This window comes from Apodemus sylvaticus, chromosome 21, assembly GCF_947179515.1.
Source record: "Apodemus sylvaticus chromosome 21, mApoSyl1.1, whole genome shotgun sequence".
Lineage (NCBI taxonomy): Eukaryota > Metazoa > Chordata > Mammalia > Rodentia > Muridae > Apodemus > Apodemus sylvaticus.
The window spans coordinates 25,268,487-25,338,689 of NC_067492.1; the positions used below are offsets into that span (position 1 = coordinate 25,268,487).

General features: G+C 48.2%; 2 protein-coding genes across 3 annotated transcripts; one reads left to right on the forward strand and one right to left on the reverse strand.

Annotated features, from left to right (window-relative positions):
• The first annotated feature begins 10,597 nt into the window (after positions 1 to 10,597).
• Cmtm4 (CKLF like MARVEL transmembrane domain containing 4) lies at positions 10,598 to 59,132 on the forward strand. The gene is made up of 4 exons (XM_052166217.1): positions 10,598 to 10,983; positions 49,726 to 49,902; positions 51,500 to 51,598; positions 53,755 to 59,132. Exons 1-4 carry the CDS (start codon positions 10,798 to 10,800, stop codon positions 53,917 to 53,919), a joined length of 627 nt encoding a protein of 208 aa, XP_052022177.1. The 5' UTR covers positions 10,598 to 10,797; the 3' UTR covers positions 53,920 to 59,132.
• Positions 59,133 to 61,618: 2,486 nt separating this feature from the next.
• Positions 61,619 to 68,033, reverse strand: Cmtm3 (CKLF like MARVEL transmembrane domain containing 3). Of its 2 annotated transcripts, none has more exons than XM_052166218.1 (6): positions 67,978 to 68,033; positions 67,483 to 67,698; positions 64,820 to 64,975; positions 63,849 to 63,944; positions 63,321 to 63,441; positions 61,619 to 62,083 (listed from the first exon to the last, which is right to left on the reverse strand). In XM_052166218.1, exons 2-6 carry the CDS (start codon positions 67,627 to 67,629, stop codon positions 62,049 to 62,051), a joined length of 555 nt encoding a protein of 184 aa, XP_052022178.1. In that variant the 5' UTR covers positions 67,630 to 67,698; positions 67,978 to 68,033; the 3' UTR covers positions 61,619 to 62,048. The 2 variants fall into 2 exon arrangements, with proteins under 2 accessions (XP_052022178.1, XP_052022179.1); XM_052166219.1 differs by lacking the exon at positions 67,978 to 68,033 and adding an exon at positions 67,869 to 67,942.
• Positions 68,034 to 70,203: the final 2,170 nt, after the last annotated feature.

Consider the following 70,203-nt stretch of genomic DNA (forward strand, 5'->3'; position numbering starts at 1 on the left):
GTCGGGCTCTCACTGCCTGGACAGAGAAGGCTTGGTCCCCGCTCCTTGTGAGGCCCGAGCATGTCTGTAGGTGTGACCTCTTTCTCTCTGGGTGTTCCATCTTGGCTATTCTGAGCAGCTCATCCCGGACCCACTGAGAATAAGGTGGGAGCCTGCTTTCTGGCCGGATCTCCCCTCCCTCTGGGAGAAAGGAAGAAAGTTGCACCTGGCTTCTTCATCAGCCTTGTCCGAATCTGCTTACAGTGAGTCAGGCCTGGACTTGTGGACCCGTCCCTGCAACAGGGACCTCTCCAAGTGCTTCCTGCTTCCCCATCTGTTCCTAACTTCCTCTTGCCTCTAGCACTAGGTGACACACACACAGAGGCACAGCTACTGCTAGGGACTCCTGATGTATTACAATCCACCACTGAAGACAGGATCATAATACCAGGTTTTGTCTACTATTTAAGGATCCATGTGGGATTCCCAACAACACCCCTCGGAAGTCTATGAACTTCTGTTAAAAATCAGAAGAGAAAAATTTGAGTCTGTCTCTGGGACTAAAAATAAACGTAGGCAAGCGTCCAGGAACAGAGACCAGCTAATAAGTCCAGGAGAGGAGCCTCCTCTGCTCCATCCATCTCATGCATGGAAGCCAGAGACAGTCCCAAGAGACAGGCCACTGGGCTGCTCTAGTTCCAAACACTCTTCCGCGTGGAACCCACCCTCTGAAATGCCTCACGAGGTCCATGCCGACGCTCAGCTTCTGCCCTCATCTGTCTGTCTTCCCCTTCAGTTCTGCACTCGCTCCCCACCACATTCCATCTCTCTAGAATTACACTTATTTTTATTGATTTTATTTAAGAAACATTTCTCCTGTTTCCAACATCACAAGGATGCGGCAGGACATGGCCTAGATAGGGAATGAAGTGGGAGCCTCTTACATCACCGTGGTTAGGCGATTCCCCAAGGACAGGATACATGGGGCTCTGAATCTGGGCAAGTAGTTTGTTTTGCGGAATTTGTTTTATATGTATGAGTGTTTTGCCTGCATGTGGGCATGGGTACCGTGTGCATGCCTGGTGCCGTGTGCACGCCTGGTGCCATGTGCATGCCTGGTGCCGTGTGCATGCCTGGTGCCGTGTGCACGCCTGGTGCCGTGTGCATGCCTGGTGCCGTGTGCACGCCAGGTGTATGTGTATCACATGTGTGTCTGGTGCTTGTGGAAGCCAGAAGATGCCATTGGATGCCTTGGGACTTGAGTTACGGATGACTGTGAGCCATCATGTGGATTCTGGGAATCAAATCTGGGTTTCTCTGCACGAGCAGACGGTGCTCTCTTCACTGTTGCATTGTCTCTCCAGCTCTTGTCTGTCTGTCTGTCTGTCTATCAAGGACACCTTGCAGGAGTAGGCCCTCCTTTCCCCGTTTGAGTCCTGGGTCATCGGGTTTGTGGGTAAGCACCTCACTTGCCAAGCCATCTTGCCAGCCTTCTCTGCTTTTGTTTGCTTGTGTTTTAGACAGGATCAGAACTTGCTTTGTAGACCATTCTGGTCCCAAATCCACAGACCTCTGACTTTGCTCTCCCAAGTGCACGGATTGAAGGTGTGCATCACCATGCTCACTCTTCTGGGTTTGTTTTTTTGTTTTGTTTTGTTTTTCCCAGACAGGGTCTTGAACTGGTTCTGCTTCTCGAGAGTTGGAATTACAGGTGTGCTCCGCCACACCCAGCCACGCTCCAGCGGGTCTTCAAAGCACTTTATTCTTAATCACCTCTGGGCCTTTGCATATATTGTTCTCTTTGTCTAAAGGTCTTTCCATCTCACCATTCTGGTCTCATATTTCAGATCTCTACCGAACATGGGACCAGAACCTGAAATCCTTTTGGTGGTGATGCATATAGCACCTTGAGCATCCCCCTCTACCGGCCAGCTTTCGACCACACCCTCCTATGCTTGCTAGCCACCATGCCTGCCATCCTTGTCCCTGCTGGCAAAGACTGCTTTGTTTACCGCCAAGCCGCAAGATTTTACTTGTAGTGCTGAAAATTGAGCCTGGTGCCCTGAGCATGCTCAGTGGACTCTCCACTACCGAACTGCATTCCAACCCCTGAGGTCCTTTTAAACAATTTAAACAACTGCTGCTTTTTTTTAAAAAGCAGTTATTTATTGTTATATGTGAGTACACTGTAGCTGTCTTCAGACACACCAGAAGAGTGTGTCAGATCTCATTACAGATGGTTTTGAGCCACCATGTGGTTGCTGGGATTTGAATTCAGGACCTTTGGAAGAACAGTCAGTGCTCTTAACCGCTGAGCCATCTCTCCAGCCCCAATAATTGCTTTTACTTCCAAGTTATATGTGCACATGGTTGAGAGTATGAAATAGCTCTATTAATACAAGGTGTGTCGTCTAGTGACATTTCCTGTTCCCAGGGGGCACCACTCTTTAAATGAGAACTGATTTATCTTTATTTCTTCATCCAAAGGGCTGGAAGTGGTTCATCCACTGTTCTGGGCATTGGGGGAAGTAGAGTCCTTCAAATAAAGCACGCATGCCTTCCAGTTCTTGGAAATGTAATGGAATGACCATTGTAGGAATGCTTGTATGTTTGTTTGTTTGTGTGTGTGTGTGTTTTTTGGTCTCCATTTCCTCTGTTCTAACTTCATGGAAGTTTTTCTCTTGGACTATGTCTCTATGTCATATTATTACTATTCAACAGTATGTATATATTGATACATGTAAAACATGTATATATATATACATATATATCATATATGATATACACACACACAGTTTATCTTCTTACACCTTTGAAGTGTGTCATTCAATGGCATTAAGTACATCAACAATGTACATGACCACCTGACCATTATGTAGTTCTAGAACTCATCACTCAACTAGAAACTCCATACTTCTTTTTTTTTTTTTTTTTTTTATTTTATTTTATTTTTGGTTTTTCGAGACAGGGTTTCTCTGTATAGCCCTGGCTGTCCTAGAACTCACTGTAGACCAGGCTGGCCTCAAACTCAGAAATCTGCCTGCCTCTGCCTCCCAAGTGCTGGGATTACAGGCGTGCGCCACCACCGCCCGGCTAACTCCATACTTAATAAATAATTATTCCCTGTTGTCCATCACTTAGTCCCTTGCAAGTATTGATCTGTTTTTTCTTCCTATGGATTTAGCTGTTCTGAATGTTTCATACAAATAAGATGATGCAGTCTCTGGTCTTTTCGGTCTGGCTGCTTTCACTTAGCATGTGCCGGGAGTCCTCCAAGTGTTAGCATGTGCCCCTGAGCCAGGCCCTTCTCATTCTTTCTCGCTTTGTATTATTTGGAAACAGTCTTCCCATATGGTCCTAGATGTCTTGGCACTCACTATGTAAACCAGGCTGGCCTCGAACTCACTGATCTTCCTTCCTCTCCCCCGCCCCCAAGTGCTAGGATTAAAGCCACCATGTCTGGCTTTTTTTTTTTTTTTAAAGATTTATTTATTTATTTATTTATTTATTTATTTATTTATTTAATATGAGTACACTGTCCCTGTACAGATGGTTGTGAGCCATCATGTGGTTGCGGGGAAGTGAACTCAGGACCTCTACTTGCTCCGGCCCCGCTCACTCCGGCCCAAAGACTTATTTATTATTATATGTAAGTACACTGTAGCTGTCCTCAGACACACCAGAAGAGGGCATCAGATCTCATTATGGGTGGTTGTGAGTCACCACGTGGTTGCTAGGATTTGAACTCAGGACCTTCGGGAGAACAGTCAGTGCTCTTACCAGCTGAGCCATCCACCAGCCCCATGTCCAGCTTTTTTTATGTCCAGTTCTTCATCATGGAGCTACGCCACACTATGTTCATCAGCTGGTCTGCTAATGGGCTTTTGGGTTGTGCCCACCTTCTTGCTCCTACAGTCGGTACTGCCACGGACACTGTAAGTTTTGCTTCATGAAGTACCTGCTGTTGATTGTTTCAAGTATATACCCGAGAGTGGAATTGCTACAACGTGTGTGTGTGTGTGTGTGAGTGTGTGTTATTGTTGTTATTGCTGCTGATGGTGGTGCTATGTGTGTATGTATGCACATGCCAGGGCACATGCACAGAGGTCAGTGGACAATCTTCAGGAGTTAGTTCTTTCCTTTTACCACGCGGGACTCTGAGATCGAACTCAGACTCAGTTTATCAGGCGTGGTGGCAGGTGCTTGTACGGGAGGAACACTCCTCCTCCATTTTCATTTTGGGGAGGGTTATTTCCTTATCTGTTTATTGTTATTGTTTTTGCTTTTTAAAGACAGTGTCTCTCTGCATAGCCCTGGCTCTTCTGTGTGTTTTTTTGTTTTTTGTTTTTGTTTTGTTTTTGTTTTTTTGTATTTCTGAGACAGGGTTTCTCTGTGTAGCCATGGCTGTCCTGGAACTCACTCTGTAGACCAGGCTGGCCTCGAACTCAGAAATCCACCTGCCTCTGCCTCCCAAGTGCTGGGATTAAAGGTGTACACCACCACCGCCTGGCTCACCCAGGCTGTTCTGGAACTGACTACATAGACCAGATTAGCCTCGAGCTCAAAGACCCACATGCCTCTGTTTCCTAAGTGCTGGGATTTTTTAATGTGTCACCACACTAGGGTTTCTTTAGTTTTTAGATTTATTTATTTGAACTGTTTATTGTATGAGTGTTTGCCCACATGTATGTGTGTACACCGTGTGCATCTATCTCCTAATGACTGCAGAGAGCAGAGAGGGCGGCAGATTCTCTGGAACTAGAGTCACAGATGTTTGGGAGCCACCCCATGGGTACTTAGGTGCTCTGGAAGAACAATATGTGTTCTTAACTGCAGAGCCATCTTTCCAGCGCCTTCTTTATGGGGTGGGGGGAAATTGGCAAGGCTGGGTTATGAATATATGTGGATTTGTGCATGTGAGTGTAGTGTCCAATGGAGTCCAGAAGAGGGCAGCAGATCTCCCGGAACCTTCTCGGCTGCTGAGATGTCTCTTCTGCCCTTTCTGTTCATTTTTGAGTAAAAAGGGTCTCACTATTTCCCAAGGTTTGTCTTGAATTCATGGTCTCAAGAGATCCTTATGTCTCAGCTTCCCAAATAGCTGGGCCTTTCAGCAACTCCCTGGCTCCCCTATGGAAATTCTATGTAAATGTTTGAAGAATTGTTAATCTGTTCACTACAGTGGTTGCACCATTTTATACTCCTGCCAGCAGTATGTGGGGTCCCCAGTTTTTCATAACCTCACCAACACTGGTAGTTTTCCTCTCTATCTCTGTTTCTGTCTCTGCCTCTGTCTCTGTCTCTGTTTCTGTCTCTCTCTCTGGACAGGGTCGTATTCTGTAGAACTCACTATGTAGCTGAGGGTAGCCTCGGACCTCGTGGCCATACTGCAGTCTCAACCTCTGAGTGTTTGGATCACACAGAGGTATGAGGTTTGCCCAGCTCTGCTTCTCTCAGGTTTCCTGGCCTCGCAAGTGTGAAATGGGTTCCATTTGCACTTTCTTCATAAGTAATGGCATTGAACATTTTTCCATGAGTTTGTCCAAAAGGGATTTTTTTATTCGTTTTTTTGTTTGTTTGTTTGTTTGTTTGTTTGTTTTTGTTTCTTCGAGACAGGGTTTCTCTGTGTAGCCCTGACTGTCCTGGAACTCACTCTGTAGACCAGGCTGGCCTCGAACTCAGAAATCCGCCTGCCTCTGCCTCCCAGCCCTTCTTTCCTTTCTTCCTTTCACCTGGAGACTCTCCTGCCTCAACCTCCTTATGCTATGGACTATAAACATTTATCCCCTCCTTATGCTATGGACTATAAACATTTATTATATGCTCTCCTTCCTTTCCTCCCTCCCTCCCTCCCTTTTTCCCTCCCCCTCTTCCTTTCTTCCTTCCTTCTTTCCTTGCTTTTTGAGATGAGGTCTCATGCTGTAGCTCTGGCTGCCCCAGAGCTTTCTACGTATCCTAGATTGGCTGCAAAGCAGTGGGCTCCTGAGTACTTGGATAACAGGCAGAAGCCACTACCACACTCCAGTTCTCTTTTTTTGTGTTTGTGGTAAACCTTAGTCAGTAGACCCTGAGGGCTCTAGAACTAAGTAGAAGACCAAACGGACCTGGCAGCAGTGGTTCTCAACCTGTGGGTCGCGACCCCTGATGGGAGCTCACATATCAGGTATTTGCATTATAATTTATAACAGTAGCAAAATCGCAGCTATAAAGTAGCAACAATATATCTTTATGGCTGGGGGGTCACCACAGCATGAGGAACCATCTTAAAGGTTCACAGCGTTGGAAGGTTGAAAACCACTGATTTAAGGCTTAAGTCAAGGCAATCCCTCTGCAGCCTGACTGAGAAATGATAAACATGCAGCACCACACCCACACCTAAATCTTTTCTGCTTACAAATTTCCTGTGCAACTATTTATGATACATATATACTTCATATACACAAATGCAACATACTTATAAAATGGCACATGCACATTTTAATAACTTTTTTACAGACATCAATCAGTTTATTGCTTAGTCCAAACGCACACGTACTCCTGTCATGACATACTTCACATGTCTTCTTGCTTATTTCTTCCCAGGTGATTTTCCTGGTTTCCACTTCTACTTCATGATCTGTGTTCCTTAAATGTTCAATGGCCTTTAGCCATCATGTTCCAAGGCTGATGGCTCTCTCGATCTTATTTGAAGGTCTGTAGCTTAGGTACTATTTCTCAGCTGTTGACTCAGTGCTAGGGAGAAGTGTCCAGCTGCCCCCGGAGGAACCTTTCTTTCATGGTTTGCTGATGTGAACATCAGCCTGGCTCCATGGCTTCTATCAAGTCTCCTGTCTGTACCTCACGTTTCCAGTAGAAGGCATTAGGGGCATACTAGGATCACAGTAGATTACATGCTACTGCCATGTCTGGCTTTTATGTGGATTCTGAGGATCTGAACTCAAGCTCAGGTCTTCAGACCAGCATGGCAAGCTATGAACTGTCTCTGGCATTAGGGGAGGCATCTCTCTCTCTCTCTCTCTCTCTCTCTCTCTCTCTCTCTCTCTCTCTCTCTCTCTCTCTTTCTCTCTAAGATTTTTTTTATTTTGTGTGTTCACCGTAGCTCCCTTCGGACACACCAGAAGAGGGTATCAGACGCCTTTTTCTTTCTTTCTTTCTTTCTTTCTTTCTTTCTTTCTTTCTTTCTTTCTTTCTTTCTTTCTTTCTTTCTTTTTTCTTTCTGTCTTTCTTTCTTTCTTTTTTTCTTTCTTTCTTTCTTTTTTTTCTTTCTTTCTTTCTTTCTTTCTTTCTTTCTCTTTCCTTTCTTTTCTTTTCTTTCTTTCTTTCTTTCTTTCTTTCTCTTTCCTTTCTTTTCTTTTCTTTCTTTCTTTCTTTCTTTCTTCTTTCTTTCTTTCTTTCTTTCTTTTATTTTTTTTTTTGAGACATGGTTTCTCTGTATAGCTTTGTAGAGAGATGCCTGCTTCTGCCTCCCAAGTGCTGGGATTAAAGGTATGTGCCTCCGCCTGCTGCTCAGTTGTGCTGTAATATTTTCAATAAATCTGGGGATAATATACATGTGTGTGTAAACACACCAAAGCATAAACTTCTGGTTCTTTGGAAAGTCAGTTATGTCAAATGATGCTTTGCTGGGGCATAGGGGAATGCATGCTTTGCAGACACATGAACGGAACTACTTAGAAAGAATATAAATATGACTCCACAGTCAGTGGGAGCTAGCACATTGGTTCACTTAGGTCTGTTTCCACTAATCTTCGCTGACAACACACCACGTGTTGGTTTGCCTTATGTTGTTGAGATTCACTTGTGGTGATGTCACAGGAAGAAACTCACCAGAGAACCTGTGAGGCTCCTGCGACTTCTTCATGCTTCTGTGGAGTGGGTCTGGTTGGCGAGCCTCTGGATTTCTTCTGGATTGAATTGCCCTTGCTGAATTGTGTGTGGTGTCTGCTGAGTGGATTGGATTGAAGCTGCTGATTTGTGTTTAGTGTTTGCTAGTGGACTGGTCTGAGAAAAATGAAGATTGGAATCACCCCAAAGAACTATTTCTAAACAGGTCTACTTCCCTCATATCCTAGTAACCTTTTTTTCCTACTACAACTGGTGGGTGGTGGGCTAGAGGGAAGGTTGAACCCTTATTAATTTAGGTTGAGAAAATTATATGCCTACATACATACAGACTGCAACTTGTTTTGAGGTCTGGGGTATGGGAGGGGATCCAGGGGTGCTTTTGTACTTCTTCAAACCTTTTTTTTTTTCTTAAAGATTCATTTATTGTTATATGGAAGTACACTGTAGCTGCCTTCAGACACTCCAGAAGCGGAAGTCAGATCTCCTTATGGATGGTGGTGAGCCATCATGTGGTTGCTGGGATTTGAACTCAGGACCTTCAGAAGAACAGTCAGTGCCGTCAGTGTTCTTAACCACTGAGCCATCTCTCCAGCCCTCTTCAAAACTTTTAATGGCTCATCTTGTATTTTTCCTGCCTGCTGTCACCCCATCACTACTACCACCACCACACACACACACACACACACACACACACACACACTTCTAGCGCCCCTGAGCCTTTTGTTCTGGGTTGTAATCTGGGTTGAGTTCAGCCTGTCCCGTAGCAAGCTTGGATGTCCATTCGATGAGCTGGATCGGTTGCTGTGTGCACGTTTCTTTCCGGTCCCTCATCCAGTGTCCTGTTGTCTGTTTCCTGTCCTGCTCCTTGTCGCTGTGGGATCAATAGACCTCTTCACTGCCATTTCAGAGGAGAGTTTGTCTTCATGTTTTGTTTTTTTTTAAAGCTATTAACATGTATCCTTGTGGTGGCAGGACTCTGGTGTGTGCTTTTGGAGGTCAGAGGACAGCTTGTAAGAATTGGCTCTCTCCTTTCACCCGTGGGTCACAGGAACTAAATAGAGGTGATCAGATTTGGTGGCAAGCACCATTATCCACTGAGACTTCTCAACATCCCGGTCCTCGATTCTTAGCATATTGCTTAGCTTACAGTAAATGCCCCCCCCCCCCCCCGCCCCCAAATATTTAGTAAGTCAAATAATGTAAGGGTTGAAGCTGTTATCCTTTCAGCATTGGACACATACCCTGTGTTCTTTTTTTTTTTTTTAAGATTTATTTATTTATTATATGTAAGTACACTGTAGCTGTCTTCGGACACCCCAGAAAAGGGCATCAGATCTCATTACAGATGATTGTGAGCCATCATGTGGTTGCTGGGATTTGAACTCAGGACTTTCGGAAGAGCAGTCAGTGCTCTTAACCACTGAGCCGCCTCTCCAGCCCCAGACCCTGTGTTCTACTCACTGAATATTTGGTGCCCTTGAATAAGCCATTTCCATTCTGGAACCTTGGACTCTACTCGTGTAAAACACTAATGATTACAACGCCTCATCCTATGCCTTCCCCAAGGCCTGGAGCAGAGAAAGCTCTGTGTTCAGGGTGCTGAAAGGTTCAGTGTCAAAGTGACAATTCTTAGAAAGTCAGTGTTTTACTTAAGCTTAAAATTAGTCTTCACACTTGAATGACAAATTGGTCTATAATTAGTGCCTCCAGGGCAACATTTGTGTGTCCCCTATCCTGATGCTTAGAGGTAGCAAAACTTTTCTCAGTCAGGGTAGGGAACTGATATTAGTTGCCAAGGACCTACTGTGTGCTCGGATGCCTCCTATGCCAGGATGCTGGATCTCAAATTGACACTGGCGTTATGTGGATTCTGCAGTTAGCCCCAATTTCCCCCCCAAGTCCCCCTGTCCCCCCCAGGCTGTTACCTCTGGCACAGAATAGGCTTGTTTCAGGTGCCTAGTGTGGGAACACACACACACACACACACACACACACTTAAACCCTGCTGTGTCACACAGCTGCAGTCATGTCCAGCTTGGAACAGACACTGTGCCTGGTTCTGGGCAGAGACTCAGCTGATTATATTTACATTTAATTACATATTGGGGGACTGACTAGGTTCCTTTTCTGCACCATGTGGGTACCTGAGATCAAACTTAGGTCATTAAGTTTGGTGACATGTGCTTTCACACGTTGCACCATTTTATCATCCAGCATAGCCTGTCTCTCTTTTTAAGATGTGTGTGTGTGTGTGTGTGTGTGTGTGAGAGAGAGAGAGAGAGAGAGAGAGAGAGAATGTGCATGTGAATGCAGGTGCCTGCCAAGTTCACAAGAAGGTGTCAGTCTGTGAGCTACAGGAACGCTCTTAACTCTTAACCTCCTAACCACCCCTCTAGCCCCAAGCTTAGTTTTCATCGGGAAGTCCCCAAGAATACCTGTAGATGATCTCACTTTCTCTAAAGCAGGCATTGAGGCTGCGGGCAGAGAAAGCAGCTGTGTGACTCTTTGGTCAATCTCCATCCTCTCTGCCCTTTTTCCCTCTTTTGGCCCAGGCCTTTTCTTGCTAGGGCAGCCAGGCGACCACTGGAGTCTAGGCCTGATGCCCAGCAGGTGAGGGCGTGGTGGGGGCGTGACTAAGGCTCTTCGCTGACCCCGCCCCAATCTGCAACGCCCCTCCTCTCCCCCACGACCCCCGCCCCCAGCCCTCAGCGCCCCGCCTCTCCCCGCGCCGGCCGCAGTCTCCGCCCCCTCCGGGCCGGCGCGCGGCTCCCGCCTCCTTCCCTCGGCGCCCGCTCCCGCCTCCCTCCCTTTCCGCTGCCGAGGCGGCGGGAGCCGAGCCCCAGCGGACCGAGCCGCGGCCGCAGCGGGCGGCGGGCGCAGAGGCGGCGGCGGGGTGGTCTGGCGACGGTGATGCGGCGGCCGCTCTGAGCTTGCCCGCTCCAGGCGCCGGGGGAACCGGCCGCGCGGGGCGGCAGCATGCGGGGCGGCGAGGAGCTGGACGGCTTCGAGGGCGAGGCCTCGAGCACCTCCATGATCTCGGGCGCCAGCAGCCCGTACCAACCCACCACCGAGCCGGTGAGCCAGCGCCGCGGGCTGGCCGGCCTGCGCTGCGACCCCGACTACCTGCGCAGCGCGCTCGGCCGCCTCAAGGTCGCCCAAGTGGTAGGTGCCGGGCGGGGCTCCAGGTACGAGCGGGCGGGTCGGCGGCCTAGCCCGCGCCTTCTTTACCCGCACCCGGCCGCGGGGGAAGGCCCGGCGGACCAGAGTTGGGTCCGGGCTGCGCGGTCCCTGCTCCGCGCACCCCTTTCTCCGAGGTCCCTGGGCTGCTGTCCCTGCTCCTCTGGGGACCGCGCCCTCGGCCGGAGTCTGCCCTCTGCAGCTCCGAAGCCTCAGGGGTGCCTGGTCCCTGCACACCTGCTCCGGGGCCTACCTGTGCCCTCCCTGCTTCCTCGATGAGGTTGGTGCGCAGAGTCGGTTGCGAGGGCCGTGCCATCCCCTGGCTACTACTATGCTTAGCAACTTGTAGCAGGTTTTCCGGTTCGCGTAACCCCCAGACGGTTTTCTGCTAACAGAGGCCGGTGGGCTGTGGCATGGTTTTCTCCTCCCTGGCGCCTAGCAGGGTGCCCAGCAGATGGTGGACGCTCAATAAATATTTGTTGAATGGAGGCGTGTAGCCCAGATGCAGTGGGGGAGTCCAGATCTGCCCACAAAGCCTCCAGTCTTTACTGCGGGCGTTAGCTTCCTTCTTAGCATCCTGTAGTCCTCGACTCAGCACTGGTGGCTTCTAGGGACTGCCCAAATTGGTACCCAGAGTTAAGTCACTCTGGGAGGGCGGCCAGTTTGGGAGGTGACAGATACGGGGAACTTTCTGTTGGACTTGGGCATTCTAGAGCACATTTCATTTTTCTTTTCTTTCTTTTTTCTTTTTTCTTTTTTTTTGCCTACAGAGTGTTTGGTTCAGGGACTTGTGGGTTCTTGTTTTGGTTTTGTGGTTTTGTAGCAGGTCCGTTTGGGCAGTAGTTTACCTTTGTGGTGGAAATGGTCCAGTTTTGAAAAACCTTTGTATTTCCCCTTACTCTCTGTCACAGGTAGCCTTTCACTGAGGCCTCAAAACTTTATAGACTTCTCAACCCAAAGAGAAGCCATTTGCACAGAACTGCAATATACTTGCATTTTCTTTCAGGGGAGCATTGGGCCTGTTCTGCTTATTAACTGAGTGCATGCATTAACTGTTCTTGGGAGAAATACCATGTGTGGACACCCTTTAAATGTTTGTAGGTTGCAGAATCATGGAGAATTTTCTCTCTTCTGTGCGGAAGGCTTGGTCTTCTGAGGCATAGTTTTGAAGGGCTTTAGTGAGAAAGAAGTGGAGCAAGGTATCTTATCTTTAAAGCTCAAAACACCCTTAACCCAGTTATCTGGAATGTTCTCAAGGATGTGATGCTTCTGTTAGGCAAGAGAATGCAGGTGTGGGAGAGATATGTAATCCTTCTTTTAAAAGAGGCAGCTAGCTAGCTAATGTTTGAGTGCAGTGTAGATAATCAGAAGTAAGAAAAGGGCAGGGTTGAACCTGGAGCCAGGTGGACTACAAGGCCTTGTCAGGGACCTTCTTAGTTTACCTAGCAGGCCTTTGAAAGTAAATAGAACTCTAGACTTGCCCCTCAGAATAGAGGTGGAGTGCTTTGTACAGAACTTTATCAGCTCACTGCTGGGACTTTGCTGTCTGCAGGAGCAGGAGCAGGAGCAGGAGCCGGCCATGCTTCCTCCTCTGGAAAGGTGTGGTTGTGTGGAAGCCCTTACTTTCTGTGTGGAAGGACTTTGGAGGCCAGCCTTTAAAAGCGCTCCTAATTGCCGACGTGTCTGCTGCGGATTGTATACTGGCACGTGAAGGGATGGTCACTTGAGCGACGTGGTCTCGGGCCCTCTGGGTTCTCAGCTTTGCTAAGTGTTAGGGTCATTAGGGCGATCCACTTTCCCTCAAGAAAACAAACAAGGTCCTTCTGAGATGCCACACAGTGCAGACTCCACCCAGAGAAAAGGGAAAGTACTAATTCTTTCTCTTCTGCAAAATCTGGCTTTTAAAAGGCTTAGTATACGTGCTGGGCGGTGGTGGAGGCAGGTGGATTTCTGAGTTCGAGGCCTGCCTGGTCTACAGAGTGAGTTCCAGGACAGCCGGAGCTACACAGAGAAACCCTGTCTCGAAAAACCAAAAAAAAAAAAAAAAAAAAAAAAAAAAAAAAAAAAAAAGGCTTAGTATAGGTAGATATTGTCACGTGAGGCCTAAGGAAACTGCAGATCCTTGCTTTTCCCACACTCGGTTCAGTGTCGCCACCGCCCTAGGCCTCTGTAGACTCAGCCGATTCAGACCCTCTGAAACCTAGTTAGGTTTTTTGGTTTTTTTTAAACATCAGATACGATGTCATGAAAGACATGATTGATCAGCCTGTTTAAGTTTTAACAGGAGTTCCTAGGTGATCCTCGTGTACACAGGAGGCTGGAGAGAGGGCTTGTTAGTTAAGATTCATTGTCATTCTTTCAGAGGACCTGGGTTTAGTTCCTAGCACCTAGGTCTGGCAGCTCACAGCCACTTATAACTCCAGCTCTATAGGGGATCTGATACTATCCCGTCTTCCGTGACACATAGGTATCATGTACTCAACAGACCATATATTTATAAATAAACACAAATTTTAAAAATTTCTTTTTCTTTTCTTTTCTTTTCTTTTCTTTTCTTCTTTTCTTTTCTTTCCTTTCCTTTCCTTTCCTTTCCTTTCCTTTTTCCTTTCCTTTTTCCTTTCCTTTTTCCTTTCCTTTCCTTGTTGGGATTTGAACTCAGAACCTCTGGAAGAGCAATCAGGGCTCTTAACTACTGAGCCATGTCTCCAGACCCAAATTCTTTAAAAAAAAAAAAAAATCCAGAAAACCATAGATGGGTGCTAGCACTTATCTCTGTCCCACCGAGCCAGAGGTGTTTGCCCCTTAAAAGAGTGAGGTGAGGGAGTAAACTTTATCCCAGATCTCTGATCTTTAAATCTCTAAAAGCGAGTGTTGTAGCAATTGTAAGACTTGAGGAGTTAAGGTGCTCTCTTCGGTGACTCAGAGGCAAATCGGAGCCTTTGCATCTCAGGGTTGGGTGGTGGAACATCCTTGGCTTGGTGGGCAGCCTTGTCAGTGTGTGACCTGGAGCCAGTCAACACAGTTGGAGATTGTTTTATTGTACTCTTGAGATGTGTGGGATGTGATGGTAAAACAGACAAACCTGCATTTCCCCTAAAGCCCACTGGGAGTATAAAGAAACCACGCCTAGCGTAAAACAGCCACGCTTCCGACTCTGGTAAACACTGCCTGCCGCCACTGTGCAGAGCCGATCGGTCCCAGATCCCACAGTTACTCTAGAAGGTCTGGGCCAGTTGGTTTAGTTGTGACAGACTTTGGTGTCCTCTCTTTTGGAGAGCTGGTCTAAAGATCAGGCACGAGGGCCCGGGAGATAACTGTCAGTGAATGATTGCCTCAAAAGCCTGAGGAGCTGTGCTTGTAAACCCAGCCCTGGGGAGGCAGAGACAGGTAAGTCCCTGAAGCCTGCTGGAACGCCTTGATAGGCAAGTTCCAGCCCCCAGTGACCATTCGTGTGGCCGTCGTAGGATGACTCTGTGAGCTGGTTCTCTCCTCTACCTTTATGTGGTCTACAGGGATGTAATGATGATCATCAGGCTCATATCCTCAAGTGGCAAGTAACTTTACTCACTGATCCCTTCTCACCAGCCCCCAGGTCCACCCTCTAATAACTGCTGTCAGCAAATGTGGAAGGAAAGGGAACTTGGTTCTGGAAAAGGCTGACTGAAAGTTCTGTAGCTAACTTCCTACCTATGGAAACAAACAAATGCTTTGCCTTCAGATGGGGGCCGGGCAGAGATGCTCTTCATAGTCAACAACTTACTGAAAGCTCAATCTGGTGCAAACATGGATGAGTGGATCGGTGGGTGGGTGGGTGGGTGGCTGGATGTGTGAGTGAGTGAGTAAGTGGATAGATGGATGGATGGATGAGTGGGTGGGGAGGTGGGTGGGTGAGTGGATGGATGGGTGGGTGAGTGAGTGAGTGGATGGATGGATGGATGATGGATGGATGAGTGGGTGGGGAGGTGGGTGGGTGGATGGATGATGGATGGATGAGTGGGTGGGGAGGTGGGTGGATGGGTGGATGAATGAGTAGATGGATGGATGGATGATGGATGGATGAGTGGGTGGGGAGTGAGTGGGTAGATGGATGATGAGTGGGTGGGTGGGTGGGTGGGTGGATAGATGGATGGGTGGGTGAGTGAGTGAGTGGATGGATGGATGGATGATGGATGGATGAGTGGGTGGGGAGGTGGGTGGATGGATGAGTGGGTGGGGAGGTGGGTGGGTGGGTGGATGGATGGGTGGATGAATGAGTAGATGGATGGATGGATGATGGATGGATGAGTGGGTGGGGAGGTGAGTGGGTAGATGGATGATGAGTGGGTGGGTGGATGGGTGGGTGGGTGGATGGATGGGTAGGTGGGTGGGGAGGTAAGTGGGTGGGGAGTGGGTGGGTGGGGATTGATGGGTAAGAGTGAATGGATATAGAATGGAACTAATGTGCAGGTGGCATGAACAACTCTGTAGAAGTTTATCTGGCAATATGCTAGAATTAATAAGTGAATTAGCAGGGTTATCATATGTAAGATCAACATGTAAAAATCAATTATATTTCTGTATCCTAGCAACAAATTATTAGAAATGCAAATTTAAAAAAGCCTGCTTTCGGGGCTCATACTGTATGTAATCCCAGGACTGGGGGCTGTGCTGGGAAGGCTACTCTGGGTTTGATGCTAGCTAGCCTGTGCTGAAGAGAAAACCTATCTTACCAAAAAAGAAAAGCTTTGGAAAGGATGAAATACTTAAGACAGAAATCTGCTACAATATGTAGAGCTCTACTCTGAAAACTACAACTTGCCGGTGAAAGAGATCCCGTGTGACCTAAGTAAATGGGCAACATACTGTATAATGGACTGAGAGCTGTAGTCATAACGCATTCCAAAAACTCAACAACTTTTGTGTGTGTGTGTTTCAGAGACAGGGTTTCTCTGTATAGCCCTGGCTGTCCGAGAGCTCACTCTATAGACCAGGCTGGCCTCAGAGGTCTACCTGCCTCTGCCTCTGGAGTGTTGGGAGTAAAGGTGTGGGCCACCACTGGCCTTCTTGGCAAGATTTTTGTATGGGGAAAAGCTGAGTCTAAAACTCATGTGGACAGTTCTAGTGGCTCCAGAGGTGTCGATGGGAGAGACGTGTTTGTGTTGGGTGCGGTGGCAGGAAGTTCCCTTGGGAATGGACTTTGTGTCTCTTATCAGGTAAAGTCTTAGAGGTTGCTTTTCGTGCCTGGCCATTGCAGAGCTGCAAAGCCCTTGGCTCGATACCACTCCTGTTCCCGAAGCCTCGCGTGCGCAACACCTGCTGTAGTCTGAGTACTGCTCTCTAATCTCCAGTTCATGTCCTGAATCCGGTGCTAATGAGATGGCTAAGGAGCAGAGCCTTAGCAGGGTGAGGCGCTCTATCCACTCTGGAGAGGCTGAGCCAAGGGGAGAAGGAGTTTGAGGATAGCCTGGGCTAAAAAAAAATGGTTAAAGTTTGGGAAGTCTTGAGCTTAGTCCTCAGGGATGGTGTCAGTACCACTGTAAGAAATGATGAAATACCTTCCATTATGTGCGGGTGCACAGAAGGTGTCATCTGTAAGAAATAGGCTTTCACCATGAACAAAATCTGCTAATACCTTCTCTTGGACTTTGCTACTTCCATAGCAGGAAGCAGTCCATTTTTATTGTTTATCTTAGCCTGTGTAGGGTGTCTTGTTAGAGTACTGTGGTTAGACAGCTGTATCCCTGCTCATTCATTCTCTGGGTTAGAGAAATGGGTGGCTGAAGCCTTGAGTAGCAGGGAGACATTTTTCACTATTTGTCTCTCTTTACATACTGAATTCTGTTCTACATGCAAGTATTTTCTCTTAAAAACTACTGGGATATATAAAAGCTATATGGCCAAAGTATTTGTAAATATATTGTGAGTCTGAATCTTATTTCTGGGAGCATTGGGCTAGTAGGAAGACCCAGACATAACTTCAACAGGGATGTATGTGTATGAATAAAACTATATATAAATTAACATATATTTGCATAATATACAATGTATGATATAATAGAGAATATAACATATAATATATAGTTATATAATATCTGCACATGATATGTTAATATTTAATACAGTTATATTAATATGTAATATATAATTTATGTTAATATCTACTATATAATATACATATGAAGATAGTTCAGCAAAATGCTTGAATGCAAGCATGGGAGATTGAGTTTTTAAGTAGTTCCCCAGAAGCCTTTTGAAAAGATAAAACAAGGTTTAGCGGTTAAGAACATTGACTGCTCTTCCGAAGGTCCTGAGTTCAAATCCCAGCAACCACATGATGGCTCACAACCATCTGTAATGAGATCTGATGTTCTCTGGTGTGTCTGAAGATGGCTACAGTGTACTCACATATAATAATAAATGCATCTTTGAAAAAAAAAAGAAATGGTAAAACAAAAACCCAGGTGTGTTGGTGGACACTGGCAACCCCAGTACTTAGGAGGGGGCTCATCCTTGGGGCTCCCTGACTAGCCAGATTAATTTGCAAGTTTCAGGTCAATGAGGGAGCCTGACTTAGATATTGGACGGTATGGGAGGAGTGACGTCCCAAGCTGACCTCTGGCCTCCACACAATAATGCAGATGTGCACACATATCTGTACATATACCTGTAACTGCTGGAACACCTCCACATAGGTATTTTAAACATAACTGGCACCAGATCTACCTTAGTGCAGATTCATTTTAAAGCTAATGTATCAGCCATAATCTGCTGTTTTCCCTTTACCCTCCTCAGGGAGAATAGCTTAGATAATACTGAACACTTGAACAAAGGAGAAGCTTAAAAGCTTTTTGTTTGTTTGTTTGTTTGTTTTCTTTTCAGTACATTTTCTTGCAAGGTGTGGTGGTTCTCATCTTTAATTCTAGCACTTAGGAGGCAGAGGCAGAGGCAGGCAGATCTCTGAGTTTGAGGCCAGCCTGGTCTACCTATCAAGTTCCTGGCCAGGGCTGTAAGAACAAAATACATTTTCCTATAAAAAACAAGCATTCTATATTGTAGCCCATACTATTCAAGCTAATGGAAAGCTGTTTGAAAATCTTTTTTTTCCCCCAAGACAGGGTTTCTCTGTATAGCCCTGGCTGTGCTAGAACTCACCCTGTAGGCCCGACTGGCCTCGAACTCAGAAATTCTCCTGCCTCTGCCTCCCAAGTGCTTGGATTAAAGGAGTGTGCCACCGCTACCCGGCCGTAAATCTTAATAGCGGCTGGAGACATGGCTCAGTGTCTCTCCACTGACTGCTCTTCCAGAGGTCCTGAGTTCAAATCCCAGCAACCACATGGTGGCTCCCAACCATCTGTAATGGTCTGTAATATAAGGGTCTGATGACCTCTTCTGGTGTGTCCGAAGTCTGCTACAATGTATTCTTAAAAATAATTCTTTTAAGAAAATCTTAGTAACAGTAACAACTTTGTAACTTTGTAACTATTTTATTTAAATGATTTGTTTTGTGGTTCTGGGATTAGGGCATTCACTACCATGCCCAGCAAGCTCTAACTTTAACTTTAAAAGGAAATTAGAAAAAAGAATCATCTTAGTCTAAGAGACTCGGACAGAATCTTAGATGTTTCGTGTGTGTGTGTGTGTGTGTGTGTGTGTGTGTGTGTGTGTGTGTCTAGAGAGGCCAGAGGTGATGCTAGCTTGTTCTTTGATCACTGACCATCCTATATATTGAGGCAAGGTCTCTCACTGAGCCTAGAGTTGGCTCTGGGGATTCCCTCTTTCCCTTCTTAGTGCAGGGACTGCTGGTGGGTTGCCCCATCTACCTGGCATTTACATGGTAGGCAAGCACTGTGTCCTGAACCACTGCTCTAGATGGCACTTAACCAAGTTAAGGGGCCAAACTCTAGTCCTCATACTGTGTGCCCAGCATTTTAATCCACTGAACCACCTTTCCCATTCTAGAATTTCTAGAATTTTTGAAAGGTCACCTAAGTACCTCTGGAGGAAGCCCGTGTACTGGACTCTAGGGGTTTCGTTAGCTTGTTGTTTTGACCACATCTGTAGATGCCTTCATGCAGAAGCCTGGATGCTTCTTTTGAATTGTTACTGGGGTGGTTGTTAAATTTCCAGGAGTGCAGTTACTACTTTAAAGAGCAATCCTCTCACATTTCTAAACATTGCATTGTTTAACATGTCCCATGGCATATGTGATCTCTGTGTCCCTGGTCTGCACTGTGCTTTACCATGCACCAGAGACATGCAGCGGTGAGCTGTGAGCTCTGAAAGCCCTTATGGCTGCCCTGAGGTACCAGGCCCAGTCGGTTCTTTCCTGACAGCCCGAGAGGAATTGTGTTCCTAACTAGAAACTGGGACTTGTCCACAATTCTCAGAGTCCCAGGAGGAGAAACAAGGGTGTGGTTTATGTGGGCCTCTGAGTGCTTCTCTCCTGATCGAGAGGTGGCTTCTCTGTGGCTGAAGTATGTCCCCAAGGTTGTGTTATGGGCTTCACTTCTCAGTGCCAGAGTGTGGGGAGGTGGAGTCTGGTGAGAAGTGTTTGGATCCTGGATGCAGAACACCATGAATGGGGGACTGCTTTTTTCTAGTAAGTTCTCTGCTCAGGGACTAGATTAGTTTCCTTGAGAATGGCTTGTTACAGAAAGAGGCGGTGCCCCGCCCCCCAGCATGTCCTGTCCTACACAAGCCTGCTGATCCCTCTTCTTCCCTCCAGGAAGTAGCAGGAGGCGTTGAAGTCAGAATGGAGGGCTAAGCACTAGTTGTGTGTCAAGTCTAGTATAATATAAACCAAGGCATCATGAGGTACATTTCGTTCCTTGGACTGGAGGTTTTCTTCTTCTTCTTCTTCTTCTTCTTCTTCTTCTTCTTCTTCTTCTTCTTCTTCTTCTTCTTCTTCTTCTTCTTTGATACTTTCTTTATTTACATTTCAAATGTTATCCCCTTTCCCAGTTCCCCCCTCCTGGAACCTCCCCCACCCCATCCCCCCTTCTTCTATGAGGGTGTTCCTCCACCCACCCACTCCCACTTCCCTGCCCTCAATTCCCCTACACTGGAGCATCTATTGAGCCTTCATAGGCCCAAGGACTTCTCCTGACTGGAGTTTTTCTAATCCTGATTTTGTGTTGCTCAGGAGCCTTGGTTACCTTTTTGTTGTTGTTGGAGGCGCTGTGGGGTGGGGGTGGGGTGGTTCAGGGCCACTGTACCACTAGGCTCCATCCTGTCCCTCACTAGCAGGTCAGTTAGCATCCTTCTACCTTGCTCAGTCCCACCCTTGGGCTTATCAGTCAGCTGTTGCTCCCTCGTGAAGACTGCCCTCTTAGCCCTGACCCTCAGGTTACCTCCTGATCTCTCTAGGACTGCTCCATTCTGTGTCGTGTCCTCTCACCCCCAAATCTTTGTCAGCCCCATGGGAGTACGTGTTGAGTTTTCCCCGTGTCCCGGTGCCTAGCACATCATGAGGCACTGACTGAGTAGATGAATATGCACACTTGTGTGATGAATGAGGAAACCATGGGGTAATCAATCACTCAGCAGAGTTTGTAAAGTTAAGGTATTTAAGTACAAGGAATTTATAAGGGGAAGTTCATGCATGTTCATAACTGCCAGATTCAGCTGTAAGCAGAAAATGTTAGGGAGAAAGCATGGAGATAAAGTGGCATTGTCATGACTTTTTCTTTTTTTGGACTCTCTTTGTGAAGAGTGTCTACTGCCCCTGGGAAGCCAAAGCCTTTGCTTAGAAGACAGAGTTCTGTACAAGTGGGAGCCATACTGTAGGAAGCTTTGCCAAGATGTTTGCTGAGAGATGTGTCAAATGAAAACCAGGATCCTGTAATTATGACTGGAGTTGCTTGCTTTCTGATAACTCTGTTTAGTGAGGGAGCTGCTCCTGTCTGCCAAGCTGGGGTCCTTTGGTACCCCTCAGCTCAGTAGTGCTTGCAGCCAAGAGTTAGGCTGAGGGTCATGGTGGCTCTTGGAAAGACTTCTGATTATAAGCAAAGAACAGCAGCTCCAGGGGCCCGGGGAAAGCCATGGGCAGGGACGAAGTCCGGATCTGTCTCTGGAGGCTGGGGGTGTGGCTCAGGGCCCTGGGTTCCCTCCTCAGCAACACATTCATGCACAAACACCACGCATGCCCTTCACGGATCTCAAAGGGCCACTGAGTTTAGGGATTGAGTTAACAAGTACCTAAGGTTGTCAGAGTCTCACCAAACCATGCCTAGTTCTGGGGTCCTTTGCTGCCACTGTGGTTTGATGATGGGGAGCAGTGGAAGCCTTCATTTTTGTGGTTTCCCATTGATTCCAGTGTAGCTATGAAAAACAGTGTGAGGCTTAAAGATTTCAGTGCCAGTGGGAAAAAGAAGAGAAAAAAAAAAAGGCAGGCAGGCAAGCCAAACGCAGGCCAAGGGCTTGTCGTGGAAACCCCTTCAGCTGTGTGCGTCCAGGGTTTTGTGAGCATGTATAGCTTGAGATTCAGACCTGGGCATAGTGGCAGAAGCAGTTCAGCCATTCAGTGCTTGTCATACAAGCTTGTGGCCCGAGTTCAATCCTAGGTCCCAATGTGAAGGAGAGACGCAAATTCTGAAAACTATCCTATGACCTCTAGGATGAGGGCTGTGGAACATACCAAGCATCCCTTACATAGCGCGCACACACATACACATACATGCAGAGCATTGAGCATCCCTAACATAGCGTGCACACACACATGCAGAACATACGAGCATCCCTTACATAGCGCACACACACACATGCAGAATCATAATAAACACAGGAGTCAACCCCGGGGCCTCCTGCACACCAGGGCATTGCTTTATGGTTGAGGGTCGGCTCCAGCCCCATGTCTGCACTTCCTTAAAGCTCCTCTGAGGTGGCTGGAATGGAGGACAAGGGAGAACTGACTCCTTTAGCTTCCCTGTCCTTGGGGCACAGGGACCTCTGGCTTCTCCTCTCGGCCTAAATCCCGCCATTATAAACTGTCCGTGCTCCTCCTGAATTGAGATTGTTAGTTTTAAAGGATTTTGTTTTTTATAAAGATGGTTACTACAAAATATAAGTAGTAGTATAAAATAAAAAATAAAATAAAATAAAAATATAAAATAAAAATATAAGTAGTGAGGAAACCAGTAAGATGTTACAAATTGTTCAAGGAGATTAAAAAATCATTACATCCTACTTCTTTCATAAGATAGACATAGATATCACTCTGGGTTTTTTGTGCCCTAGACAGAAATCATTCTCAGTCAAACAAATTAGTTCCATACAATTTAACCAGTCATAAAGTAGCTCAGAGATGAAGTGTGCAAGTTCCAGAGAACCAGGTAATTTTGAAACTCAAATCTGACAAGATACGGGTTTTCATTGGAAGTACTTAGGGACCTTTTTACTCCATTTCCAGACTGTTTAGTTTGTCCTGAGATGACTACTCTGAAGGGGGCTATGGGGACTAGCATTTTGTTTTGCTTAGACAGTTTCTCTAACAGCTCTGGCTGTCCCAATCTCTTTCTGTAGACCAGGCTGGCCTCCAACTCACAAAGATCCTCCTGCCTCTGTGTCCTAAGTTCTGGGTTTGAAGGAGTGTGTGGCAAGGGCTAGATTTAGCCATGCTCATTAGGCCCCCCAGATTCCATCTGTCCCTTGTCCCTTTCCTCCAGCCTGAAGCGTTGTCCCTGCAGAGGACAGGCATCTTTCATGGTCTTGAGCTCCCCACTCTAGATTTCCTGTTTCTCCCAGATCACTTTAGTTATCAAGTTAGCTCCTCCCTGCTGTGTGTAAGACTGTCCTCAGAGCCTTAGCTGGCCTGGCTGGGCCCGAGGGACTCATGAGACCTGAACAGTCAGGAGTCTAGGTGAGAGGTTACCAGTTCCCAAAGGCTGGGTGGAAGGTGTCCAGCCTGGCGCCCAGCTGAGGACAGTGCTTGGTAAATATTAGCCATTATGGTGAGCACTCTGGGTCCTGTCTGTCCCACCTGACTCAGCTCCGCTTCCTTCCAGTTCCCTCTCTAGTCCACCTTGGTTGAAAGGTTCTCATGCTTCTTCAGTAGCTTTAGTCATGCACTGCTGTTGCGTATCCCCTGGTCCCAGCCTGTCAGGCCTGCAAGTGAAAACCCAGTCTTCCTTTCTGCCAGCCATCCCGGCCCAGCCCCTTCTTACTGGTTTTCTTTGCTTGACTGAGCACCTGTGTTGTGTGACACTAGCTTGAACTGTATAGTTTTCTTTCCTGGTGGTCTGGTCCCACTGTTTTCTGTTCATTGTCCATACTGGGCAACTCCTGACTGCTCAGCAAACATTATCAGCTCATCCAAGTTTTGGTCTTCTGGATTGTTAAAGTTTGGAAAAGTCCCAAGTCCAAGAAGAAAAGACTTGCCTGATTGAGGCTGACCAACACAGCGGTGATAACCTGTGTTCAGGGTGACTCCACAGTTAGAATCTCAGGTTCCTAGGAGAAGCTTGTGTGTGCCCCTTCATGTGTGTGTGCTTTCCTGTGGGGAACACAGATGAATTCAGAGTCTCAGGTATTTTAGCTTCGTAGCTTAGGAAGCACCATGTATGAGAACTCAAGTCCTATATGTGGCGCTCTGTTTAAAGGGCTGGCCTTGCACCCGCCCAGGAAGACTGCCCGAGTGAGTGTCTTGGAACAGACAGCTAGGCGGCCCCAGGGTTTCACTGTGGTAACTCCTTGGTGTTGGAAGATAGAATTTTGCCTTTTGGTTTTTTGACTTCTATGTTAGTAAAGCAAAAGCATACTGTGAGGCAGAACACATCTGTATTCCTCATAGAATACAGTGGTGGAATTGACGCTAAGGAAAAGAATACATTGTTGCCCACGGCAGTGTGTGAGTACTGAAGTATGGGTTGGTGGCTGCTGAGGAGGTTTTGGTGACATAGCCAGGCTGGTCCTATATGTAGGACCTTCACTACATACTTGGGGCAGCCTCAGCTGCTGGTCTAGACTTTGAGGCCCAAGGGTTGTCAAGCCAGGAACCCACAAAGAATGACCGATTGCCAGGAAGTCCAGGGGAGTCTGCAGGACCAGGGGTTTGTGGGACATCTGTGTTCCATTCCTAGTTCTTGAAGGTTGGTTGGTTGGTTTGTTTTGTTTTTAAATGGACAAATCAACATAGCTGAAGAGTTAAAAAAAAGAAAAAGAAAAGGAAAATCTAGCTGTTTAAAATAAATGTCGGGCTGGAGAGATGGCTCAGCAGGCAAGAGCACCGACTGCTCTTCCAAAGGTCCTGAGTTCAAATCCCAGCAACCACATGGTGGCTCACAAACCATCCACAATGAGATCTTCTAACACCCTCTTCCTGTGTGTCTGAAGACAGCTACAGTGTACTTACATATAATAATAAATAAATCTTTAAAAATAAAATAAAATAAAATAAAATAAAATAAAATAAAATAAAATAAATGTCTTAGAGCATCCATAGCTGACAAGTAGAGAGTGTAGCCAGGCTGGTTCAGCCGTCTCTCGCTCTCAACGTCCTGCTACAAGTAGCTATGACTTAAGCTGGGCGGGCTGTGCACCGCATGGTTTGTTTTCCTTGGATGGAGCAAGGCTGAAGTGCAGTTTGATGCTCTGATTGCCCAGCCACTGTGTGGCACTAGGCAGCGTCTGCAGGCAGGAAAGACTGGCTGTTGTCTAGAATGAATGTGGTTTTGTTTACTTGTGTCTTCTGAGTCCAAGCGTCAGTATATAGCTTAGGCTGCCTCCCAGCTCTCAATACTCCTGCCTCAGTGTCCTGAGTACTGGGATTATAGATGTGCCTTGCTACGCCTGCCTTTCCAACTTAGAGGTCTGGAGGGAACAGTGACGTCTGCTTTCTTTGTCTTTAGGGCTGGGGATTGACCGGCCAAGCACTCGATCTATAGCTTGTTTCTTGTGTTTGTTTTTCTCTCAGCAGCTTGTCTTATCCTATAGGGAAATTTATTTTAAGCGTAGCTTGGGCATGGTGTTAAGCCAGATAGGAAAGTAAGTTCTCAACTAAGCAAGGATATAAACTGTAGATATCTTCCAGACATACTATTTAGAACAGATTTATTTTGAATTAATAAATATGTGGCACCTTGCAACATTTTCTTTGCTGTATGCAGATAATAGTGTATTCAACACCACATAATTGAGTAAATGCATTCAGGCAAACAAGTAACTGATTTCAACAAATGTTCCTGTTAGTTGAATGAAAAATTTAACAGTGCTCCTCCTCATCTACGCTACTTCCCCTGACACCCCCCAGGATCTTTCTATGTAATCCTGGAGCTTGTAGGTCAGGCTGGCCTCAAACTAACAGGGATCCTCCAGCATCTGCCTCTCTCTGACCTTTCCTCCCAAGTGCTGGGGTTCAGGTGTTCTCCCAGTTCCCCTTAGAACCTAAGTTAGGGTGGGGCGTAGCTCCATGGTAGAGCTCTTGCCTAGCATGCATGGAGCACTGGCCTCAGTCCCCGCTACCTTCTCAGGAAAATCCCGAAGTTACCAGAACAGCCGTTGAAAAACCAGTGATTTGTGATAGGTAGTAGAGGTGGGTGTAGACCTGGAGAATTGCCACCTGCATGCCTGTCTGCAAGGGCTTCTTCCCTCCTCCTCTGTCTCAGACCCATCTTTTCTTTTGCTGTTTCCTAGGCTGGCCTTGAACTCCTGAACTCAAGTGATCCTCCTCTTTCAGCCTCCCAAGTAGCTAGGACTCCAGGGGTTCACCACTGGGGGTCCTAGGTCACTGGACAGCTGGAAGGCTCTGCTCAGTGCTGGGCTAACCGCGCTGCCCAGTCACACACACACACTTGTTGGTTGCAGGCTCCATTGGAGCAAACACCCAAAGGGCCTCTTGAATCTTGCAGGGCCTGAGCCACTGCTCATTTTCTCAGACTGCCTGGTCAAGAGTGACCTGTGACCCCTGAGCCTCAGTGGCCCTCAGCACATCGGATGATGCATTTGAAAGAGAGCTCAGCTCTGCCCAGCTTCGTTCTGGCTCCACTTGTGCCTGAAGCTGGTGGGATTCTCCACTCTCTGCCAACCTGGCCAGCTTCCGAAGGGCATCCATCTGTCAGCCTTGTCTGGAGAGGCTTCTGAGCATCGACTGCCTTGGACTGAGAACCGAGGGGCAAGACTGGTGGGTGGCTAAGGGCTGTGCCACTGTGCCACTGCCTGTCTTAGGGAGGTGAGGGCTGGCTACCATCAGCCTGAAAGCATCTTGTGATGTCAAGGATTGAGGGGAGGTGCAGACCACTGCAGAGGAGGCTACTGCTGTAAGGAAGGCGCCAGCCCTTGTGTAGTTGCTGTCAAGCCAAGAAACCCAGCAGGGGAGAATACCATGTTTCAAAGTGTGTGGAAGAACTGTAGGGAGTAGTCTGGGAACCTTGCTGCCTTGCCTGGCCTTGTGTGTAGGAGCACAGCCTTGCTCCGAATGCTGTGTCAAGAGACCGGAGGAGCACAGCACATTTTGGTCGGTGCAGGACTGTGTTCAGAATGAGCCCTGCTCTCCTCTGTTTCCCATTTTACAGTAGCACAACTAACACAGCTCTGGAGGGTCAGAGGAACCGTAAAGGAGCGGTTAGGCAGAGTTCAAGCAGTCCATGTTTTGAACTATACCTGTAATGCATTGTGATAGGTGATGCATTTTAAATGTGTGTGTCTGGCTGTCTGCCAGATCCCATGCTAACCTGCTCCTGGTGGTTTGATCCCAGGGGGCATGAAACCATCTCTGCTTACATCTTTCTGGGTCAAGTTAGAGGTGCCTGGCCAGCCTGGGTGTTGGGCGTACCCCATTGTGTGTAACCCCGCAGTCAGGGTCCTGAGCTCGGTGCACTGTATGAAGAGCAGTCTGGACTCACTTCTTTGATGTGATGGAGGAATAAGTGGGCAGCTCCAGAAGCAGGGTGAGCGAGTGTGTGGGTCACCGGAAGCAGTGCTTCTGGCTCCATCACTGGCCTTGCTGCTGCTGGCTGCCCACACATCTCTTCATGTTTCCTGCTTCCCAGCTCCTGCTGGCCACCTGCCTCCCTCCACTGCCTTTGCTGCCCTCTGTACTCTAAACCTGCCAAGTTACTGCCTAAAGTCACTCCAGTTCCTCTGCTGCTATGTGTAGGGCCTTTGGGGAATCTGGGGCTGCATAGTGCTAACAAGGTTCCTTTATGTCAGGGACCTCAGAGTGGAGCACATTTGTATTAGGAATAGCACACTGTACTCAACTGTAATCCACAGAGTAGGAGAACAACCTCTTAAATCATTTGTACCTTTCTTGGATTTTGTTTTTTTTGAGACAAGGTTTCTCTGTGTAGCCCTGGCTGTCCTGGAACTCACTCTGTAGACCAGGTTGGCCTTGAACTCAGAAATCCGCCTGCCTCTGTCTCCCAGAGTGCTGGGATTAAAGGCGTGCGCCACCACCTCCCGGCAAATCATTTGTACCTTTAAAAAAAATCAGGCTTTTGTAGAAAAAAGTGTTTTTAAGCAGAAATTGCTGGGGACTGGAGAGATGGTTCAGTGGTTTAGAGCACTGACTGCTCTTCCAGAGGTTCTGAGTTCAAATTCCAGCAACACATGTTTGCTCACAACTATTTGCAATTGGATCCAATGCCCTCTTCTGGTATGTCTGAAGATAACTACAGTGTATTCATATATTTAAAATAAACAATAAATCTTTTAAAAAGGGTAAAAATTGCCAGTTTTCTCAGCTATCAAGGACAGCCTCCTCAAATAATTGGGTGTATGTTGTGTTAGTCTGATTCCTGTGTGCAGGTTACTTTGGGATACTGTTTCATACTGTTTGGGATAAGTTTCATCCAACTTGTCCTTGGATATGACAGCTTGAAAATACGTTATTTCTCATAAGAACTTCCCACGGAGATGGCTCTGTTGAAATATGCAGCTGTGAAAGTGTGACGCCCCAGTTCAGCTCTCCAGCACTCACATGAAAAGCCAGGGTGCAGGAGCATGCCTCTGACTGCATCTAGGGGATGGAGCCGACACAGGCAGGTCTCTGTAGCTCATTGGCCATCTGATCTAGCTCAGTAGATGAGACACACACACACACACACACACACACAGGCACACCCCTTTCTATTGAAATTCAGAGTATGCCAGGCATTGGTGGCACACATCTTTAATCCCAACACTTGGGAGGCAGAGGCAGGCAGATTTCTGAGTTCGAGGCCGGCCTGGTCTACAGAGTGAATTCCAGGACAGTCAGGGCTACACAGAGAAACTCTGTCTCGAAAAACAAAACAAACAAACAAACAAATAAATAAATAAATTCAGAGTCTATATAGGTGTGAGGCCCACCTGTGTGTATGTAGCTTCTGGTAGCCCACTCTAATAGACTTGGTTTCATTTGGCTATAGGTAGCATTTTGGAAATGAAACTTTTGTTTCATGATTGAGTGACAAAAAAATTGAATAGTTTTTTTCTCTGCTAAATCTAGATACAGTAACTAGAGCTAATCATCATGTCATGATTTTGTATTAAAAAATTAAATTAGGAGACGTCCACCATTTTCTTTCTGAAAACATAACTCCAGCTACATCAACCGTGTGGGGATTGGATACACGTCGGCAAGGCTGGTGGTCTCCCTGTGCTGAGTTGGCACATGGGCTTGTATTGTTCTGAGTGTGTGTACACACATGCTCACTCGGCTCCTCCACAGGTGGGAGACAGAGCAGTCAGCACCCGCCAGCACCTCCCCTGTGCAGCCCCACCCACACTTCGTCTTCCAGAATGTACTAAAAGTGGAATTGTAGAGGGTACATTTTTGAGACTATCTTTTACTGCCATAATGTATTTGAAACTCATTCATTTTGTATTTTTTGGTCAGTAGTTAATTTCTTTTATTATTGCATAGTTTTCCATTATGGTATATAATAACTTCCTTCCCTTCTTCCTTCCCTCCCTCCCTTGTTCCCTCCCACTCTTCCTCAATTCCTTTCCTTCCATTAAGAGAATGTGTGTCTCACCGCCTCAGCCTTATGTACACAGGTCCATTGGTACCTGGCTCTGCCTGTTTCCTTATTCATTCACCTCTTGGAAGCCCTTGGGGTGTGTGTAATTTTTGACAGTGATGGATAGAGCTGCTATAGTTGGACATACACTTTTCTGTTTGTTTTACTGGGTTAATACCTGGGAGTGAGGTTGAGGTAGAGATGCAGCTCAGTCTAGAGCTCTTGCCTAGATGTGCAAAAAGCCCTGACGCCCATGTGCGTATACACCCAGACACACAACCTAAAAGGACTTAAGGGGATGGCCAAATAGTAGACTGCTTAGGCCTTGGTTCACTTCAGTCTCTCTCTCTCTCTCTCTCTCTCTCTCTCTCTCTCTCTCTCTCTCTCTCTCTGTCTGTCTCTCACACACACACACACACACACGCTCATGTTTTCTAGGGTTATGATAGCTGGGCCATAGGGTAAATGTATGTTTTAATTATTATAGTCTTTAAATTGTTTATTTTATATGATGGATATATGTATGAATGTATTGCCTGCATGTGTGGCTGTGCATCATGTCCATGCCTGGTGCCCAAGGAGGCCAGAAGAAAATTTCAGATCCCTGGAAGTTTAGTAATGAACTGCCATGTTGACGCTGGGAATTGAACCTGGGTGCTCTGGAAGAGAAGCCCATGCTCTTAACCACTAAGGTCAATTTTAGCTCCGTTTTAATTATTTAAGAACTGTGTAGATAGTATTCTAGAGTGACTATATGTTTGTTTTTTTTTTTTTGGTTGTTTTGTTTGTTTTTATTTTGAGATGTGGTGTGTGTGTGTGTGTGTCTGTCTGTCTGTCTGCCTGCCTGCCTGTCTGTCTGTCTGTCTATCTCTACCTGTCCTAGAACTCAAAAATCCACCTGCCTCTGCTTCCTGAGTGCTAGGATTAAAGACGTGTGCCACTATCACCGGCTGTCATTTGCATTCTTACTAGCTGTATATGACAGTTGTAGGTGTTCTGCTTGGCCAGCATTTCATAGTCTCCCCTATCCTGTCTGTCTGTCTGTTTAGAGGTAGTTCTCACTGTGTAGGCCAGGCTTACCTACCTTGAACTTGTGATCCTCCTGCCTCAGCTCTTAAGAGCTGGGATTATAGGCGTGTTACTATGCTCTTTATATATTCTGGGTATACACACACACACACACACACACACACATGCATGATTTATTAAATTTCTCCCACTCTGGAGCCAAGTGTGGTGGTGGTGCATTTCGGTGAATTCAAGGCCAGCCTGGTCTACAGAGTGAATTCTAGGACAGCCAAGGCTACACAGAGAAACCTTGTCTGGAAAAGCAAAAACAAACAAACAAACAAAAAAACCAAAAAAATCCTCTGTAGTTTTATCGTTCGCTCTGTGGATTCCTTCGTGCAGAAGCCTTGTGGTTGAATGTAGTACTAAGTCTCTATGTTAACTTGTGTTCGCTGAGCTCTTTGTGTCAGATTCGAGGAATCATGGGACTCTTCTGCAGCCCTTCTCCTAAGGTTTCACAGTGTGGGGCTGTGCCACGGCCTTCGCCCACAGCATTTCTGCATTCCTGCCCATTTTGTTTACTGGTTGAAACCAGTTATGAGGAAAAGAATGTAACTTAACATTGCCTTTCCCTGTGAGAAGTCTTTGCTTTGCAGGTTTAGAGGCTCCGCTATTAGATGGATACGCATTAGGGATTGCTGTCTTAGGAAGTTGGGCCTTTGTGTAATGCAGTGTCCCCTTCCTTCACGGAGACTTTCAGGGTGAAGGTTTCTCTGTCTGATGTTAATAGCGTCACTGCAGCTTTCCTAGGAATCTCGTCTGTATAAATGCTAACATCTGGTCTGTCTGTTGTTGTAAACACCACAATTTCGTAGTTCCCTTTGCTTTCTCAAACTTGCAGAAACCGTGTCATAGGGAGCTAAAATTGTGCACTTTAACTATCAGGCATATTTTAAAGAAGAAGAAGATTATGAATTACTGGTTGTCTTTATATTTATTGTGGGTTCTTTGTTTTGCTTTTGTTTTTGTTTTTGCGACAGGTTTCCTAAGTGGGTCCGTCCGGCCTGGCACTCCCTGTGTAGACCAGGCTGGCCCCAAGCTTAAGGATTCTGCCTGCCTCTGCCTCCCTAAGTGCTGAATTAAAACGGTGTGCCACCAAGCCCGGCTCCTGTTCTTTTTTTGAGACATGGACACATGTAGCCTAGGCTGGGCTCTCCATGTGCTCTGAGACTTGTACATACTTACACATGTGTACAAGTGCACACACACACAGTGAGTAAGTTAACGAAGCCGTTTCTGAGTACTAGCTCTGACAGAAAAGTGAGAGCTGTGGGCGTCTACCTCTGCCTCTCTGCTCTGCCTCTGCGCAGGCTTGGCACGTAGGAAACGAGGAACCTCTCACTCTCCTTGTCCGTGAGCGTGAAGGGCCCCTGTCCGCTGCCTGGACTCTTGGCCCCTGCTTCCCGGCTCTGGCTTTGAGGCTACTTTAGATCTAACCTGGGAATACTGGAGGGAAGACAGGTTCCTGACTCTGGGGCTGCTCTTCCCCGCCTCCTCCTAACCCTTCCAGAGTCCTGCTCTGACAACCTGTCACAGCAGCAGTCAGTGGGAGGCAGACTGAGAGGGGCCTGCTTCATTCATTAACTGAACTGGAATGTCAAAAGGTGTGATGCTTGGATGCTGCTGTCTAATTGGTTTTTATTGTATGTAACTGACAGTCTGTTGGCTTGCTTTGCTCTGTGGTGTTGTGATTTTTCTGTTTTATTTTTATAGTAAGCAAATGGTTTACATATCACTCTTGGATGGGTGTGGCTTGGCCCTAGGAATCCATCCTAGTAAGGCTGGAACTTAATGTCAATATCTGCGCAGTAATGAATGGGTTTCCACAGAGGATGTGAACACAGCTTTCTAAAAAAGCGTGGAGACTGCTCAGTTATTCTCCCCACCAAAACCAACCTTTTGTTTCTGCTTTCTTCCTTGTGACGCATGTCCCAGGGTCATCAGGCCTGTTTCCACTTGGCTGCTCAGCCCTCCCAGTCACGTACTCCTGCTGCCGAATCTTTGACCCTTCAGCCCATGTGGGCTAGAGTTCACTGGCTCCTGGGAGGCCGCCACAGGGCCAGGGTGATTATAAATTCTCCTGTTGGGTGCTGCTTCAAATCTCCAATCCAGAAATAGCACAGGAGAGGGGCCAGTTCTGCAGGTTTTCTCTAATGGTTCTTAGAAATGTATGTAGCCTCCTCTGGGCCTGCGCCTTGGACTGACCCGGGACATTAATTATAGCTTGTTAGAGATGCCCTGTTACCTGCGGACTTGGCTTCGCACTTGGGCCCCAGGTGCTGCTCTGGTTGCCAGGTTAGCCATTGCTCAGCCATCTACTGCGCGTCAGGGGTGGAGCAGGGAATAGGCACAGGTGGCGGCTCCCGTGGGAAGATAGCAGGTGCCTGCAGAGGAGCCGAGTCCCAGGGTGTGTGTGCTGAGTGCTTTGGGAGGCTGGAGCAACACAAGGGATTTGGGGATGCTTCCCACAGGAGCCCTCAACTTCCTAGCTCCTTGTTTTAAAGTTACTTGTAAAGGAAGTCTTACAAGTAGTAGCAATTCAATTAAAAAAAAAAAATACCAGTAAGGCAGGAGATTTCCAAGCTGAATGAGCAGTCTGCCGTGTGCCAGCCTTTTGTCTGCGTGTTTGGATGTACTGGGATGGCCCCGGGCCCCTGGTGCATGCTCGGTGTGCGGCCCACCACCGTCTCCCTCAGTTTCAGCTGACCCTGTCAGTCATCAACTCTGCGTCCATGTGGCTTTGCTGTTTTCCCCGGAACATCACCTAAAACACTATCACCTCACACGGAACCTTTTGAATCTGCCTCATCCACTTAAGGTGGATGCCTGACATGAATCCTTGTTACAGGGTTGGTAATCTATCTGTTCCTCTTCCCTGCCGAGGAGATGTCTATTGGATGGATTCACTGATGCTTGCTAATCTATTTACTGAAGAACATTTGGGTTGTTATTTGGGTGGTCATGAATTGAGTCTACGTGAAAAGTGTGTAACAGGTATGCGTACGGTTATAATTTTCATTTCTCTGGGTAGTATTGAGGAGTGAGACTGTCAGGCCATACGGTATGAATGTGTTTAACTTTATAAGAAATTGCCAAGCCATTTTCAGAGCTGCACCATTGCCTCCTTCCCAGTGTGAGTCAAAGACCCCTGGAATCCTGGCCGTCACTTGGTAGTTTTAGATGGAGCCACTGCACTTAATCGATTCGAAGTGTCAGAGGTTTGACCTTGCCTTTACCTCGTGGCCAGTGTTGGGAGTGCTGTGATTATTTGTCATTGGTGTTCTCGTGAAGTGTTGGGTTATGTATTTGGGGACATGCGCTCCTGAATGTCAAAGCACTGCAGAACTCGGTGCCACTGAGACCTCTCCCACGAAGACCAGACAAGGCGGTCCAGTTAGGGGACCGGGATCCACAGGCAGACACCTGATTCAGGGACAGCCCCCAATCCAGTTGTTGGGGGACCTGCAAGAATGTGCTGCAGATGTGCTGCAGATGTGCTGTAGATGTGCAGGGGCCTAGGTCCAGGCCGTACATTCCAGCTTGTAAAAGTATATTTTATAAGCGTTTGTCTGCATGCATGTATGTGCACTCTATGTGTGCCTAGTCCCTGCAGAAGTCAGAAGAGGCTGGAAGCGTAGTTACAGACAGTTCGAAGCCACATGTAAGTGCTGGAAACTGGACCTAGGTCCTCTGCAGAAGCTCTTAAACACTGAGCTAGCTATTTTGTGATAATTTTAAAACAAAATTATCTTAATAATCAGATATCTTAACACTGTAAATAAATACTAAGTGGACATCTCTTACCAGTTGAGAACCTTTCAACAGCCGCAATATCTGTAGCACATTTTGGTACTAACCCCTCGATGTCGTCTGCTAACTGATGTGTGCGCACTGTGTACTGGTAGCCTCAAAAATACCCTTTGCTTTGTTTGAATTAGGATTTAAACAAGACCCACTCACTGTATTTGCTTAATATTTTGTCTTAATATTTTAAAAATATTACTTTGACTGGGTGTGGCGCACCGCACATGCCTTTAATACTAGCATTTGTGAGGTAAAGGCAGACAGACAGGCCTGAGTTCAAGGCCAACTTTGTCTACATACTGAGTTCCAGCCAAGGCTATAGAGTGAGACCCTGCATCAAAAAACAAAACACTCAACAAACAAAACCTTTTTTTTTTTTAAGATTTGTTTATTATTATATGTAAGTACATTGTAACTGTCTTCAGACACACCAGAAGAGGGCGTCTGATCTCATTACGGATGGTTGTGAGCCACCGTGTAGTTGCTGGGATTTGAACTCAGGCCCTCTGGAAAAACAGTCAGTGCTCTTAACCTCTGGGCCATCCCTCCAGCCCCAAAAACTTTTAAAAATGATGTGACTGCAGGTGCCCATGGAGGCCGAGGCGCCGGTCCCTTGGGTTTGGAGTTAGAGGTGGTTTTGAGCCACCTGCTGTGGGTACTGGGGATTGAACCTGAGTGCTGTGGAAGAGCAGTCGGTGCTCTTGCCGCTCCAGCCCCCATTCTCAGCCTGCAGCAGCGCCCATCCTCTTTAGCACTGCATGGGGGAGGGGCAGCGTGCGTGGACTTAGAAGGCAGCCTTGGGTTGATTCTTGCTTCTGTGTTGCTGCTGAGTTTCTGGGGAGTCCCCACCTCCTGCCTTGTCCTAGGAGCGCTTTAATTACAGACCTCCTACTGCGTATGGCTCCTGTGGCTTCAAACTCAGGCCTTACACTGGCACAGCGACCACCGCACCCACTGAGCCACATCCCCAGCCGCTCTGGTGCTATTCCTTTGTTGAAGAAATGAGGCCATTCACCAAGCCCCACATGTGATTGGTTGGAGTCCCCTCTGCATGATTTACCCAATCCTTTCTTCATCTTCTCTGGCCTGGTAAATGCTAGGCTCAGAAATCTGTGTCCACAAACTATGTCCCTGCAGCCATATGCACAGGCTCCTGTGACTGTCTCCTGCTTAGTGAGACCAACAGTGCTAGATGACTGATACATGTATTCATTTTAAATCCCCCTAAGCATCTACACAGGGCCTCTAACAGCCGTTGTTGACCATGGCCCATCAGTTGTTTCACATGGGCTTGAGAATGTTGGTTTGTTTCACTTTGATTGGTTTTGAGTCAGAGTTCTCTCAGAACTCACTCTGTAGACCAGGCTGGCCTTGAACCCACAGAGATCTGACTGCCTCTGCCTCCCAAGTGCTGGGATTTAAGGCATGCACCACCACCTGTTTTTTTTTGTTGTTGTTGTTTGTTTGTTTGTTTGTTTGTTTTTTTATTTTAAACCAGGGTCTAACCATACAGCTGTGGTCGTCCTGGAACTTGTTGTATAGATCAGGCTAGCCACAGACAGAAAGAGCTTGCCTCTCTCTGCCTCCCAGGTGCAGATTAAAGGCTTCACCACCATGCCTAGCAAGAGGAGGTTTGGGTATTACCAATACTTGGTATGCTTGGTTGTTACACCAGGAAGGAGGTGCCCACTGACACCTGCTGCAGGGAGGCCGATACACATGGCATCCCAGTCAGGATGCCACTCAAAACCAGGAATGACCCAGTCCAAAATGTCATCTTGTTTCTGAAATCTTGTTCTAGGGTGGGAATTTGAAAATATACCCAGTAACCAAGTGCTAGAACTCTTGACCAAGAGCTATGGGACATGAGACCAGGAGGCAGAGGCAGGTGGATTTCTGAGTTGGCGGCCAGCCAGGGCTATATGGTGAGATCCTGTCTTCAGATGAACAAAGGAAAACACACCATACTTCAGTGTCCTAAAGAGAAGAACATTTTCTAACATAATCATGGTATCACTGCCCAAATCCGGAAGCAGACACTGAGACGTTAGTGACTCTGTCAGCGTCATTCCTGTTTCTCCCGTTGTCTCAAAGCTCCTTCTTAAAAGGAAGTCTTGACTTGGATGTCTAGTTTAGCATCTGTCTCTTTAATCTCCTTGCTTCTGGAATAGTTTGTCAGCTCTTGTGTTTCATGCTGTTGACATTTTAGAAGGATACAGGCCAGTTATTTTGTAGAATGGGCCTCAATTTGGGTTTGTTGACGTTTTCTGCTGTTTGGATTCTGGTCACTTTGTGGTACTGTCAGGAAGACCACAGAAATGATGACGCATTCCCTTTAGTGATCCCAGCCTACTGAAAGTGATGGGTGCCAGGCGTTTCTATCACCAAGCTGCACCTTTACTGTGTTCTTAATATTCTTAAGGAGGGTACTGTTAGACCGTGTAAGTCTTTCTTAAACTCTCAGGCGTTACTTTGAATGGCACCAGATCATTCTTACTCAAATCAAGTATTTTTGTGATGGCTACCAAAAGATGATTTTAATCTGCGCTTCTTCCATCTGAGTTGAATTTTGACTGTCAGGAAGGGCCTAGAACTTGGCTCCTCTGCACTAGTCTCTGACATCTGGGCTTTTAGGCATGTGCTGCTGTGTCTTTTCCGGTGTCCACATTAACTCATGAGCTTTCTTCATAAACCTGAATACTTCGGTGCCGGGGACTAGACCACTGAGCTGGGCTCTCAGCCCCCAGGGACTAGACCACTGAGCTGGGCTCTCAGTCCCATGGGAGTAGACCACTGAGCTGGGCTCTCAGTCCCATGGGAGTAGACCACTGAGCTGAGCTCTCAGCCCCCAGGGACTAGACCACTGAGCTGGGCTCTCAGCCCCCAGGGACTAGACCACTGAGCTGGGCTCTCAGCTCTCAGGGACTAGACCACTGAGCTGGGCTCTCAGCCCTCAGGGACTAGACCACTGAGCTGGGCTCTCAGTCCCATGGGAGTAGACCACTGAGCTGGGCTCTCAGCTCTCAGGGACTAGACCACTGAGCTGGGCTTTCAGCCCTCAGGGACTAGACCACTGAGCTGGGCTCTCAGCCCTCAGGGACTAGACCACTGAGCTGGGCTCTCAGCCCCCAGGGACTAGACCACTGAGCTGGGCTCTCAGCCCTCAGGGACTAGACCACTGAGCTGGGCTCTCAGTCCCATGGGAGTAGACCACTGAGCTGGGCTCTCAGCCCCCAGGGACTAGACCACTGAGCTGGGCTCTCAGCCCCCAGGGACTAGACCACTGAGCTGGGCTCTCAGCCCCCTCCTGTGTGTTTTGAAGCTCTGATTGTCTTAGATTTGGCCACTGTGAGCTCATGTGCACAGAGCACATTCCTTCTCTGAGCACAGCATGCAGGGCATTTGGCTCTCCTGCCGTCATCCTGGATTGCTCCAGAAGCTCTGATTTCTTTAAATAAAAGAGATAGTATTTAGAAATGAAGGTTTGGCTATGTCCCACACGCTGCCTCGCTTTCTCTCCCTCTCCCCCTCTGTCCTTCCTTCCCTCCCTTCCCTCCCTTCCCTTCTCCCGCTCCCCTTCCTTCCTTCTGCTTCAGATCAGTTTCACTAAGAAACCTTTGTTCTCTTCGGGAGAAAAGACATTTAAAGATGTTGGTCTGGGTGCTTACACTCACTGTGAAGTGTTCTCGTGATTGGCCAGGGCGGGCTGCTAGACATCCCTGCCTCATTTTCCTTATTAATAAGATGGAACTTAAAAACTGATCCCCAGCAAGATGGTTAGTGGCCATAGGCATTTGCCATCCATGCTGATGACCCGACTGCTTTGGCTTGCCCACTGACACCCCCCCCCCATACAAGTAAATAAAAAATGCTTAAAAAAATGAAAACCTCTATAATCGTCACTGGGACTTGCTGGTCACCAGCTCACCTGAATAAAACATGATCTCCAACTTAGTGAGATTTCCTGTCTCTAGGGAATAAGGCAGTTGAGTATACTGGACATCCTCCTAAGCTCTGCACATGTGTGCAAACACACACCACGCACACCACCCTACACCACACCACACAAAAGTCGTGATCTTGGGAGTATAACTGAATGATAGAATGCAAGCCAGCATGTGGGAGACCCTGGGTTAGGCCCCAGTACTAAACAAAAACAAAACAAAAAATCCAAGAACATCAAACTTCTCTTTGGGGGGGGGGGGCAAATGGTTGCACACTCAACTGGGAATTTTATGGACTCTGAATTAGCCCTTAGTTAAAAACCAGTCGACTGATACTGAAATTTGCAGGATTGATAAGGATTAAACAGGAGCCGGTTTCGAGTGCCTGTTTTAGCACAGTGGATGGCCCCTGCAGAAACTGGACTTGACTAAGGCTGCAGTGTCACCATTTATAAATACAGCATGGGGTGGTTAGGCAAGGGGTCAAAGTTTGGGACACCATGTTCAGTCAGTGGGCTGCTGGCATCCTGGGCTGGATTCCTTCCTCTGTGGATCAGATGGAGATGCTGGGTGGGGCCTCAGGAAGAGTGGGAGATGGGAGGTTGGGCTCTCCCTCAGCACACACCTCTGAGAGCAGCTCACTCTTTGCCTTTCTCCATCTTAAGTGGGACGCTGCCGCAGCCTGTTGACTTGGTCACCGTCCTGTTTCCACTTGGTTAAGGAGGCATGCCGGAGCCAGTGGGATGGTGTTGGTTACCTGGGATCAAATAGGAAAGGGAGAGGGGAGGCTTTGCTTTGGAATCCTGTGGGGATGGATGCTACCTTCTGGGCTTTCAGCATCACCATTGAAGCTGGGACCACGAGGAGGAGGAGGAGGAGGAGGAGGAGGAGGAGGAGGAGGAGGAGGAGGAGGAGGAGGTGGTGGGAAGGATTCCCATGCTGGCAACATCTCTGAACACCCTCGGCAGGGTCTGATTTGAAGGCATTTTGCTTCCTGTGTCCTCTGCAAGTGTGTTGTTTTGCTCCATTACTAATCTAAACGGTCTGGAAGTGGAACTTTTGGGGCAGAGTGGCATTTGCTATAAAACTCTGTGGGTATTTTCTTGGCAAGAAAGATGCTGACCGCCCTGTGGCTCTCTGAAATTGTGTGCAACTATATCATCAGACCACAGAAGGTCTTTAAAAACAAGGAGACTATTTTGCACAGCACTCCGTTCCCTAAGGAGTTGGATATCCCTAAATCAGCCTATGGTAGTTTGCTGGGACTGGGATCCCCTGTGGCTAGCCCTATTGAAAAGCAGCTCACAATTGAGTGTATGCCCCGTGCTTGTTCATGCTGCAAATATAAGTAGCCACATTTAAAATAATGCCTTTTTAAACGCTCCGTTCACATGGCTTCAGGAGATGTACTGGCTGGTTTTGTGTGTCAACTTGACACAGGCTGCAGTTATCACAGAGAAAGGAGCTTCAGTTGGGGAAGTGCCTCCATGAGATCCAGTTGTGGGGCATTTTCTCAATTAGTGATCAAGGGGGGAGGGCCCCTTGTGGGTGGTACCATCTCTGGGCTGGTATTCTTGGGTTCTCTAAGAGAGCAGGCTAAGCAAGCCAGTAAGAAACATCCCCTCATGTTTCCTGAGGCCTCTGCATCAGCTCCTGCTTCCTGACCTGCTTGAGTTCCAGTCCTGACTTCCTTTAGTGATGAACTGCAACGTGGAAGTGTAAGCTCAATAAACCCTTTCCTCCCCAACTTGCTTCTTGGTCATGATGTCTGTGCAGGAATAGAAACCCTAACTAAGACAGGAGACCAACACCAAAATTATTTATGTGGTGGAACCTGTCTTGAAAAGTCTGTCAGAACCCTGTTTGAGTGGGCTTTGGTGGCAAACAGCAGCTTCCTAGGTCACTAGCCACTGCACCCTTCTTAAGAATGAATGCCCCTGGCTACCCTGAGCCCTTGGCAACGTCTCTCTTGTCCTTATCCCAGTCTTAACAGTATGGAACTTAGGTGCGTGCGTGCGTGTGTGTGTGTGTGTGTGTGTGTGTGTGTGTGTGTGTGTTAGGGGGAGTTGAAGATGCTCCAGGGGCCATCTCCACTTTAAAGAGCAGGTGCTTAACTTTTCCTGCTGCCTGTCTGCTTTCTTTTCTTTTACTTTTTGTTGTTGTTGTTGTTGTTGTTGAGACAGGGTTTCTCTGTGTAGCCCTGGCTGTCCTGGAAATCACTCTGTAGACCAGGCTGGCCTCGAACTCAGAAATCCGCCTGCCTCTGCCTCCCAAGTGCTGGGATTACAGGCGTGGGCCACCACCACCCGGCTTCTCCCGCCCCCCCCCCCCCCAGTGGTGCACTAAATTAACCTGCATCCTTTGCAATTTATTTGTTTGTTTTTTGAAATAGGCTTTCTTTGTGTAGCCTTGATTGTCATTGATCTGTAGACCAGGCTGGCCTTGAACTCAGAGATCTACCTGCTCTGCCTTCCTAGTGCTGTGATTAAAGGCATGAGACACCATGCCAGGCCTTCTTAGCAATTCTTAAATCCGTAAGGTTGGCATTATTTCCCTGGAGAAAAATGGAGAACCCCAAGTTAACTTGAAGAAATGGTGATTTGCAGGTTAAATAATTTTCACTTGCTGTGAGCTCCTGGGTTTTAGGAACTACCCCCCACCCAATAAACAAACAAACAAATAAATAACAACAACAAAACCCCAAAACTCTGTGACTATGCTGCTGTCTGAGTGGTGGAGAAGGCACTGGGAAGAGTCTCGCCCGCCTTCCTTGGGAGATGACCTCCATAAGAGGACGGGAGCCCATGGATTTTCTTTCTTAGAAAAGTCATGCGTTCCTATAGCGGGCGCCTTTGACATGGTTGTCATACCTGCCACCTACTCACTTGGCACTGGCCCCCCTGCTTTCCCACTGTCTTCTTGAAGAAACCTGTACTGATGGGTTTTCCTGCCCCCCAAATGTAGAAAGTTCTGAATAAGTTCTGTTGGGTAACTTGCATAGGAGTCTGTGGCACAGGAAGAACTAACCTTGGCCTTGGACAGGCCTCAGCTGTAAGGCTGCTAGAAGGTGTGAGTCTCAGAGCTGGAGAGCTGCCCTGCAGGTCGATGTGCAGTCAGTGGGAGCTGTTGTCATTTGGGGTGCCTAGGCAGGCACATGCTGCAGGCCCCTCTGCAGACGTACGGAGTGGCTCAAGTCTTAAGATCTGCTCTTCCAAAGCGTGTGTGTACATGCAGAGCAGCCTCCTGGCTCTGCCCTTGACTCGGAAGGCCTGGAAGGCCTGGGACCCCTACCGTCTATAGGGCCAGGATCCCACCTTACTGTACCATGCAACCAGAGTCTGGCTTCTGCACTGTCCTCCATGGCCTCTCTGTTCTGAGGAGACTAACCCCCCATGTCCTCTAGCAGAAGCCCATGTGGTAGCTCGTGGTAGCTGCTAACTTGACAGGGTCTTGAGAGACAAACCTCTAGGTATGTCTATGAGGGAGTTTCTACATTAGGTTGATTGAAGTGGACCTCCCTAAACATGGGGCACTGTCCTGAGGGCTGGGTGGTAGCATTCATCTCTCTCTGCTTCCTGGATAGATACCATGTGACTAGCCACCTCAAGTTCCTGCCTCGATGGGCTGTAAGCCAAACAAGACCTTCCTTCCTTAAGTTGCTTTTGTGAGGTATTTTGTCATAGCAAAGGAAAGACTAACACTGTGAGCTGATAAACAACACCTGTGAGACTCTCAGAGAGGTCTCTGTGACAGGCCTAAGCAGAAGTGCGGGGCCTTGAGCTCCTGCTCCTCGACCTCCCAAGTGTGGAGAATCATAGGGGCTGTGTGCTATCTGGACTGGTGATTTTTATTTTGAGCCTATTATAATTAATTCCACTTGCTTCTGAAGTCCATGTAGACACTGCCATGAATTTGTGTGTATACTCAGTTCTGCCTGCCTTCGCCATTGCTGCCCTGCTGGGTCAGTAGGTTTCTGTGCTTCGCTCTGTAAGTTGTGCATGGCCTAACCAGGCTGAGGGCCACCAGTACATGCTGCTGCTGTTTTCCCTTTGTACTCCTCTATGTAGTTTCATTAAGTATGCTGGGAAGCAGGGGTGGGGCTGTGTTCAAGATACACAATCCTTGTATCAAACAGAGGAAAGCAGGCTTGACAGCCCATTTCAGAACCGGGAAGACACTGGTGTGCTGTGAGCACGCCAAGACCAGATGTGTGCTTAGGGTGGACATGGCCTTGGGATTAGCCCGAATACCCCAGAGCTGTAAGTTCGGTGTCCTTCACAGCTGGAGAGCCAGAGTGCATTGCCTAGGGAGTACAGCAGCAGGGTTCTCAGTGTAAACCAGCTTGCTCTGGGAGTCATTTCAGCATCTCAGCTTCTCTGTAGAGCAAGGCTTTGAAAAGACGTTGTAAGTGGTATGATATATAGATATAGATAGATATAGATATAGATAGATATGCAGGCTTGCATCTTTCACATCGAGTTACATCAAATCCTTTGGAAAGCTGACCTGGCATTAGTATTTAGGCTGATTCTTGCAGGTGCCTCTGAAGATGTCAGGGCATTGTCTTTCCTGTGGGGGGGGAGGGGTATCTTTGCCTTTGGGCTTGAGAAGGACTATGGCTGGCTTCTTGCTGCGGGCAAACTTGGTCAGTTTGAAGTACACTGGTAGGTGGGAAATGGGTATTGGCGTGCTCATCAAGCAGGCCCTGGAGAGGCTGAGCTCTAACAAAGAAATGGAACCAACATAGATGTACAGAGTGGTTTTTGTTTTCCAGTAAAGTTTTTTTGGTTGCTTCATTTAAAAGTATTCATGAGCCGGGCAGCGGTGGCGCACGCCTGTAATCCCAGCACTTGGGAGGCAGAGGCAGGTGGATTTCTGAGTTCGAGGCCAGCCTGGTCTACAGAGTGAGTCCAGGACAGCCAGGGCTACACAGAGAAACCCTGTCTCAAAAAAAAAAAAAAAAAAAAGTATTCATGAATGGTTTCAAAGTAAATAGGGATTGGTTCTTAGAGGCCATTAATGTTTAACTCATAAATAACCCCCTTCCCTTTTTTTTTTTAAAGTATTAGGACTAAGAATGATGCTCAGATGGTAGAGTGCTTGTCCAGTTTCACTCCAGTCGCACGGGTAGCACACACTTAGGAGCCCAGCACTCAGGAGGTAGAGGCAGAAGGAGTCAGAAATCAAGGCCATCTTTGGCTGTATAGTGAGTTCAAGGCTAGCTGGGGCTATGTGAGACCCTGTCTCCATGACAGATGTTCATACATAGAACATTTTTTTTAATTAAAAATATGCTGTTTGGAAAATGTCTATAGCGATAGAAATACGAAGAAGAGGTATCACATGGCTATAATTCCAGCATTTGAAAAGCCAAGGCTGGAGGATCGTAAGTTCCAAGGCCACCCTGGGTGCATAGTAAGAGACTGTCTCAAACCAACAAAAACGCTAGCAATCATTGACCTACCGCGTCCTGCAGTGGAGAAGAACTGCGTGTTAGCCACTCCTCCTGAGCGCCGGGATTGTAGGCTCGTGCCGCTGTGCAGCTTTGTACAGGCTGGGTAAGCACTGCGTGAGCTGAGCTCCATCCCAAATGGGTTTAGTGTCAGGGGCCTCCAAGAACCAACATTTTATTATTTTACTGATCTTTCTTAAACTTGGGTACATGCACTCTACTTTTTATGTGTATGTATAGTTATAAACCTAGAATTAGGTCTCTAACATGTGAATATATTATAAATGTATAAATGTGAATTCCAAGTGTATTTCTTTCTAATACATTCATTATACCCCATAAATGTTTAAAATACAAAAAGAGAAAACTCTTTGCTTCCCTGTTCTAAAGTCAGTCCCACGCTGAAGAAGTGTTTACTGTTTAATATAAACACTTCAGTATATATAAGAATATTTGTGAATACAAGCATTTTTGTGTGTCTAATTTGCCCACTGTTATGTGTTAAATTGCTTAGCATTGTGTATATGGATATGTGTAATGCTGTGTATGCATGTGGCCACATTTGCACCAGGGTTTGGATGTGGAAGACATCTTTTCAGAGTCAGTTCTCTCCTTCCACCATGGGATCCTGGAATCAAATTCAGGTCATCAGGACTGCAAGACAAGCGTTTCTACCTGCTGAGACATCTCACCAACTTTTTTTTTTAAGATGTAGCCCAGGCTGGCTTCCACTCTGTGGTCCTCCTGCCTCTGTCTATTCCTCATATTTAGTAGTATGCCACTGCACTTAGCATTGTTTGTAACTAGGCTGGTCTCAGACTATGTACCTGAGGATGACCTTGAATGCTTAATCCTTCTGGTCCTACCCTAGGTGCTGGTGTCACAGGCAGGCACCACCTCACCAGCCTTGTTACCTTCCCAGGTATCCCCTGGAAGTCTTTTACCCCCAGCACATGTGACACCCACTTCTCCGCCTCAGGCTCCTGGCTGCTTTGCAGCTTTCCTGTGTGCACTGAGGAGGGGCTGGCCCTGCTGTAGTGACTTACTGGGGAAATCATTTCTTCAGGCTGTACTGGGAGCTGGAGTAGCCTTATGCACCGTCTTACTGGGGTTTGTTGGACTGTTAGTCCACAATTTGTGGAAATCTTGAGGTGCAGTCTCACAGGTTTGCACCCCCTCGTGCACATGCCTGCTGTTTGTGATACTGCTGTAGGGTCATGCCTCTCACATCCTGGGGTAAGTTCTCTTCAGGGCACTTTCCACCCAAAGGGAGAGCACTACAGAGCAGGCTTGTGACTATATAACCTATATTACATTACAGTACATCTCCAAGGGATGCCATTCCTCAGCTTCTAGTCCTATCAGGAGTCTCCTCTTGCAACCCAACGCTTGGGATGAGCAGAAGAATTTCCAAGACAGTTGATGGTTCCATGGGCTTCAGACCATATTTCTTCTCCAGTACTCCCACGCTCCTAGTCACCATGTAGAACACATAACCATTTGAGGAAAGGCCCTGAACCCAAGTTTAATACATCCTTCACTCAACTTCCAGTTAGTTGAACCCCTTGAATGTTTTTGCTGTTTCCTATTTGCCACAAGGAGCAGAATTTGGAGTGAGAAGGTGGAGGTCTGAGTGGATTACAGTTGAAATAGCTGCGCTCAGAGGCTTTGCAAGGGCACAGCCATGTGAGTGCATTGCTGGGATGCCTTCCGGACTTTGCCAGAGGCAGAAACAAGTGAAGAGCGCTGAAGCTTCACTTCATCTTCTAGAACAAGCCAGCTTGTACAGAGCTGTACAACATGGGTCTGCAGCTCCACGGAAGAGAGCTGGTTGTCTTGGGAAAGTACTCTTCCAGGAAGGCTTTGCAGTTGCACAAGAGTAGCACAGGGCCTTCTCACTCCTTACACAGCATTGGTAGAGCTGGCAGCACGGCTCTGTGTGGAGAGGTGTGTGCTACCGACCTGATGACCTGAGGTTAGTTCCGAGGTCCAACCAACTCCTCGAGCTGTCCTCTGACTTCCACACATGCTCCTGGCAGACGCATGTTCAAATGCACACACGCATACCCCCCACCCCGCAATGAATATAATAAAAATTTAAAAAATTTAAAGTATTATTAATTTAAGTATTAAGTATTGATTAAGTATTATTAATAAAGTATTATTAATATAATAACTTGAGCAGCCAGGCCTTCCTGTTCTCTCATCCCTTCCTCTGTTTTGATATTGACAGTCACTGCCATAGGTAGTGAAAACCCAACAGCCTTGTCAATATCGACTCACCAGTCAACTTTGAAATTATTCTGTGGGCTGGTTGGTCCTCCTGATGAGCAAAAGCTGTAGCTTTCTTCATTTATATTTCACACCTGTCATGGTTTTAACATGTTTAAGGGTTTACATCTGCAAGATTGCTGCCAGTCCCGAGGCTTGGCACTGGAGGCTCCCAGCACAGTGGTGAGGTCTTTCCTTCTCATCTGCTTGTAGGTGGCTTTATCCCACAGAGGGCCCTTATGTTTCACGGAGCTGGAAGACGTTTGGTGTTTTTCTCTGCCTGTTCCTATCCTCTCCCCACTCCCAAAACTAGTGCAGATAATGTCAGAGTTTTAGAAAACATCTAAATAGCTATCATTAGAGATCATTTAAATTATACTGTATAGTTTTATCTTTACATGCAAATACTATATAATCACTAAAAATAATGCATTTCCCTTATTTAGAAATACCTGTTTTCTGAGTTTAAAAATTAACATTAAAATATGTCTGAGCTGGGCTGGAAAGATGGCTAAGTGGTTAAGAGTACTGGCTGCTCTCCCTGAAGATGCAGATTCAATTCCCAGCACTCACGTGGCACCTTACAACTGTCTGTAGCTCTGGTTCCAGGGGATCTGATGCCCTCTTCTGACCTTCACAGGCACCAGGCATACGTGTGATAGGCAGATATACATGAAGGCAAAACACCTACATGCATAAAAAATAAAAAATTATGTGTTTTTGTATGTGTGTGCATGAGTTTATGTGTAGCACATACGTGCAGGAGGCCTTGGAGGCTAGAGACTGTCAGATCCCCTGAAACTGGAATTATAGGTAGTTGTGAACCAGCCCTGGGTCGTGTGCAAGAGCAGCTATCGCTCTTAACTGGAGCCATCTCTCCAGCCCATATAACGTGTTTTATCCCCCTGTTTTTACATGGCTTCTTATTATTCATAGAAATTATTCTGTATGTTTCCATTTGTATTTGGAGCACAGTGAGATATTCACAGCAGTCAACTATGGCTTCCAATATGAGAATTGATAGGACGGGGAGTAGAGTGAGGCAGTAAGAGCTGGCTCTGCCTCCTGGCTCTGCCTCCTGCTCCTCTTTACCTCATAGGACTACTGTTTCCTTACCTGTGATGGGCTAAAGCCTGTGAAGTCTTCGGGTGAATGGTAACCAGTGAAAATGCCCACATAGTGCTTGATTCTTGGTGACTAGCAAGTAGCAGCTATGCTTGCTAATATAGCTGTATTAATAATGAGGTTCTCCTTGCTGTATTGTCTACTTCTGGATAACCAACTCCTCCAAAAACATGGCCCTGAAACAATAGTCCTTTGTTTCCCTCAGCTTCTTCTGAGGACCAGGAATTCTAGGTTAGCCGTGGTTCCCTCTGTGTTTCTAGACAGGATGTTGGCTTCCGCAGTGGCTTTTCACCTGGCTGTCAGCAGAAAGCTTTAGGTGTTGGGTCTCTCCATAGCAGTGCCCTCCTCCTGCAGCTCATTGTCCCCAGAGGGAGAGAGACCAAGGCAGCCTCCACTGTCATCTTTCTGATCGCCAGCCCTGTGTTTTGTCCACAGAACAAGAGTAAGTGTAGCGGGGAAGTGTGGATGATTGTGCTTGGAGGTTGGGTTCCACACCGCCGTTGGCTTTTGACTGTCCTCACCCAGGGTGCTGGTCCACCTCAGCTTTTCTTCCAGCCTGGGCTTCTTTCTGGATTACCATGTCCTAAGCTTGAGGTGACCCCCCTGTCCATCCACTTCTGCCTGGGCCTCTTCCCAGCCTCTCAGGCAAACCCTAGAATTACATTGGCCTGGTTGCTTTGCACATCCTGTCAGCAACGCCCATGGGGTTTTCCCTGAACATATGTCCAGAAGTCACCCCTGCTCACCCTCTAGGGTGTCACCTCATTGGTCTGTGCCACAGGTTACCACAGACGGCTCTCCTCCACCTGCTCCCCAGTCCCTGCTGTGGTCCTCCCTCCGTTTGCTGTCTTCTCCCTACAGGAGACAAATCATGCCATGTAGTGTTTCCCTGGTACTGAAAGAACCGGCCACGGGCCTCCAGCATTCCCAAGCCTTGGCTCTATGCATCCAGCCTGCCTTCCTGGGCGTCTCCCTGGTGCTCGCCATGCTGCAGCCCCAGAGAGTTTGCTCCTGACAGCTTCCCCTTCTGGGCCTCCTCTTGTTTCCCCCACCCCTTGGCAGCCGAGCCTCCCAAGGCCACACAAGAGCACAGCTTCTGCAAGCTGCCTGCTGGGTCTCTCCCTCCCTTGCTTTCCTTGGTCTACCCCTCCTTATCAAAACGTAGCTTCCCTTTTCAACTTCTGAACATTTAGTAGGCCACCTGCATGATTCGTGTCTGTTGTATTCATTGCTGTAATGAGTGGCTTCTCACATTTGCACATCCTCAACCAGTTTAAGAATGTAGGCGTTGTCTTTCCATGTAAATGTGGTGGGAGTTAGGGTACCAGGGACATTTGTAAGCCATCAGCACACTGAGTTAGTCCTTGCCTAAGATTATTAGTAAGATCTAATCATGGGTGAAAAAAAAGACAAAATCATTTTGGAGTTTCCCTTATGCGAACTGAGTTGGTGAAAATTAGGCATATAATGTAGACAGAGAATTAAGGTCTATGCTATGGAGAATTAGGAGTATGGGCTTAGAGATCCCTCTAATTTATTTGTCTATTGGACTAAGAAAACTTGTGTCTATTGTGTGAGATGCTGGGGTTCTTAAAGGTGTGTGATTGTGGAGTGGCTCAAGTTTTTCTCTACCTAAGAGAAGCCCCTTTCTCTTAGCCATTTTCAAACTGGATACATTGTTATACCCACCACAGCCATCTGCTGCACAATACATCTCTTGAACCAATTTTTTTTTTTTTTTTTTTTTTTTTGGTTTTTTGAGACAGGGTTTCTCTGTGTAGCCCTGACTGTCCTGGAACTCACTCTGTAGGCCAGGCTGGCCTCGAACTCAGAAACCTGCCTGCCTCTGCCTCCCAAGTGCTGGGATTAAAGGTGTGTGCCAACACTGCCTGCCTTGAACTAATTCTTAAATGGAATTTTATATTCCTTAACTAACAAGCCTATATCCTTTGTATTTCCTTGAAATAGAAAAGTAAGTTGACAGTGCAGGTAGGTAAGGGTGGTTTTGATGGCAGGAAAGGCTGAGCCAACTTTCTTATTATAGGAAGAGTCTGACAAGTCAGACAAAGGAGGGTGAGTCAGGAAGAGCAGGTGCGAGGCTGCTGCAGCTCACTAAATCCCGTTTGCCCTGTACGTGTTACAGTGCTTGGTGCCGTAGAAGAGGGAGGTGGCCTGACATACTGTGTAGGTCAAATGTCTGGATAGTAAAATCAGGCCTGGGAGGGAAAGCCACTGGGAGGGAGGGCTTGGGGAGGAAGACCTGTCTCGGAGGTTGGAAAGGTGTGAGTGAGACTTCTGGATGGAAGGCAAGCCCTGAGGCGGAGCCTCCTCTTTTCAAGCTGATCCTTTTTAACCACGGGAATGCTGAACTGCTGGCCCCGGGGCCTTGGGGCAGCTTGTCCTTGCTTCTTTGACCCGCGTCTCAATGGAGTGGAGCTGGATCTGATAAAGGACTGAGTGGGTAACTGTGAGGAGAGGCCTGGAGCCCAGGGCAGATTAGTCATTAGGTATTAAGAGCAACCTTGCTTAGAGGGCCACTAGCACAGCCTGGGACCCCTTCTCTCCTGGACTCTGGATGTTTGTATGGTCATGTCCACTGGGATCTTGTTAGTTTAAGGATCTCTGAATTTGTGGGATAGAATGTTATTTTGGTTTTTCAGAAGAAATTGATTCTATTGTAAGATTTAAAATGGTGATATTTTCTAAAGTAAACTACCAGCCCAGCTATTGATGAAACCCAGCGACCCACTTTACAAAAGTGTGCAAGCTGATGAAAGTGGGCTTTCTTTGTAGCCTGTGACAGCTAAAGAGAGGCCAGGCGGCTTCTAAAGAGGTAGCTGCCACATTGCAGAGATAATTCCTTCCTTCCTCCAGAGGGCCAATGAGGGGCCACAGCACTCCTGGCTGGTTTCAGTGTGGCGGTGGAGTGGCCCTCACTGGTCTCATCAGGAAACTGACCTTGCACTCTGATCCTCTCCCTGTTCTGCTTACCAGTTGAAGCAGGTCATATTCCTGTGGGTTACACTGCTCTGCAGAGGAGATCCCCGCCGCTCGGTACTGTTCGGTTATACTTAACACAGCAGGCATGCCTGTCTAGATGCTTACCAAATATATATACACACTCGTGTATTTCCAATTTTCTTCCTAGATTTTGGCCCTGATTGCATTTATCTGCATTGAGACGATCATGGAGTGCTCCCCGTGCGAAGGCCTCTACTTCTTTGAGTTCGTGAGCTGCAGTGCATTTGTGGTGACTGGAGTCTTGCTGATTCTCTTCAGCCTCAACCTTCACATGAGGATCCCCCAGATCAACTGGAATCTCACAGTGAGTCTCACACAGCAGCCTTGTGCTGTGAGGATTGACTGCGGCTCGGCTCTCCGGGACGCTGGCATCTTATATCGTGTTTAGTTCTAGTTCATTTTTGTGTTTAAATATCCCCTCAGAACTCATAACTTACGTTTCCTTATTGAGTTGAGTAAAATTACACAAGTAAAATGAATCCTAACTTAATGGCCAATCACAGTGAGCTTGTGTGGGTTCTTCAGGGGATGTCATTGGTATTTGCACTTCTCTGGAGGGCTGGTTAGGTTGTTTTTGCAGAATATGGGGAAAAACAGAATTAATACATTATATCTTTTTCAGACTAGACTATTTGTAAATATTATAAAGGGCCATTTATTTATAAAAGTAATTGTTTCTGGCAAGTGGGAAGAGACAGGGGATCACTACAAGTTCAAGGCCTTCTTGGTCTTCAGAAGGAATTCTAGACTTACTCGTGTAATATAACAGACCCCGTCTCAACAAACAACAAAATATTGATTCTGAAAGGATTAAGAATAGGCTTGAAAATATCAGTAACCCAAGGATACTGTCACGTGCAGAGCCACCGAGGGCTGCTGGTGTGACAGAAGGGACTTCTCTGTGCTGTGGGTTCTTAGCCCCATTTGGACCCTTTTATCAGTTGGCCTGAGATGCTCAGTCCTAGTGACATGGATTCTTGAATGTCTGTTAAGAAAGCATGTTCTCAGTATATGACGACCATGCGTTAGATGTCACTCCGGAGAGGAAACGATGGGAGGTTGCCCCTGTTTAGAACCTGTGGGTTCTTGGGAAGCTTGGCCTAATCCAGATGATGTGAGAACATTTTCAAAGCGTGAGACTAAGCCAGGTGTGCTGGTGCACACATTTTATCCCTGCACTTGGAAGGCAGAGGCAGGCCAGTCTCTTGAGTTCAAGGCCAGCCTGGTCTACACAGCAGGCTCCAGGCCAGCAGAGGATACACATCTAGACCTTATCTCAGAAACTTAAAGTGGGCGGTGGTGGCACACGCCTAAACACTTGGGAGAGAGGGAGGCAGAGGCAGGCAGATTTCTGAGTTCGAGGCTTGCCTGGTCTACAGAGTGAGTTCCAGGACTCACAGGACAGCCAGGGCTACACAGAGAAACCATGTCTCTGAGTTTGAAGGTAGCCTGGTCTACAGAGTGAGTTCCAGGACAGCCAGGGCTACACAAAGAAACCCTGTCTCGAAACAAACAAACAAACAAAACCCCAAAAAACAAAAACAAAACAAAACAAACAGACAAAAAGAAACTAAAGTAAAAGATGACACCAGATAACTGTGGGTAGCTTAGTGCTAGCGGGTCTCTTCCATATGTTAAGGACCTGGGTGCAGTGCCTAGCCTGCAGATAATCCAAACTCTGACCGGTAAACAGTGTTGCCAGTTTGGGTTGCTCTTGAGGCCTTGGAGATGCCACAGGTAAAGGTGTGTTGCGAACTGGTCTGCTTACTTCCTCTGTGAGAGTAGCCCCGAGGCACCAAGACTGGCTTCTGAGGCACCGGAGAAATGGTCCTTCAGGGCCTTAGTTGGAAAGTTCTTCCATTGTTTTGCAAGTGACTCTCCGTTTGTTTTCCTTTCTTTAGGATTTGGTCAACACTGGACTCAGCACTTTCTTTTTCTTTATCGCCTCCATTGTGTTGGCTGCTCTAAACCATAAAAGCGGAGCGGAGATTGCTGCCGTGGTGAGCAGACAGGATGGGTTTGAATCAGGCTGGGTTGCACCTTCTGAGAGAGACTTGCTCTCCCCTGTCCCTGGCCTGTGTCCCCGTTCCCCCTCCTTTAGTGCTTGCTGTCCTGGCTGTGGGTGACCAGCGATGAGGGGTGGTGGTCACATAATAGAGAGCTCGCTTTGCATGCCTGTGTTTCTGCCTTGTTGTTGACTTAGAAAGAATGGGGATCACTTTTGTGAAGGGTTGAGGAGGAAAAGCGGCTTTAGGAACCCCTGCAGTGGGGTGGGGCGAGCAGCGGGGTCAAGTGGGTGAAATGTACTTGCTGCCAAGTCTGATGACCTCAGCCCCACCTACCACCTCCACATGCATGACACCTGCTGCCCCCATAGAAGGGGAGAGAGGGAGGTTAAACAGTGAAAGTCCCGTCTCCAGGTCCAGGGAGGAAAGACTGACTCCTACAGATTGTTTTCTTATTTGCCATGGTGTGTAACCCAACACACAAACTAATGAATGTGTGTAATGAGCCATCTGTTGAAAACCACAAACCCAGCTGCCCTTCCAACATGACCAGGAGACCCAACAAGCTTGACTAAATCATTAAAACCCATGTCATCTTGCCTGGTGCTGCCCAGGTGAGAGGCAGTGGGAGGGTGCTAAGCTACAGAATATGGGCTCTGTGGCTTACTGTAAGGTTCTCATATGTGACTCTGTTCTTTCTATAGCATATTTTGTCTATAATATATTTTTACTTATGGGACCAGTGACCATGAATTACAAGCTCTAAAAGAAATACTTTTGTAATTTTAAAAATAAAAAACATTCAACATACACCTGTAATCCCAACACTCAGGAGGCAGGAGTGCCTAAAATTTGACATTATGATTTACATAGGGCGTTCCGGGTTAGCCATGCCTATATAGTGAGATCCTAAAATAATATGATAATAGTAATATTAAGAAATAGTTTTTAAAAGTGGGTGGGAAGGCTGGCTTAGCGAGCTAGGACTTGCCATGTGGGCATGAGGCGCTGGACATGAGGGCAGGTTCCCAGTGTCCCCAAAGCCCACAGCATCCCATCCTGTAGTGTTGAGAAGGGAACTACATGTCACAAGACAAGCTATGCAGGGCCAGGAGTGCCAACAGGTGCTTGGGAAGCTCCTGGTGACTTGTCTGCCATTCCCAGGGCATCTAGGCAGTTAGCATGCCCAAGGCAGGAAGCTTTGTCCTAAACAAGAAGGGACTGACACCCATGCTGACCTCCATATGCACGGCACCTGCTGCCCCCATAGAGAGGGAGAACGGGAGGTTAAATGAACAAGCCGGACAGTGGTGACACACACCTTTAATCCCAGCACCCAGAGGCCGAGGCAGGTCGAGCTCTGAGTTTGAGACCAGCCTGGTCTATAGAGTGACTTCCTGAACAGTAGGGATATACAGAGAAACCCTGTCTTGAAAAACAGCTACAGCAGCAGCAGCAGCAACAACAACAAAAGGAAAGAAATAGAATTAAAAGATTTAAAAAACCACTCTACCGCCGGGCGGTGGTGGCGCATACCTGTAATCCCAGTGCTTGGGAGGCAGAGGCAGGCGGATTTCTGAGTTCAAGGCCAGCCTGGTCTACAGAGTGAGTTCTAGGACAGCCAGGGCTACACAGAGAAACCCTGTCTCAAAACAACCAAATCCAAAAAAAACCAACCAACCAACAAACAAACAACCCCCCAAAAACCCTCTGCTGATGTTTTCGTGCTAGGCTAGAGTTTCTGTGGGTCAGAACCTAGCCCAGGTCTTACCAGAGCTTCAGCCAGACAGCAGCTGCGCACCGAGCAGGGCTGGGCTCTGGGGCTGCTGAGGGCTGTGCACAGCTTGGCTGGGCTCTGGGCCCACTGAGGAGCTGCACACAGCTTGGGTCCCTATGACAACACTCAGCTTTGGGGGCTGGAGACATGACTCGGTGGTTAAGAGCATGGTCTGTTCTTCCAGAGGTTCTGAGTTCAGTCCCCAGCAACCACATGGTGGCTCACAACCATCTCTATATGATCTTGGCATGCAGGTGTGCATGCAGATAGAGTGCTCCTATATAAAATAAACGAGTACATCTTAAAGGTGGGGGGAAGACACAGTCAGTTTCAGGGCACACGCACAAAGGTAAACTGTGACTGTGTATTTTAGATATTTGGCTTCTTGGCAACAGCAGCCTATGCAGTGAGCACGTTCCTGGCCGTGCAGAAATGGAGAGTCAGCGTCCGCCAGCAGAGCGCTAATGACTACATCCGAGCTCGCACGGAGTCAAGAGATGTGGACAGCCGCCCTGAGATCCAGCGTCTGGATACATGAGAACGTGTGGAGTCCTCCCGCTGCCCTCGTGCCCGTCCTTCTAATCAAGTTTTCTTTCTCTTAGCACGTCAGATTTTTGTGTGAACCAGCTGAATTTTGTCCTGTTTGGTAAAAATTCACTTTGGGAAAGGTTGCCTAGAGTGGCCCAGTGACTACTCTGTGATGGGCCGAAGAGGCCCAAGTCCTCTGGCACTGGGTGCCCGGGGGGAGTAGCCGACTTTATTGACTGCTCCAGGTCTTAACTGTCTGTCTCAGAATGCATGGTCTCACCTGACTCTGAGCCACCCTGTCATGTGTATTTGTGATAAGTCAAAACCTTATTAAATGGCATTGAGAAGGGGAATATATGTCACAAGACAGAACTGCAGGGATAGGACAGCCACTGAGGTATTTGGACATCCTTCCAGCGGGCTGGGGTGCATGCTGGTCTGTTAGCCCCACCCTCCTGTGCTCTGCTCCCAGAGCATCTAGGCAGGCAGCGTGGACTGAGAGGGACTCTGAGGGTTGACGGATGGATGTGCTCCTGTAACTTCCTTGCCAGGCTTGTATGTTACAGGGGTAGGAAAAGCTAGTGTCCAATGGGTACAGCTCTGTGGGACTGACTCCCAGAACAATGGCCATTTGTCTCCTGCCCTGCTGAGAAATCACTTGATTCTTCCTCATGTGACTCACCTTCCTGTGGTCCAAACTCACTCTCCAGGAGAGGGGACGTGACGTTTGCTGGGGTCCTGCCTACCTTACACACATAGCTTCAGGCTGAACTTTCACCTTCTCAGGTGACGGCTGCAGAGCAAGCGGCCCTCCCATCAGACAGGCATCCGTCCATTTGTTGGCCTCGTGGATCACGTGGCTGTGTGTGTGTCACAGAGTGACGCGCTCAAACTCACACTTCTATTGTATGGACACGTCTAATTTTCTGAATACGAGACAAGCTCTAAAGTGATTCCAAGTCAGTTTATCTAGGATTTGGAAATACTTGAATTTGCACCAGGACGCATCCTTCCACAGATGTCCCATGAGGTACTGCTGTCATTCTGGGAATGTCTTCACAGTGATCAAAAGTCCTGGGACACGTTAGGAATCCTAGTTATATATGGCTTTTGGATTGGTTCTTGATAAACTGAAGATTATTTTTTGGTGAATGAGTTAAACAGGCCCCTATGATGCTGTAATTTTGTTGTTAGAGACTAATTATATTTTTTTTTTGGAAAGTTGATTTAACATGTCAGGTTCTCACTCTGAACAGTTGATGTTTACAGATCTTGTAGCTCTAAGATTTTGTGGCTAGCCTCACCAAGGAGAAGATGTGGCTGATGGGAGGATAGTGTGGTGGTCGAGAGCCCCCACTATCTCCTAAGGACTGGTCACAACCTGAGCGCTGTCCTTTGTAGTTCATAACCCAGAAGTGGGTGGCAAGGCTGTGGAGAGAGTGAGGAGGGGCTCCCCGTTCACCGTGGCCCTGCATCGTTCAGGGCAGAGCAGTGAGGTTATAAGGCTGAAGGGCAAAGAGTGGCTATTGTCAGACCCCACAGCAGGGCTCAGGAGTCCACAGCAAATAGGGTCAGCCTGTGTCTGATTGGGGGCAGGGTGGGGGGTGTCCTGGGGGCTGGCTCCCTAAACCCAGGATCCAGTGTAATCCAGTTCTGCTGCAATTTCAGATTGGCAGTAGTCCAGGTCCCGAGTTCAGAGGATGACCCAGCTAGTCTGGTGTCCCCTCCCTCTCGCTTCTCTCATCCTCCAGACGACGGCCTGGGCCTGGCCCTTGCCCAGCTCCTGATGGCGAGCAAGCTTTCTGTCACTGGGCGTGTTGAGTCAGTCGGTCAGTGTACATTGTGCTTTACCAGCCTTGAACCTGTTGTGTGCTGTGATGTGTGTGTGTGTGTGGGGGGGGGGGGGAGTTGGATGACATCTTGATTTTTGTCATTTGTAGATGGTCATTTTGCCTTTATTGAGTATGCCTGTATAATCAAAATCTGACCACCCAGAGCTTTATCATAGGAGAAAGCCACCTCTGAAGCGAGGCAGAAGAAAGAAGCATTCAGATGGGCTTTCTGCTCATTTCCCAAGTCCTTCAATAAACCCGTTTCATTCTGTGATGAAAGGAGGCCTTCTGAGGAAGTGGTGTCGGCTGAAAGAAGTGATCCCGAGGCCCATTGAGACCCTGAATACCAATAAATGATAAAATGTGGCGTCTTAGGGCCTAAGAGACTTGAGAGCAATTTGCATCTTAGTGACAGAATCGTTGTAATATTTATATCCTGGTAACTATTTAATATCCTTTGTGCTCTGAAGCATCCCCAGGGCTTTTGTATATGTGTTTCCTTGTACTATTTAACTAGCTCCCACAGAGCCAGAAGTGGCTTGTACACATTCTGATAGTGTGATGCACAAACCTCCTTGCCCTTACAGCTAGTGTGGTGAGGAAAAGCCATGAAGGGAATGGCTGTCTATAGTGAATGCAGAGACACCCGCATCTTTCCTGTTGTGCCTCTGTACAAACAGAAGGTAGTAGATCTGAGGTTTTTAAAATAACCTCTATAAATTGAAAAAGTCATATTTTTGTGTTTATTAAGTCTGCTGTGGACCAATGCCACTTAGGTTTGGAGCATTTTGAGTCAACCTTATCAGTCTCCATTTCCTGATGGAATTTCACTTTCTCAGTTGGAGAAAACATGACAAGAAATGCAGTTGTTGGGAACATCTGATGTATTTGTGGAGACGTGGGTTGAAGCCCTCTGGCATTTGGTAGTTTTGGTGGATATTAACTCATTTTTGGAGGAAGTGCATTTGGTTGTTTATCTCGACTGAATGCCAGCTGCTCCCCTGTTCCTCCACCTTCCCTCCAAAGGCTCAGAGGGGGAAGACTGCGGTCAAGAAAACTTAGAGATAAGTATTGGCTCCTGGAAAGGGCATTCTTTTCAGAGAAATTCTGCTTAAAGTGGATAGCCACGCGATGCAGACTGCTTTTGTCCACAGAAAAAGTAAGACTGCAGTAAGTGGGCCACATCTTTCTTAGCAGTTTGCGTGGGCAGAGCCTGGGTGAGGGGAGCCAGCAGGAACGGACTGCGCACCGAGCACGCAGCCGAGGGTCCTTCTGTAGACCCTGGAGGGAGACCTACGGGCAGGCCGGTGCGCCTTGCCTTCCGCCCTGTGCTAGATGCTTCTGGAGAGAATTTCAGGACTCAGTTGAAAACATTTCTTTTTTATTTTTTCAAGTTTATCTTTGAAGTTTTTTATTGGTTCAGGCAGTCTTAGAAGGAATGAAGGCCTAACTCTCTTGTCCCTGCATGTATGTGAATTCTTGCTGTGAATGAGTCTTGGCTAGCCCTCTCTGTGATACGAGCTTACCTTTTATTGTGGATTTGCATGTACTATTTGGAGGAAATCTCTTGCCTATCTAAGAGGTAGCCCGAGGATTCATCCCTGCCCATGTCACATTCCCTGTGGGCCAGTCTTAGGAGCATGGGGACTTCTGTCCAACCTAGTAGTGATGTAGGTGCCATCTGTGTTCAAAACACACAAAAGTCCCATGGATAGTATGCTCCTGCCTAACTGCCTTTTTCTGAAGTTGTCATCTATACAGCAATAGTGACATTAAACAGGCAGGAGTGGGGGTGGGGGATACACTTTCTATGTAGAGAATTGTTGACTAATTCTCATGAGCTGAAAAAAACAATGCTGCTTTTAGTGTGTGAAGTTTCCAGGTACCTTTTAGTTCCTTGAAGTTCCTGGTTCTGAACTCTGAAGAGTATCTGAGGTTCCTCTTGCTGTCTGGTTTTATCAGCACCAGCCCCGTAGCAGGGCCATCTAGGTAGAGTCTAGTTTGGTGGACACATGAAGCTTGCATGACAGAGCTCTGGGGGTGGGGGAGGCTTCAGCGGCAGCAGTGGGGCGACATGGGCAACAACACTTGATATATTCATAACCCCCTGCCCTGGAAGCATGCCCTTAACCTCCCCTCTTCAGAAGAGAGAGGTCTTTGTGCTCCTGAATGGACTTGAGGGCAAGGGCTGAGTTTTGACCATCATCCTCAGTGCTGGCGTATAGTCTGGGTCTGAGCGGGTGACAGGTCTGCCAGGTGTGTGCCAGGCAGGAAGCAGACAGAACAGACCCCTTCTCTGGGCTTCATTAGCTTTTCTGACCCCTTAAGATCTATTGTTTCTCTCTTCTCAGCAGACATCTATAAAATAATCAGTTCTATCTGGTTGAGAAAATAATTTGGCACATCTGACCTATCAATGTGTATGTAGACGTTGTCTATGAAAGAAAATAGCATCAGTGTTAGATCTAGAATTTTCTTCTAAAATGTTGGATTTCTTGCTAGTCAGTGTAGCATTGGATATAAGTTCTCAGGCTTTGGGTCCCTACTCCCCACCCCCAGCCCCTTTTCTAGTTTTCTCCTAAGAGTAAAGGACTGGAGGGGGCATTGAGCTCAAAGCCCTAGCTACTGCACAGAATCAAATTTCCATCCTAGGGCCTGGACAGTGTATCTGTGTCATTAGTTCACCTCATCTCCCTCTTTGTTCTAATTCCAGTAGGCCTTTGGTTAGGGGTGAGTATCACTTGGACTGTGGCGAGCTAGCAGACTTGTTTGGCTATGATTGTGGTAAGAACATGTCTGGAGCTGCTTCAGGAGTAGCTTTGTTTTCTTTCATAATTGTGTCTGATGCCCCAGCAGGAAGTACCCGGCCCCTCCTTTTTCATCAGAATAGCTACCCAAGGAGTCTGCCTGGAGAAAGGACAGTGAAGGAAGCCTTGCACTCACTCCAGCCCAGGGCAGAGCCAGCCTGCCGGACGCGGCCTTCCCAGCTTTGCTTCAGCTCTCCCACAACTGAGTTAGCAAGTCACAAACCAGTCTCCTTTCCGTAGCACTGAAGGGTGCAGCGATTCCAGGCCTAAAGAGCTGGCTAGCTCAAGGGGTAGCGAGGGCAGAGCAAGGCGCTGTAACCAGGCCTACCACCCCGAGTCTTTCATAACTTGTTTATGAAAATACTCATTTTCATTCATATATAACTTGTTTAAAAACAAATTCAAGTAATAATGAAATTGACCCATTTGTCTAAAATCATTGCTTGGTAACTTGGTTTTGAGACGGTTCCATGTGGAAGAATGCTAGGGAGCGAAGCTGTCTGTGTGTGTGGAAGTTGTAGCAGTTTAGGAACCCGTGGAAGAAACACTACGCTATTTATTTGTTTGTCCGTCCTTTTTTTTTTCTTTCTGAGTAAGCAGTTCTGTCTCTGTATTTTGACAGATAATCACTTCACCTTTGGTGCCTTCCATGTCACATAAGCACTCTTGTCAATCATGGAATTGGGGAGGGGTGTACATTTAGTTAAAACAGATGACACTATTTTTGTAGCATGATTGTGTCCTTTCAATGTTGCTTTCCACAGTGTCGGTCCTGACATTTGGACCACTTCCTCTTAAATTTCCTATGTATTTTTCCAAACAAACCTCTCCAGCGGGTCTTGTCCCTTGCACTGTGTTTTTCCCACACTGCATTTCTGCTGGTTTAGTCTGAGAGTCAGAGGATAGTTCTGAAAAAAGTCCCGTTCTTGCAATTTTGTTTGACCGTTTGCTAGGCTGGAGGAATGGTTGCTCCCAACAGTGAGAAGAACGTGGTCTCGTTTTCCAGTTTCAACAGTGCACCGCCTTCCTGCGTGCTGGGTCTGGTGAGAGCTTGCGTTTGGCTCCTGGCCCTCCCGTCCTAGCCAGTCAGTCCCGGGCTGTTGTCAGGGCTGTCTCCTAGGACAGATGGGCTAAGCCCTGCTGTGTCCTAGTAGCACTTCAGCCGTGCTTTGGGATTCACCCCACTTGGATTTAGGTAGCATCGTGGATGCCGCTGGTGGGTTTCTGGGTAGCCTGAACACAGTAGGTCCTGTGCTATGGAGGGCTAGGCAAAGCCAGGGCACAGGGTAACCTAGCCACCCATTCTGTTTTCCTGACCCTGCAGCTCAGGAAAAACTCACTGAGCCATTGCTGAGTAAAGAAAGGTACAGATCCTCTGAGATATGAACTTGTACCTCTTTGAGTTTTGTCCTTTGAAGAATTGAGACATGTAATTCTGTGACAACAGAAGCCATTATGTGGCCGAATGACCTCTCTCTGCCAGGATTGGCCACTGCCACTCCATTTAGCTAGTGGCACTCTTGGGAGACAATGTTAATAGTTACCACATTTTGTTTCTTAAGTTGGGTTTTCTTTGAGGCAGGGTCTTGCTAGGTAGTCCTGTCTGACCTCTAACTTACAGCAATCCCCCTGTTTCTTCCTTCTAAATGCTGGGATGGCACACACAAGTGGACCACCTTGCCCAGCTAAAGTCTGGCGTGGGGATTCCAAGGTGAGGGCCGTTTGGAACACTTTACGTTGTGCTGTTCGCAGTCCTCAACTTCCCCTCCCCGCCGGCCGGTGCCCCGTGGATGGTCCTTCCCTGACTCCCAGGGTGACCCTGTGCATTTCAGATGACGGGGAGCCGTGGCATTCGCTCCTGGTGATTTACCCGACAGCAGGCAAAGCCTCACACTGCCCTCAGCCCCCCACTTTCCTCTGAAGGACCAATTTTTCATGGTACTTGTCTTGATTGTTTTCATATTGTTCAAATCTGTATTTTTGTATGTAGAGGGAAATAATTTTCTCAATACTAATCACTAATGAATACTGTATTGTCATGAAGGAGTTCTTGTTTAATAAATGGACATATAAAAAACGCTTTAGTCTTTTCTTTCTCTCCCAAAGGCTTTGGGTCCTACTTTTGCAACAAGCTTGCCCTGTGGAGGAGAGATGGGCAGTCACGTGGCTGTGAGCAGACTAGAAGGACCAGCCTGCCAGGCTGTGGGGCATCTGACTGCCTGCGTGCTTTCAGTGTGCAGTCGGTGACAGTGGCCAGAATGTTTTGTTGCTTCCCATGTGTTTGGGCCAGATGCTGACTAGAGTCAGCATCTGTTCTCAGGTCCCTTGCTCAACTACTTTCTAAGTTTTGGCTGCCACAGGACACCGTCCTAACTGGAGTGTGTGCTTACCCTTCAGTGCCTCAACTGCAGGCCTGAGTAAGGGCCCAGCAGAGTAAACACTCTCTTACCACTGATACCAGAGCTGCCACGACTCCAGTGCCTGCTCGTGTGGAAACAGAGAGTTACTGCATAGTGTGTCTGCAGGCAGTGGGTGGGGTCTTAGTAGGCGCATTCCAAACACACAGTTTGTTTTAATCCATTGTGGCTTTTTTTTTTTTTTATTTACATGCAAGATAAGAAAGTTACAAATGCCCAAGACATGGACCCAGAACTCTGGCTCATTCATGGGGGCCTCTTGGGTTACAGAAAAGGCCATTTGTTACATTGTTTTTATATAAAAAATATATAAAAAAGTAAAAAAACACCATCCGAGGCACTTACACAGTATCGGCCCCCAAGCGAATACAGAGAACGTCTATGTCACCAGTTGGTCCTGCCCCTGTGTCTGAGGAGGCACTTTGTCTCTTAGGATTCCCAGGAGGAGAGTGCGTGGCTGGGCCTGCCCAGCCACGTGTGACTTGGTCACTGCCACTATACTGCTTGGCTCCCTGTCTGTGCGCCCTGGTAAACAAATCTTTGGGTTTCCTTTCTGAAAAGGTCTCAGACCCCTAATGGAAGACTTGGTTAGCTGGCTTTCGCCCTGTTTCACAGTGAGGAGGGAAACTTCTTGAACAAAGATTCCTGAAAAGTTATCTCAACGAAGTGCAGGCTGGGGCTGGCGGCCCAGCCTGCTGTGGTTTTATCTGTCCTTGTTAGTAAAAGGAAGTCCCGCCCCCACCCCATGCTGCCACATGAACTGCAGAGACTGGCTCCGTCTGATGTGTGCTTCTGTGGGGCAGTGAGGTTAAAGGGGCTCGAGGACAGAAAGGAGAAAGAAGGAGAGGCCAACATGCCCTACCATGCTAGCTCGTGTGGAATTCCAAGGTGAGGATTCCAAGAGTGAGTTGGCCAAGCCAACACAGCCAGTTTAGGATGTGAGGCCTCGGGAGTGTCACCTCGAGAGACACAGGCTCCCTGTCTGCTCTCCCGTGAGCACTCCCTGCCATGCTCCTGTAGCTCCTTCAGGACAGCATGGGAGGGAGGGCCGAGTGGCTCCAGTTGTCACGCGCAGATAGGCCTTCAGTCAGAGTCTGAGTCAGAGTTGGAGTTCTCTTCTGAAAGGAAAGCAGAGGGTGCTGACACCAGTCCCTGGGCCGTGGAGTAGGAGGTAGGGGCACTACCAGCCAGCCAGCAGGAGACCTGGACCCAGCCTCTCCCATCTCAGTGGCAGGCTGGGCTTCGGGGCACAGGGAGCGGAGAGTAGGCACTTCTACTCAGCCCACAGCCCAGATGCTTCCTTCCCAGGTGGTCCAGGCATCCCGGACATCCCCTCTCCCCTGAGGATGTCAGGACTATACACCTGTGCGCTTTTCTCTATCCCCAATCAAGACAATAATTCTTCTGCCTGAACTAAAGTACACGGAACCACGGGGCAAGCTTTTTTTTTCTTTTTTCTTTTTGGTAAAGCTATTTTATAGCTGTTTATAAAGATTATTCTGGAACCATCTGCCTCATAAGGCAAAGCACTGTACTCTAATGCCTGTCCCTAGTACTAGCGGCTGTTTTGATCATTGTCACATTCCTTCCCAAGCCCTGGTTCTCCCCGCCCCCTCCTTATTGCAAAAACAACTAGTTTTACATTACATCCCTTTACATTAAAGGGACACAATATTCAAAATGTATGTTCATGGACATTTATGCGCTGATCCCTGAGCTGGCTGGAAGCTAGTGGCCCTTAAATCTAACCAACTAGGTCGTACTTCAGGCATTTAGTACTTAATGGAGAAGATCCTGTGGCCAAGACCCGCCCTGAGCAAACTCTTGTCCAGCCACAGCACTTGCTGACCTGCTCCAGAGAAGTACGTGGCTCAGGTGCACTTTCTTTGGAAAAAAGATCCAATCAAGCCAGGTAAGGGTTGCCATGAGTTTGAGACCAGCCTGGGTTACAAAGTGAGTTCTAGGCCAGTTTAAGTTATACGGATGGACTGAAGTCCATCTTCAAAAACAAACTCAAAACCAAACAAAATTCAGGCCAGGCTGTGCCAGTGTTTGGGTGCTGTGAGCTTCCAAGCAGGAAAGAGGCTGGGTCTAATAGGTAGGTCCCAGATGAACCGATGCCCTAACTAGCTGCCTTGGTGCATATTAGGGAGCCTCCCGAGGGGCAGGTATACACTCACTCCCCCCTCCTGCCAAGCTGAGGCCCTAAAGACTAGCCTTGAAGGGGTGTGACAGGTAGTCTGTAAAACACAGCCTCAAACAAACCCGGTGTCCCCAAGGAAGGGCAAAACCCTACAGCCGTCCTGAAAGCGGTCAGCTCTGTTCTTTATCAGAAACCACAGATTGGCCACTCACCTTCTGTCCTATGGGTGGTGGCCTCATTCCCAGAGTCTCCTTGCTTGAGGAATTTGGCCACTTCATTAAAGATCAGGTAGAAGTCAATTGCGAACACAATTGTGGCAAAAAAGCCAAAAACCTGTGGGATACATGCATGGCATATGGCAGGGGACACAGACAGGAAGGCTAGAAACATTGCAAGGACCTCTGGGTTCAGAGACCAGGAGCTGGGGCATCACCGAGCAGCACTAAGAAATGTCCCAACCAGGACAGATGGGCAGGCACAACCCTTGAGTTACTGGCAAATAAGAGAAATGGGCTGTGGGCCTGGTAGACACCAGCCTCCCATCTGGGGGGCAGAGTAAGTCTCCAGTTAGCAGACTGGAATGGCAGACAGCCACACAGGGACCCAGGGCCTAAGCGGGGGGCAGGGGGGCCCAGGATGTCCCCAGGTCCCACCGGAGTGGGTGCCAAGGGGGCATGATCTGGCGCTGTGGGCGGGGCGATGGATGTTAGGTGTCATCAGAGAGGTAGGGCAGTACTCACTCCAGCTGCTTTGTAAGCCCCATCTGAGTATTTGGCAACAGCAGTGATGGAGATGACGAAGTAGATAAGAGCAGCGGTGACACAGCGCAGGAAGTCCTGAGGAGAGAGGGGCATGTCCACACCGCTCTGACCTCCCACAGTAGGGCACAGCGTGGGCATCCAACACACCCAGCCCCGGCACCCATGGAGTCCCTGTCCTGGCTCCATTTGCCTGTCCTGGCCCTGAATCTAGTCCTCAGGTATCTCTTGCCCTGAAGGTTACCAGCGACGTACACTACCCTGTCCCTGGTCCAGCTGTATTTTCTCTGCAAATAGCAAATGGGGCTAGCCTAGGCTACAGCTTGTTCTGCAGAAGTGGAGAACATCTAGCTCTCCAAGAGTCTTGGCTTTGCCACAGTGAGATCCATGTATGATCACAGTCTCTGCTTGCTCCCTAAGGTGAGGCTGCCGTGTGCGTAGCTATCACCAGATGGTTATAGGGACACTGGAGATTTAAGTCTAGAGAGCAGGGTTCAAGCCCAGTGTTTGGTCCCTTTCTTTCAGCGATGTATCTTATCCATTAAAGGGAACTCTCTCAGGGCTGCAAAGTCTTCGGGTGGTCACACAAGGCCAGATGACTAGACTCTAGGAAGTCCCAAGTCCTCAGTTACCCTATGCTGCTGGAAATGGCTTGAAGGAATCTCTGTGGCTGAGGCACATTCTTCCTCCAAGGTCAGAGCAACTGCTCCACCTGGTGGTCAGGATGCCCCTGTGCCCAGCTTCCCAGACCAGCTCAGGAGGCTCCTACTCAACCCATCAGGTCCATGGTCCCAGTGCTGCTGGGTGGGCAGGGGTAGAGACGTGTGAGGACCCTGAATTATCTGAAGCTTTCAAACTGCTCACCGTTGCTGGGGACAGCGGGGCTGACATGTGGCACCCCAGATTCCTCGGGTGACAGCCAACCCTTTCCTCTCGGGTCCCCTGATCCTTACCATCATGGGCCAGCACAAGCCCTGCCACTTGTCATTCAGCTGCATGGCGTCAGCAAAGAGGAAGTAAACAGCCAGCAGGAACTCCAGCAGAGGCACTGTGAGGAAGGCGGATGCAGAGGACACCACGTAGCAGATGAAGGTAATGAATGAAAGACCCTGCGGGAGAGCAAGGAGACTCAAACCCTCTTACTACCCCCCAGGATATAACCCTGAGTCCATCCCTTGCTGAATCCCTGCTCGGACCTCATCTTGAAGCCTTCCCCCCACATGGCTCTACGACAGAATATAGCCAACCTAGCTGTGTCCACAAGGGGGCAGACCAGAGCTAAAATCCACTGCTATGGAAACCTAACTTCGTTAATGAGGATGTGCATGGAGAAGTGGTTAAAGTTGAAATGTACTGACATCTGCAGTTGAGTTTGAATGGTTGAAAGCACAAGGAAGGTGGATGGAAGTGGGTGATTGGCCGACCACTGTTAGCCACGGTACAGTTCAGGTGGGGGATGCAGGGGTGTGGATAGAGATATTTTGCACCTGCAAATCTTCATTAAAACAACAATAGCTATGCATGAGTCTGGGGCTGCAGCTCAGCTGGTAGAGTACTTGCCCAGTGCACACAAAGCTCTGGGTTCAATCCCAAGCACTGTATAAACCAGGTATGGTGGTACAAGCCTGTAATCTTAGCTCTTAGGGGAAGCAGGTCAGATGTTCAAAATCATCCTCAGCTTTATAGCTAAGGTTTTAGGCAGCATGATAGGGGGTACATGAGACCCAATCGCAACAAAATCATAACTCTCTCGGAGAGAGTACTGACACCGGGTTCCTGCTGTACCATTCATAGTCCACATGGAAGATCGGGCTAGCTATACCATACTGACCGGAAGCCTGGTCCAAAAGCTGTAGGTATGGAGGATGGAAAGGCTGCTAGTTAGTACTGTGGACTTTGTACATTACAGGAAAACAAGATGAGGAAGATAGGCCAGTGGCTTTTCAAGCCCAATCCTTGCTAAGGTTTCTGGATTTCTTGGCTTCTGAACACCACTGGTGCGTCACTCACAGCCTCTCTTTAAAAGCAGACCTGGTGTCACCCAACTAGTCAGAGATATGTACTTAGGTCATTAGAGGCCTTCATCTTCCTTCATCTGTCACCAGGGCCGGCTTTGAGCCTATCCATAGCTTAGTGGTTTAAGGGGCTGTAAGGGAGAAACCCAGGTGTCCCGTAGGAAGTATCATGGCTGCTTCAAACAAATGAACTGATCTCAGGGACCCCCCCCCACTCCCACCTCGTTCACTGAACAAGTCATGGGGGAAGCTGAGCTTCCCTGGGGCAAACAGGAAAGTAAGGCTTAGAGAAAGGCTTTTTGACGTAGCTATCAGCTCCTACCGAGGCTGCTCTTCCGTCTCTCCTCTTTCTGTTTCCGTGGTCCTCAAGAAGGTTTGGTTCTGACACTCCGCTGCCCCAACACACACCCCTTGATTCCTGTTTGCTCAGTCCTCAATTCTTGGCGGCTGCTTCTTTCCCTGGCTTTCTATCCAGGTCAGACTCCCTACTTGCATGGGACCGAGGGGAGGAATGACTTGGGGTGGCTCCCCTACACCCTGTGAGCTTACCCCTCACCCTTCATAGTTTCCTAGGCCTGGATTTCTGGCACCCAGCTAGGGCCAGGACATCTTATGAGTTCTGGTTGGCATGCACCCCTTTTCCATGAAGGGGTACTAGGTGGGGGTAGGTAGGGTAGGATTGAAGCCAGTGGTCAGTGGGTACCCCCCCCCCCCCCCCCCCCCCCGCCCAGAGGCTTCCAGAAATCTGAAATAGCCAGTCAGAGAATGAGCTCTAGGTTCGCTCTAAGTACCTCACTTAGGAACAAAGTATTAGGTTCTACTGTGACCTCAGGGTGGCTGCCTCCTTCATAAGTCCTGGGGTACAAGGGAGAGATCCTAGGGCAGACACCCCCACACCCCATCTGTCCTCAAGGCCAATCGATGAATCACTTGTCAAGTTTCCTAGCAGTTAAAGTCACTGTTTCTACTATCCCCGACTCTAAGTGGGAACAGGTCGGATATTAAGTTGATCTGAGCAACAAGTGGTTGTCACCACGGGCTGTTTCCTCCTTCCTCCGTCCCTCCTCCCACCCCTCTCCCCATCACCATAGGCTCCATGCCAGTTCCCGCCCCACACGTGATGGTGCCGGAGTGTTGGGAGGACAAAGGAGACCTTCCTATCCGGGTGGGGACAAGCAGGGAGGGGGAAGGGCATGAAGTCACCCCGCTGGATCGCCACCCTGAGGTCTGCCTGCACCTTCACTACGTGGCCCCGGCCTCACCCACTCCCGGGGGGCGGGGGAGGGGGCTCATCCCACTCCGCCCGGATCTTCACTACTCAGGCGGTTCGGTCTCAGCCGAGGAGGTGGGAGGGTGTGCAGAGCAGGCGACGCCAGAAGGAGCCGAGCATTCCCGCCCCCCCCCCCCCCCCCCCCGAGAGGGAGGAGGCGCTCGAGGGAAGCCGGGAAGACCAGGGCTCGGGCCTGATTCTGACTTGAGCTCCGCTGCAGAGAAGCCTTTGGAAGCTTGGGGGCGGTGGACTAAATTCACGCGACTCTCCAGAGCTGGAAGTGCAAGGGCCCGGGGCTGGGGCGCGGGGACCGGGCTTCACGCGCACTCACCGACTCGGCCAGCAGGAGGCGGCCTTTGAGAGAGCAGAGGAAGGCGCGCGCCGGCAGCAGGGCTCGCAGCCCCGGCACTGTCCTGCCACTTCGGGGGCCGTGCGTGGACTCCGGATCGGGCTCTGGCTCTGCGTCCGGGGGCCACATAGCGGCGCTCTCTGGTCGAGCCTTGGTCTCACTGCCTCACCCACCGCTCTGGAGGGAAGCGGAAACCCGCTGTGCGGAAGAAGAAAAAGTGGAGTTAGACTCGGCCTGGGACTCATCCTCCGCTGCCCCGCCCCCACCGCCCCCATCCCCACCCACAACTGCCCCTCGAACCCTGCCCCGCCCATCCTCCCTCCGTTCATTCTCCACGCGGCCCCCGTGTTTCTTGGACGCTGCCTTACCCATCTGTCCCGGAGATCCTCCCATCTCCTCCTCCCACATGGCCCCTCTGACTCAGTCCCGCCCATAGCCTGCTCCATCCTCCCAACCACTCCTCATTGCCCCTCAGACCTAGTCCAGTCTGTCTCTCTCCGTCTTCTCTATTTCCCCTTACTTCCTCTGCCCCTTCACTAGCCCTAGGATCCTTCCCTGCCCCCTGTCCTTCCATTCTCAGTTCCCCCTAAGTCCTGTCCCGCCCACCAACCCCGGCGCACCTCACAGTCCCTCCGATCCCGCTCTGCTCACTTCCCCACCCATGGGTCTTTGCACCACACTGCCCGCCCCCGCGACCACCCTTGTCCCTCTATCCTCGAGTCACTTCTCATTCTCCAGACCCCCACACCCCCTACTGCTTCTGCGCCCCACCCTATCCCTGTCCTTCTCTCTGCTAGTCTCTCACAACCTCTCCTACCTGCCCCGCCTATCTTCTGCCCCATTCTCTCGCCGCTTTTAGGACCTACCTCCCCACCTCCCCCACTCACTATTTCCACTTCGTCCTACCCCCTCGGATTCAGTCCCCAGGCCCTCCCAGTCCCCTTGGACCCCAGCTGCCCCGTTTGGTCTGTGTGGCCTGCTGGCTTGGAGTCTGGATGTGTCGTTTGTCTTCTTACCCCGTCCTGGCTGACACGGACCCACTTATCTGCCCGGAGCTGCGGAACGCTGTCCCTTCCCAGCGTTTCTGCTCTTTAAGCTTGAAATAACTTTCTGTCCCTAGGCACTTTCTGAACCTAGATAACTCCAGGACAGGGACCCCCGCCCAGGCCTCTCCAGGCTTGGCTTTACCCATGCGAGATCAGTTCTTGTAGACTTTCCCCCATCTTGGCTCCTTTCAGAATTTTCCTACTACTTCCCAGGCCACCCTCCCGCTAGTCCTTGGCTGGTCCATCTTCCTCTACTATTGAACAGGCCACACTCCTGTCAGGGCTCAGCTAGCCCGCCCTCTCCTACCCTCTTCTGTTAGCTGCCCCAGGCTTGTTTTCTTTCTGGGCTGACCGGAGATCTGGAGTTATCCCTGTTCTGCCCCACGGTTAGCCCATCATGGACGGGACGCTCTCTTACTATGCCTAAGTCTGCACTCCTGCCTCCTAACTACTGTGAGCCTCTACAAGAGGCTGGTGCTTTCTTCCTTGTCAGCCAGATGTGCTTACATCACCGGTCATCCCTCCCACCGCACCCTCGGGGAAACTGAGGCTTCCTCTTGCCGTGGGGACTTTGAACATCTGTTTCTTCTAACCAGGCGCACGTGTGCGTGCCTGTGTGTGCAGTTTAGGGTAGGGGTCAGGCTGCACCAGGTTAGTCCTGAATAAGATGAGGTCTGGCATGGCCAGAGACATGATGGCTTAGCTCTTAAGGCCACTAGCTGCTCTTTCAAAGGTTCCCAGAACCCAGAGGGCAACTTGCCACCAGGTGTGACAGTTCCCAGGTGGGGGTGAGGGGGAAAGTGATAACACCCCCTTCTGGCGTCTTTGAATACTGCATGACATGATACACTCATAACCATGCAGACAAAACACACATTAAAATAAAAAATAACCGGGCGGTGGTGGCACACGCCTGTAATCCCAGCACTCTGGGAGGCAGAGGCAGGCGGATTTCTGAGTTCGAGGCCAGCCTGGTCTACAGAGTGAGTTCCAGGACAGCCAGGGCTATACAGAGAAACCCTGTCTCGAAAAAACCAAATCAAATAATAATAATAATAATAAAATAAAAAGAATAAAAAATAAAAAAATGGCTCAGTGGTTTAAAACTAGGTTCCCAACCACCCATAAAATTAAATAAATAAAAATAAAAAAGAGTGCTGGGACTTCCTGGCTGGTTGAGAGGCCAGCATTAAAATGAGAGGAGAGCATTGATTGGTCCTGTCTGGGGCAGGACTTAGGAGTATGACGCTCTCGTTTGCACCTTTCACTCGAAGTATCCAAGGAAGACATCTGGGGTGAGATGGGGGCTGGAGTGGGGCTTGGTTCAGCTGTTAGAAGTGATTGCTGTGTAATATTGAGGACTTGAGTCCCAGATTCAGTAGCCATGTAAAGGCCAAGCCTTTCTCCTCGTATTGTTAACTCCAGCTCCAGGGAGGGGAGAGGACGTGTTGGCTTACAGCCTAGGGAAGAAACTGCTCTCCCTACATCCAGGGAGAGACTCTCCCTTAAAGAATAGGTGGGAAGCAGAAGAGAAGAAAACTTGAAGCCCCCTTCTGGCCTCTACATGCAGAAGCACACACGCCTTACACACATGTGGCTGCCAACTAAAACTCAATAATAAGGAAACAGACCAGAGATTCGATCAAATAACTTACCA

Bases quoted from the DNA above. Each gene is read 5' to 3' on its own strand.
- Cmtm4 (XM_052166217.1), top strand. From the start codon at position 10,798: ATGCGGGGCGGCGAGGAGCTGGACGGCTTCGAGGGCGAGGCCTCGAGC. The intron at 49,903-51,499 runs GTGAGTCTCACA...TCCTTTCTTTAG, and splicing joins AGATCAACTGGAATCTCACA to GATTTGGTCAACACTGGACT. The intron at 51,599-53,754 runs GTGAGCAGACAG...TGTGTATTTTAG, and splicing joins GAGCGGAGATTGCTGCCGTG to ATATTTGGCTTCTTGGCAAC.
- Cmtm3 (XM_052166218.1), bottom strand. From the start codon at position 67,629: ATGTGGCCCCCGGACGCAGAGCCAGAGCCCGATCCGGAGTCCACGCAC. The intron at 63,945-64,819 runs GTAAGGATCAGG...CTCTCTCCTCAG, and splicing joins GCTTGTGCTGGCCCATGATG to GACTTCCTGCGCTGTGTCAC. The intron at 63,442-63,848 runs GTGAGTACTGCC...TGTATCCCACAG, and splicing joins GGGCTTACAAAGCAGCTGGA to GTTTTTGGCTTTTTTGCCAC.